This window comes from Camelina sativa, chromosome 19 (assembly GCF_000633955.1).
Source record: "Camelina sativa cultivar DH55 chromosome 19, Cs, whole genome shotgun sequence".
Classification (NCBI taxonomy): Eukaryota; Viridiplantae; Streptophyta; class Magnoliopsida; order Brassicales; family Brassicaceae; genus Camelina; species Camelina sativa.
The window spans coordinates 23274911-23346999 of NC_025703.1; the positions used below are offsets into that span (position 1 = coordinate 23274911).

Below are 72089 nucleotides of genomic sequence, written 5' to 3' on the forward strand. Positions count from 1 at the left end.
ATCAATAAACAAAGAAAGGTCCTAAGGATGGATTCATGGGATGGACTCAAGCTATGGTTATCTAAGTTGGTCAACAAACCTCAATAAACAATGAGCTACTCTAGACAATGATCTTCTAATACATGTTAATCCATTCTCATGACAATAACAATCAAGCCAAGATACTTCTTAGACCTAGTTCTCACTAGCTATTACATATCAAAACAGGCCTTAAACAACCAGATCATCTATGTCAAAAATCATAGTAAACATCTAATCTCTTAGCATGCTTCATGATAATCTCTAGTATTAGCCTTATCTAACAACTTAGACATTGGTGTGATGCTAAGAAGCTTAAGATCTAACCTTACCCACTCAGTATAAGAATAGCATAGAGTGCATCTAACCCAGAAGAGATATTAAGCAATCAATCTTGACCAATCTAAACACCTATAACCCTTATCCATCCTAATCCATCCTCAAGATCCTAAACCACTACTCACAATCACAAAACATGATGAACAAAGTCATAAACCCAGAAATCAATGAAACTTGCATTATTAGAAAGATGAGATGAAGATCTACAATATTGAAGAAGAAATCAAACTCAAATTCTTAATGCTTAGAAAGTTATGGAACCAACAAGTATCAAAGATTTCTTAAAAATATGCAAAAGTGGCTAGAGAATCTAAAATAATAGAAAAGCAAAAGTAGATAATACCCAAAAGGGGTAAATACTAGGTTTTTAGATTTTATCTAAAAGTGGCTCCCTTTGTGGCTGCAGGGTACAAGCCTTTATATAGGAGAGAGGGGGAAGCCCTAAAAGTAGCTAGAAGACAAAATGGAGGGTCGTCGGTCAACTCGACCAGGTGCTCGGTCGAGTGCTTGGTCGAGTGGCCTCTTCTTCTGCTGCTTCCAGCCGGTCGAGTCCTTCTCCGCACACGGTCGAGTGTCTGGTCGAGTTGGCGGTCGAGTGGACTTCCGAACTTGGTTTCTTCTGCTCTAACTCCTTGATCTTCTTCACTTTGATAGCTCAAATCCTTCTCAACATCCTTCCATGCTCCTTAGGATCCAAATTCACCTGTTTATGCAAGGAACTATGCAAATGCAATGCAATTCTACTCTAATGCATAAACAGTCCTAAAGCTACTCAATAATGGCTAAATGTGCTAATAAATCATGCAAAAGATGTGAATATACTAAGGTAAAACATGGTGAAATATATGAACATCAAAAATTAAGTGTTTTAAGTTGCATTTTAATTTTATATCCAAAATGTGATTTGTTGGATTTGGATATTTTATTTGTACACAAACAAAATTGGGTCCTACACCTATTTCTATAATTGTGGATAGTAAATGTGTTAGTTTACCTATTATGTTTGAAAAATGTACTAAAATCCAATTTATATATAATAGTTTCAAAAAAGGTCAAAGTCTTGATATACTTTTTTTTTGGTATCAGTGATTCGTCGTACTCGCATATAAGAAAATATATTTAATAATTTTATTGACTGAGTAACGAATTAAAATTTAAAAACTATATTCATTTTTTTGTTCAAATGTATATTTTTATATTATAAAACAATTATATATAAAATATTTATAACAAAGAATGACTTAAATGTAATGAGTCATATGATATAATGAGTTATGAAAACGGTTGGATAAAAGTAAATGTTAAGATTATATGACAAAATGATTTAAATAAGTTCTGACACAAATAAATGTTTGTAAATTTTATTTTTTAAATTTTTTATTAATTCATCTACATATATTTGGAATTGCATTTGACATAAATTCAATGTATTATTCACATTTTTTATAATCAACTTAATCCATAAAATAATCTTATATAAAATATTTTGGTGTTCAAAAGATATTACATAATCATAATTATATTAAATTTTTAATAATAAAATATTATACACCACCTACTTATAATTATCATTAAAATAATACTTAAACAAACTTAAATAGAAAACCAAAATCTTTCCGGCACTCTATTATGAAATATTTAATAAAAACAAATACTTAACAACAATAAGATATATATGTGCTTTTCACTATAATAACATCATCTAAAAAAACAATTTACAATTTACATCTAATAAAAATATGAAATATTACACATATATATATAATTATTCTAATATAACATTTCGCTTTAAAAAATAATTTACAAAAATTATGTTTTATATTGACATTGAAGCCGTGCAGTAGGAAAACATTATTAAAATTATAGCATATGAAACATAATAACTAGAATTACTATTATCACAATTTATAAATTAATACAACATATCAAAATTTCATAAAAGTTTACAAATTTTGTATTATATAAACTGCATGGATCATGATCTAGTAGGAGATAAAAGAGAAGTACAATGAAAGAATAAAGTTTGAATAATATAAACTGCATGGATTCCTGATCTAGTAGGATATAAAAGAGAAGCACAAGAAAGAATAAAGGTTTATATTACATAATTTCAGGATTTTTAATNGTGTAGAAATGTCCACGTAGTTTCTTATTTTTAAGTTTATAGAACACATGTTTATTACTTATACCCCTTATTGATTGAAAAATTTAAATACTTAATTATTTGAATGCACGTTTCACTAATTTGATGTATACCTTCTTCCTTTTTTTTTTTTTTTTTTTTTTTTTTTTTTTTTGTAATTTTAGAGTTTTTTTACCATCCATTGCATCGTTATGTAAGAAAAACCATGTCAATTTCTAACAAGCCAAAACACATAATGTTGGTTAACGATATATGTTTTGCGAAACTAAAATATTGTGTATAATTATCGGATCTTTAGGGAAAAACGGTCAAAATCTGCTCTAAATATTTTTCAAACTCTTTTTCATATCACAACTTTGACACCTGCAAATTACAGCCTAAATTATATTTTATTTTAATTTCCTGCCTAAACTGTATGATTTCTGCAATTTCAACATCCGTTCAAACGTTGTTAAGTGCAAGCTTAATGGTTCCTGAGTCAGCATTGACGTGGCACTTCGGCTTGACAAAACAACTTCGTTTTATCTTTTTGGCATGTGTTGTGCAAAGAAACAAAACATCTTTGATATATGGTATTTTTATCGCTTTTGAGTCTTTGTTTTCTATCTTATTTTCTATCTTTTATTGAGTCAAAGCGTGTTTTTGGAGTCTTCTGGTTCTTTATCGAGTCTTTATAAGTTTTAGAACACTTTGGAAGAAAATAGAGGAAAATAAGCCATTCTAGGTACAAACAAACATATGAGATGGGTGTTGGTTCACATGGAAACACACCAGTCTAAGAAACCCATCTGGCTAAACAACAAAGTCTAAACCGGTAAGTTTCACGTGGAAACCCGCGTGGCTAAGCAACAAAGTCTAAACCGACAAATTTCATGTTAAAACCTGCCAACCTGAGAAATCCGTCTGACTGAGAAAATGTCCTAACTAGGCTGTTACCATTTTACATTATTTTGAGAACTATATAAATACTTTTTATTTGTTGGGAGAAAAACCCAAAGTTTTATTCTACGTTTTTTTTCCGCAACTTGAGTTGTTTTTTTAAACCACTCTTTTGGGATTCTAGAGATTCATTCTGTTTGAAAATTTGGAGAAGATTTCTAAATCCTTTCTTATTATTTATGCTATTTCATCATGTTTTCTTCTTCTATGATTTCATTTAATTTTGCTATGTGTGAGTAGTTCTCCAATTGTGGTTTAGGGTTCCAATTAGGAGATTCAATGAATTGATGTTTTAATTGTTGTTGGAGTTCTTAATCCTTAAGTTCTTTTATTCACATAATCTTAATGCTAAAATAGGACTGATCACCTTGTTTTAGACTCTAGGTTTTTCTATGCATCAAAAATGTTCGATAGAAAGTCTGAATGAGTGTGAATTGAGCAATGTATTTCTAGCCTGCAAAAGTTGATGTTAGGACGCATTGTGAACTTAATGAACTTAATTGTAATGCAAATTTGGCTGGGAGGTTGCAAATGAAAGTTTAGCAAACTAATAGTCAAATTTAGTTTCTAAAGAGGGTTAGTCTATTATACTGTTCATGTTCTAGAACGGTTCTTAATTATTGAATTCTATATTTTATTTTCTCATTAGTCATTGATCTCTGAAATACCCTATGGTCCAATGTTTTAATCCCATAAGTTTAATCGTTTTATTTCTTGCATTTTTATTTACAATTTCTGAAACCAAACTAAATATCTTTCATTTGCTTTAGCTATTTACGACTCTCGCAAATGATTAGTGTACAATTGGTCTTTGTGGATTTGACTCTGTATATATTGTCTTACGGTTAAGTGCATCAGGTAACTACTAGAGCAATCAGTCGTCGTTTTACAATTGGGGATTAAAATCGATTTGGGGGAAGAAATTGAAATTAGGGTTTGTCTTCTTCTTGTTCGCAAGAAAGAGAGTGCGTCTCGAGAAACATAGATCTATGGGTTTAGGCCTGGGCATAAAAACCATACTCGAATACCCAACCCGGAACCCGACCCGAAAACCGGGTTCGGGTTGGGTACGGGTTTGCCTATAAAATCTTATTGGGTTCTATTTTCCAATACCCGTAGGTTCGGGTTAGGGTCGGGTAATGCCCGATACCCATTTAGGTACCCATCAAACCCGAACATATAAACATATTTATAATATTTAGCATTAATATAATGTAATTATCTAAAATTATGATTCATTTAGTTTTATACCTAAATATCAAAAATAATTATAATATCAAAAATACTTTGTCATATAAGTCAAAATTTAGCTAAATTTATTTAAATTTAAATAATTTAAAAGATTTTTTTCGGGTACTCGGTAGTTCGGGTACTAATCAGGTTCTAAAATTTGTAACCCGAACCGACCTGAACCCGATAGTACCCAAACCGAACCGAACCCATACATCTAAAAACACCCAATGGATTCTATTTTTGTAAATCCGTTTACACGAACCTGAATGGGTAATACCCGAACCCAAACGGATTACCCAAATGCCCAGTCCTGTGTGGGTTGTACTCAAAGGGAGCGATTTAGTTTTAGTTTAGATTGTGTTGGGTTTGTGTTTTGTGGATTTTAAGAGTGAAAGGAGTGAATTTTAAGAGTGTAGGGTTCGTGTAGGCGCCTCGAAACAAAATAGAAGAAATCAAGAACGTAGTGTTTGTGTTGGCTCTATGTTGAAGGTCCAATTTCGTATAATTGAGAAGATAAGATGAGGTAATAGTTTGGTTTTGAAGGTTCAATTTCGGGTCCAATTTCTTTTTTTTTTTGGGTTCGCGCTATGTGGATTGAATTGTTGTTTTTTATTGTCTTTTGTAGTGTGAACGATGTGGAAGTAACATTCACTATTTGTTTTGGTGGGTATTGGACCACGAATGATGGGGAAGATGCTTATATTGGTAGTCCGATGTCAATGTTTGATTGTAAGGCTGAAGAATTTTATACGATGATGGGAAATCATTTTGGTGAGTCTTTATATGGCAAAAAATTGTGGTATTGTTACCCTTTTGAAGATTGTATAGAGCGAAGGAAATTTAGTGCAACTAATTTCAGTAAGATGTGTCGTGGGGTTCGATGGGTTAAAGTTGTTAACGTGTTTGTGACGGAAGCAACAAAGGAACATTGATGTGTCTGTATTTTATAGGGTTTTAACAATAGTTTTTACATTTGTTTTGAGTCTTTTATTGAGTCAAAGCGTGCTTTTAGAGTATTTTTAGTATTTTGTGAGTTTGTACAGGTGTTAGGTTACTTTGGAAGGAAACTGTGTGTTTTGGGGATGAAAACATGCATCTGGAGCCAATTTGGTGAAGACTGATAAAACTAGCAAGCAGTTGGAGTAAACGCAGAAAAACACCTAGGATAGACCGATCTCACTTGGGATCGACGGGTCCCATACCCAAATCAACTTTTCCAATTTCTGTTTTAAACCGACTTTTAGGGTCTATTTTAGTATTTAAGCTAAAGGCTCAACCTCTAGAGGGACAACTTTTATTTTACGCCACCTTTGAGCACTTGTAAGTTTTGGGGAGAAGATCTCTAATCCTTTTTAACCCCTCTTTACTTTTCTATTGCAATTCAATTATGCTTTTTTCATCTTTGATTTGATGTTTTTGTTTCTCTATGTCTGAGTAGTTTCTAAATTGGGTTTCGGGTTTCAAAGGGGTTTATGATTCTCTAGCGTAGGTGTTCCAGATTTGGGGTTGATCTAATTTGTTCTTCTTCTATTGTTGTTCTTAATGCTTAAACTAGACTAGCTACCTAGTTTCTGATCTTAGATTTAGTTCATCTAGACACCGAAAGTGTTATTGAGTTGCTTGAAAAGATCATAGGTGAGCAAGGTGATCCTTAGCCGATGATAGTAGAAGTTAAGACACTTTTTGAACTAATCAAACCTGGACTTGTTAATGCTTGCTTGTTTTGCTAGATTCAAACGAGAGTTTAGGGTTTAATAAACTCATTGCTTAGATAGCCATCCCTGCGAGAGTAGGTTAGCTTTACAACCAAGATTTGAGTTCTAGAACGATGTCAAATGTGTCCCTATCTAATCACCTAAGTTCGTGGTTGTATTCCCTATTGATTTCCTGCACCCACTGTTTCCTTTTTGATTTAAAATAACTTGTTTACTTTCTGTTTTTGATTAGTTGATTCACAAACACTACAAGAAAACATGGAATTGCCGACTGCAAGTTGCAACTTAAAACACAGTCGCTAAATTTAGCGAGTGAATTGCGATTATTATTATACTGAGTGGCTACTAAAATAGAACAGTCGCCTAATAGACGCTAATTCGAGACTGATGCATAATGTCACAGTATAGTCGCCAATTTGCGACTAATTTGGAGACCAATTTGACAGCCGCTAAAAATTGCGACTAAGAGCTACTATTTCGCGACTGCTTTATTTAATTTGGGTCTTAACAAAATTTAGGCTGTAACAAAACGACGAAAGCCCAATTCTTATTTGTTTTCTTCCCCGATCAAACCCTAATCCCTCATTTCTTTTCTTAATGTTGCTTCTTATTTGAGACCAAATGGTGAATTGNTCTATTTTAGTATTTAAGCTAAAGGCTCAACCTCTAGAGGGACAACTTTTATTTTACGCCACCTTTGAGCACTTGTAAGTTTTGGGGAGAAGATCTCTAATCCTTTTTAACCCCTCTTTACTTTTCTATTGCAATTCAATTATGCTTTTTTCATCTTTGATTTGATGTTTTTGTTTCTCTATGTCTGAGTAGTTTCTAAATTGGGTTTCGGGTTTCAAAGGGGTTTATGATTCTCTAGCGTAGGTGTTCCAGATTTGGGGTTGATCTAATTTGTTCTTCTTCTATTGTTGTTCTTAATGCTTAAACTAGACTAGCTACCTAGTTTCTGATCTTAGATTTAGTTCATCTAGACACCGAAAGTGTTATTGAGTTGCTTGAAAAGATCATAGGTGAGCAAGGTGATCCTTAGCCGATGATAGTAGAAGTTAAGACACTTTTTGAACTAATCAAACCTGGACTTGTTAATGCTTGCTTGTTTTGCTAGATTCAAACGAGAGTTTAGGGTTTAATAAACTCATTGCTTAGATAGCCATCCCTGCGAGAGTAGGTTAGCTTTACAACCAAGATTTGAGTTCTAGAACGATGTCAAATGTGTCCCTATCTAATCACCTAAGTTCGTGGTTGTATTCCCTATTGATTTCCTGCACCCACTGTTTCCTTTTTGATTTAAAATAACTTGTTTACTTTCTGTTTTTGATTAGTTGATTCACAAACACTACAAGAAAACATGGAATTGCCGACTGCAAGTTGCAACTTAAAACACAGTCGCTAAATTTAGCGAGTGAATTGCGATTATTATTATACTGAGTGGCTACTAAAATAGAACAGTCGCCTAATAGACGCTAATTCGAGACTGATGCATAATGTCACAGTATAGTCGCCAATTTGCGACTAATTTGGAGACCAATTTGACAGCCGCTAAAAATTGCGACTAAGAGCTACTATTTCGCGACTGCTTTATTTAATTTGGGTCTTAACAAAATTTAGGCTGTAACAAAACGACGAAAGCCCAATTCTTATTTGTTTTCTTCCCCGATCAAACCCTAATCCCTCATTTCTTTTCTTAATGTTGCTTCTTATTTGAGACCAAATGGTGAATTGTTTCAGACGAAACCTCAAAACCCTAGATCTAAATTCCTCTCAATCGAGAAACCTCCTTGTATCTCTCGATTTTGATGGCTGGAGTAAAGAAAAGAGGAGGAGGAAGAAGAAACAACTCAAATCAAATTTCTGGAACCTCAGAAACGGAGAATCGAAGACCCGCTAATCGTTCTAGCCAGTATGCCTTCACGCCGGCGAACCAGCGAGACCCAGACACTGATTCTCAGGGAATTTCTGTCCCAATCCTCTAGTTTCCAGCGAGACCTACACCTACTTACAGAGACTATCCACTTCCGACAAAACTGTTCCAGAACTCGAGGAGCTTTCCTGGAGTATCCCTTCCAGCGAAGCTACAATCAGGCATCCTTTTCCTCAACCTCTCGCCTATGCGATGAATCCGCCAGAATTCTCGAGTCAAATTCGAGAGTCTCCTCAACCTTCAGTCACGAATCATCCTCGAAAGTCTCCTCTATCTGGACAGTCTTCTCACGTCTCAAATCATCGTCTACCCTCTTCCCAACCTCGAGCAGCCTCTACATCGCATCACAATTCTCAAGCGCAAAACTCACATGAGGAAGAAGAAGAAGAAGCTGATTCTGAGAATGACAGTTTAAGGTAATCAAATCTCCCAGTTGATGTACTCGCTTCTTTACATGACATGCTTGTCCAGCCAGGCCATGAGTTGTATACCACTGTCCTCTCTCCCACATTAGAGCGTGGAACCACTTGGTAAGATTATAATTTTTAGTTGATTAGACTGATTAGAATTTTTATTGGATTGATTAGAATTTTTAGCTTTGTTTGTGTTTGGAACACTTGTGTTTGTGTTTGATTAGAATTTTGTACTTTCGATTTGTTTATGTTTGAAGGTTTGTTTGTGTTTGATTAGAATTTTACTTTCGATTTGTTTGTGTTTGAAGGTTTGGTAAGGACAAGACAAAACTTACCCGAAAGATTACAAAAGTGTTTACAAACAAGTTTGATGGGCCATATTACAGTTGGGTTTGTGTTTCTAATGAAAAAAGAGAAAAATACTTCTTTGAATTTGCGGTAAACTTCTATTCCTTTCAATTTGATTTCTCTATTTATAGTTTTTTTTTGGTTTTTTATCACTAACACTAGTCTTCTTTTGTAGAAAACACACACCTGGGATCCCTCACTAACCGGTGTGGTTCAAGAAAAGTTCTACACAATTTGTCAAAACCGTATGAAAGACATGGTTTCCAAGGCAGCAGCTCAGCGAGATCAAGCGAAACCGACTTGGATTGAGGAAACTATTTGGAAAGAAATGTGTGACTATTGGAACACAGAAGAAGCCATGGAAAAGAGTGCAACCACTTCAGCAGCTCGAATGTCTGACCGTAATGGTCTTGGCCCTGACAAGCATGTATCAAGCCGAAGTCTTACTTACAAATCGAACAAGAGATGGTGAGTTACATCATAACCTTTTCATTGTTTAATAAGTTACATCAGATGGTTCATAATCTTTTCATTGTTTAATAAGTTACATCAGATGGTTCCTAACCTTTTCATTGTCTAACATTTCAGGAAGTGGAATTGGGAAGACCGCCAACTATTCTTGAAGTTTTCCTCAGGACTCATACCAAAAAAGATGGTACTTTTGTAGATAAGAAAGCGCAAGCAGTTCATGAGGCATATAAGAAAAAAGGGAAGCTAAGTTGGCTGCTCTGGATAATGACGAGTCTTCTGATGGTACTTCACGTCAATCATAGCTATCTCATGAGGAGGATGATGAGCTCTTTCTTCAGGTAATTTGCTTCTTTCTAATAAGCTATTAAGTTTTTCATTGTTAAGTAATTATGTTAACTTTTTCTCTTTGTTTTGTTTATGCAGTCTACTTTCATAAGCGATAGAGGAAGATACTTTGGAGTTGGAAGGCTAGGGAGTTACATCAACAGGAAGCGGAAGTTCCCTGGAAGCTCTTCTTCTTTCACAAGCCTGCAACAACAGCTTGAAGAAGCTAGCCGCAAAATAGAGAAACAAGCAGCTCTACAAGCAGAGCGTAACGCAAAGGCTTTACGGGTTGCAGCTGAGGCTTTACCGGTTGCATCTGAGCAACAAGCAGAGATCACACGCTTGGTGAGCTTCCACAAGACTAACCCAAACTATGTCGCCTTCCTCGAGTCTCAAACCAATGACCCTTACCCTGCTGATGTTCAAAGTTAGGTTCCTTCACTATCCCTCCTTCCCTCATGATCTTTAAAACTTTTGTAATGGTTGTACTTGTACTCTTGGAATGGCTGTTTGGATGTTTTCTGGAACTTATGTTGGATGTATGTTGAAACTTATGTCTTTGTTTAATTTCATGTTTGTTATGTTTTAGTTATAGTTTTCATAATCAGTTTTGGTATTACAAAATCAAATAGTTGGATTTTTTAAAAAACATTATAATTAAACAGTCGTAAAACAATCACTGAAACATACACAAATCAGTATCCAAAACAGTCGCAAATGAGTAACCATGTCAGTCGCTAAAGCGTTGCAATTCAGTTGCAACTTTAGCGACTGTTTGGCGAGGGAAGAAGAACGACCAAAATTATCAGTCGCCAATTAGTAGCTCCGTGTCGACTATTTAGCGACTGATTATTTTAGCGATGCTCTTTTAGCGATTACATATGTCAGTCGCCAATCAGTCGTTACTAAGTAGTTTGCAACTATATAGTGACTGTTTTTGTAGTCGGTAATTCCATGTTTTCTTGTACTGAAAAATTTCCTTTGTCTTAGCTATATTTGATCTTCATAATTTCACAGTGCAATTGCTTGGTGTCTGAGGATTCGTTTCTAAAGTGTTACAACGATACCACTAGATCGTGGTTGAGTACACATTAGGTTATTAATTTACCTTTGATCAAACATGAAAGAGATGCAGATCCCTATGAGGAGGAACTGAGAGTTGAAAGAAATGTATATGGCTCATTTTGTTGATGATGATGAGGATGAAGAGTTTGACTACCATAATACTCCTCTCAACTCTGATGATGAAGGTGATGAGGAGAGTCATCTCGACACTCATTCTCTTTCTTAAGAAGAAGAAGACAAACTCTAATTTAAATTTCTTCCTCCAAATCAATTTTAATCCTCCAATTGTAAAACAATGACATTTTTTTTTTGCACAACACACGCCAAAATGACAAAACGACATTGTTTTGTCAAGTCAAAGTTCCACGTCAATGCTGAATCAGCAACCGTTAAGCTTGCACTAATCACAGTTTGAGCAGATGTCGAAACTTACAAAATTTATAGAGTTTAGGTAGGAAATTTGAAATTAATTAAATAGAGTTTAGGCTGTAATTTTCAGGGTGTCAAAGTTGGGGTATGAAAAAGCGTTTAAGAAATAGTTGGAGTAGATTTTGACCATTTTTCCCGAATCTTTACGTAATATATTTTTATTAATAGTTTAATTGACGAACTTAAGATAGATTCACTAATATGTGCGAGTTATATCATTAGAACCTTTTACTTATGATTGTACAATTTAGTTGAGGAATTTTAAACTAGATTAGCCAACATAGAAGGATTTTGCCTAGAACAAGTATCTAGAAAATCCTCTAGACATAATTTTTGATGGCAGCCAATATAGAAGGATTTTGCCTAGAATAAGTATCTAGAAAAGTCTCTGGACATAATCAAACCTTAAATTTTGATGAGAAGGAAAAAATGACTTTACCAGTATTCCATGAAATAAATTTTGTATGAACATGCTGCAAATATATATTGGTGCCTAAAATCCTTGTTTCATGGGTAATACTAAGCAAACTCTTTACTAACTAAACTCTATTATATTTTTAATTTTTGTATGAAAATGCTTGACCAAATATATATTGGCGCTTAAAGCCCTCGTTTGATGGGCTTTAGTCCAGAGCCGACTCTTAACTAATAAACTCTATTATATTTGTAAAATTATCATTTTACCCTTTTACATTATATTATTAACAAACATACCATTTTTCCAAAATAAAAAGCTTTAAAACTAAACCCTAGTTTTTTTCTTTCTCTTAAAATTACTCGCCGCTACGTCTCTCTCTCTCTTTCTCTTACCGCCTCATCCGTCTGGATCCCAGTCGTGTTGCTCTGTATCCCAGTCGGGTCGCTTTCTCGTTTTCTGTTTGTTTCCTTTCGTACAACATTGGGTAAGTTTAGTTTTCTTTTCGATTTATTTTCTTCTAGATTTGCAAAATTTCATATGAATTTGTGATGTAAATATTGTTTAACCAAATATTTTATGTTATTTTGGTCTTAAATTCATATATTTTTAAATTTATTAATGCTAAAAGATTGGTAAATTTAAATTTAATAGACATAAATTTTTTAGATGGCTTTATTTTTTCTATTTCAGCAGCATCTCTTGAATTTCATGGCAGAGAAGGCACATGTAATGAAAGAGCTCAATGAAAAAGTATCTCTTACAGCATCTAAATTTTGGTAAAATCTTTTTCTCTTATGTTCTGTTTTTATCCTTTTTTAAACTGATTTTTACATCCCTGTCTTTATTTGTTCTCTAACTATATCATTGTTTGCTAGGCCTCCATACTATGACGCTCATCAGCTGAAACCAAAAGACTTAAAGGAGTTATTGCCAGGCTTAATTCCAGTATAATGATATTTATCCTTTCTATCTTGTATATATTGTTGCAGAACTAAACATTTTCTTAGTGGCTGTAGTTTAACACTTCCATAAAATTCTTTATCAGGTGTTGCTTTCAGACATGGCTTACGATGAATCACTTTTGGATGAAAAGGTTTCTTTCCCGTTGATCATATATGGTTTGTCACATTTTTCAAATTATATGAAATGTTTGAAAGCAATTTTCTTTTGTAGGAGGATGAATCTCAACCAGATATAGATCAGGTGCAGTTATGTGTTATTGTGACCTTGATTATTCTTTAAAACGATTTTATTCAATTCTTGTTCATTTTACTATTTTATATGATTTGAAGCCTCGTTTTCATACATTATCTATTTATTTTATGTGATCTGATATAAGCACACAAGTTGTGTTGTGTTTAATAGAATGGGTTATATATACAATGCAAATATATTAGTTATATTAATCATTTTTTATGATTGTCTCTAGGCACATAGTGGTGACTTGTTTAATGTGGGAAATTTAAGAGCACGCAGTGTAAAATTTATTGGCGTTCTCTCTGATTTATATGGAGATGATATTCTTCAAACACTCATGCCCCTTATTGAGGTAAATATTATTAATTTTTGTTGGTATATCGAACTGAAAAAGAATAGCTAACAACATGTTATTCTAGGTAAAAATATCAAAATCTGATGATGAGACTTGGAAAGAAAGGGAAGCTGCTGTTTTTGCTCTTGGAGCTATTGCTGAAGGATGCTGTAAATTTTTTTACACTCATTTGTGTGAGGCAAGTTCATAAATGATCATTTGTTATCTCCTATATATAATATGTATCCGTTAATAAAAAGTTTACTAATATTCGAGTGCCTTGCCTATGCAGATTGTAGCAATCCTTCTTCCTCTTTTAGATGATAAGTATCCTCTCATACGAAGCATATCGTGCTGGACACTTTCTCAATTTGGCACATATGTTTTTAAGGTATGATCGAACAAGATATTTTTGGCTTCTACTTATTCAAACAATCTTTTTAAATGATTTGATACTATTATTTTACAGGAAGATGATGATCTGAAGAATTCTGAGCTATTTGAGAAAGCTCTTAAGGGTCTTCTTCCCAAACTTTTGGATACAAGCAACCGGGTCCAGAAGGCGGCATGTCTAGCTTTGATAACTATTGAAGAGGTAACTATTCGTTTTGCAATTTTCTATATTATTATGTCAAGTGTAGAGAACTTCTATAGGGCTTAGCGTTAGCTTAACTAATAGTATCAAATCATTTAATAAATTGATCTTTGTTGAGAAAAAATAATTTATTTGTCAACTTGTAGGATGCTGGAGAAAACTTAGTGCCACACCTGAGTATCATACTACGCCATCTAATGCGCGCTCTTGAAATGTATCAGGTCGTTAAATTTTCTTAAAGTTAAATACATTGCCATACTAAATCTTATGCAGCTATTATAGACTTCAAACAATATTTTTTTGTTGACTACCTAACATATTGCCTTCATACATCCAGAGGCAGAACTTAAAGTTTGTTTATGATGGTATTAGAGCACTGGCAGATTCAGTTGGAATCGATCTGAATGAGGTATGTGTACGGTTAATATGGTCTTGTAAATTTAGCTATATGGCGAGTAATATATATATATATATATATATATATGTATATATATATATATATATATATTCTTTTTAATAGTGATAGTTTCACATGTTTTAACCTACTTAAAACTAACCCCTTATGCAGCCTAATTATCTTGAGATTTTGATGCCCCCACTGGTTTCAAAGTTGCAACAAACTTCAAGTTCAGATAAAGATGTAATTCATTTGCTAAAATGCTTCACATCCCTTTGTGAGGTATATGGTACTACTTGTCAAACTACATAAGGATATATATGTACGGTCTTTAATTTCTAGATTATCCTAAATTATCCTAGTAAGTGAACATTTTGTTAGTTTTAAGAACTCAAATTAAATATGGGGTTGAAAACTTCTTGCATTTGATAAATGGTTAATTTGAGAGCCTAATATTGCTACTAACACTATGAACAATCTATTTATGACAAAGTTGTGTTTCCATGTTTCAGGCTTTAGAAGTAGGATTCGCTCCATTTGCTCTGTCTGTTTTCCAGATAAGCCTGGATATCATCCAACAACAACAACTAGCTAAGGTTCAATTCATAATTCTATGAAATCATTTCAATAGAGACTTGGAGCGATCATTTTCCATTTTTTTTGTTTTAATTTTTTTTTTTCACATGCTTGAGTTTAGAAACAATTCTACATTTTATTAGGGCTTATACATAACTATTGCATGCTTTTGTTTGTTGTTTAATTATAGCTTACTTGTGTTGGTTTTAGGTTAACCATGCTTTTGCTGGGGCTGAATACGACAAAAGGATCATTGTTAGTTCTCTTGAACTTGTTTCTGGACTTGCTCAAGGACCTGGCAGTGGGATAAAATCTATGGTACTCCCGTTCTTGATGTCTTGTTCACACGGTTTTGTACTCATGATCACCCAGTGAATTTACTCAATTAGTTTCGCTAATATCAAAGTTGTATTTTATAATATGACCCATTTTATTGTCAAAACCGGATGTATGTATACTCACATCATCGCTCTTACGTAGGTTTCACAAAGTAATCTACTGGACTTGCTTCTCAAGTGTTGCATGGATGAAACTCCTGATGTCAGAGAAACTGCTTTTGCCCTTATGTATGATCTTGTAATGGTAAGGTGTACTTTTATTCGTCAAGCTAATTTCCTTTAACATGTTCAAATTAATGTCAGGGAGAGTGACAGTTACTAGTTATGTGAGATTATGTCATCATTTATGCTAGATGTGTTAAAGTAATCATTGGTTTTTGGATATGACTAACAGGTATTTCCGCTTTATCTACAACCCCGCGTGCCTGAGTTCCTCGTCATCGCAAGCCAACAACTGGTTGGTATCCAAATTACATTGCTATGATACATTTTCTCTTTGTTTATTGTATTTGACTGTATTTTTGCTTTGTAAAGAGTGGAAATTTTACTGGAGAAAATCTTGGTTCTGCGAACAATGCTTGTAAAGCAATTGGAGAATTAGCGTTCGAGGTAATACCAGTTTGATATATATTTACGATTTATGTTTGAAGTTTCTGGTTAAGAGCAAACTCATAAATGAGAAGAACTCAACATTTTCAGTTCGGTCAAGAAGTCTCACGAATCGTGACCAATGTCGTCTCTTCCTTAGGCTTGATTCTTCAACATGGAGAAGTGAGTCTAGCAGCCTTATCAATTCAAGATTTTACAGGCCATGTCTAAGTATGCCTTTTTTGTTGTTGTTAATAAAAAAATAGGCATTAGTTGTGAGGAGCGCAACTACACTACTTGAATGCAATACGATTGACCTAACTGTGAACAGTGCAATTACCCTTGGAATACTAGCATGGATTCGTCCAGACCTCGTTCCACCACACATGGAGTACTCTATGAAGGCTTGGTGCAAGACATTGGCAACGTTAGTGAACCTTTGTCTTGGATTTGGCTTTGTAAAATTGTTTCTAACTACACTTTCTTTTCAGGTTAGCTGATGATGACATTACGAAAGAAGCTGCATTTAGTGGGTTATGTGAAATGGTAATTCTTCTCTCTGATTTTTGCTTTGTTATAACATTGATTCAAGTTTGATATTTTACAAGTGTTCTCCATAATTTAGGTTAAAGCGAATCCATCAGTTGGCAGCAGCTCAGTTGCTTACATATGCTTAGCCTTTGCAAGCTGGGAAGTAAGTGAAAACAGAATTAATTGTGACAACTCTCCTAGCACTATTCCATCTTTTCACTAAGCTTTTGAACAATTGGTTGTGACGATTTAACTTTATTTTATTCGTAGGAAATAAGAAACGAGGACCTCCAAACCGAATTCATTCGAGTGCTGAACGGCTACAAAAGCGTAAGTTTTAAGTTCATACTTTAACCAAAGAAGCCCAAATGTTTGTTAGTGTACATTAGAAGTAATCTGATGTCAAATTGTTGATGTTTTTTATTTAATCTTTTCGGTTCAGATGCTAGGAAGAAACTCATGGGCTGATTGTGTATCTGGTTTGGATCCTCTTGTTAAAGAAAGGCTTGCGAGGTGGTATCGGATGTGAGATTGATCGTGTACACTGATTAGTCTCAACTCCGAGAGATCTGCTCTGCTAATTGATGTAGCGGACAACATGGTCTTGATGGGCTTTATCCGGTGTTTGCTTTTCCATCAAGAAAGAGTCGGTGTTTAGTTTTTGTTTTGCGATTTCGTTTAGATTTGGATAGACTTGAGTTTTTATTTGGCTTTATCTATTTTCTTTAGGATCAAGTTTCGTGAGTCTTTACACTTCTCTATAAATAGAGCTTGTGATCACCTATGTACCCCACCTTTGAATTGAATAAGAAAAAACTAAAAAAAGAGGCAATTTAAATTGCCCATAAGATCTTGCTTTGCGTAAGACCTGAGAGGAGGACTCTCGCCCTGTTCCGCGTCCGTTGATACCCTGTTCGCACCGTCTTCTCTCTGTTCTTCCCCTAGGAAAACAGAGCCTCGCCGTTGCTCACACTATCCCCTCCGCTTCACCTCTTTCGCTCTGCATCATTTGCTATCAGATTCACACCGGTCCTGCGTGTTTCTCGATGGCTCCACCAACCAAACCCCTACCCCCTGCCACTGATGACAAACCTCTAATCCTTACTGATCCAACAGATCTCGTCTCTTTACAAAAAAACATGAACGCGATGCACCTCAACACACAGCGTGCGTTCCACGCCTCTCTGCAGGAGTTAGGCGCGATGCTTGTTGATGCTATCAAAGGTCTCGACTACACTCTTGGCGAACGCCATCAACAACTTGCTAACGTGGCTGACGGTTAGAACCTCCAACTTCAGGAGATCCGCGACACATGTGGCCTTGATGCTGACAATCCTCGTCCTAGATACAATGACTTGCGTTGGGAAACATGATTCAAGATCGAGTTCCTAGAATTTCATGGAGGCATCCGAGGAGATTCCCTTCTAGATTGGATCATGACAGTCGAAGAAATTCTAAATTTCAAGAACGTTCCCGATGATCGTCGTGTTCCACTTGTTGCCACGCGATTTCGTAGCCACGCAGCGTCCTGGTGACAACAACTGAAGACAATGAGGTCACGCAGCGGCAAACCTCCAATCAACTCCTGGGAAAAGCTGAAACAGAAGTTGAAATCGACCTTTCTTGATACGCCCAAATTCAAGGATCACTCAGCCGGATTAGAAAGGATAGAAACTCGCCAAGGTGCAAGGTGCAACAAGGGAGATTTGATGGATTGAGGGGTCGCACAGCAGTTGCGGAAGGCTGCTGATATTCCCAACTCCAATCGCTGCTAGATATGACACACTAGTCCAGCAAGAGGAGGCTGTTACTTGGATGTTACACACCAAGAAACAAAGAAATGTTCTAGACAAAGAACAAAGATATAGACTCATAAAATGAAAAGGAAATTGATTGATTATTCTCAAATGAGATTACATGAGTTTATATAGTGATAAGAAACTTGGTAACAAAGCCAAGTATTGATTATTCTTGAAACTAAAAGATAATAAAGATTCAACTCTTGGTGCATGTTTCTCTTCCCAAGGTATCATTCCCAAGGTGAGTTGAACTCCATTTTCGTCATCCCTCTTTGACCACAAAATAAAGTGATTATTTTGGGCTTTTTTAGACTTGAATTAGGCTCAAAGTGGGCTGGACTTGATAGATATCATCTCCAATATTTTTTCCCATGCTCTCTTTGGCCATAAGCTCTTGAATAAGCCCATTTAGTGCATTTCTTAGCTTCTTAGCTTTTGCTCTAGTCATTGGTCCTTCAGGTACAAGCAATGGTTCCTCCGCTACAAGCTCCTCAGGTTCAAGCTCAACTACAAATTCCTCAGGTTCAAGCTCAGCTACAATCTCCTCCTCCTTAGCTCCATCCATGATCACATCATCCCCCTACTCTTGAAAAGGATTTGACCTCAAATCTGGATCATCTGCCACAAATGGAGCCAAATCAGCAACATTAAAAATCGAACTCACTTTGTACTTACCTTGCAAGTCGAGTTTGTAAGCATTGTCACTGATTTTTGTCAAGACTTTGAATGGACCATCGACCCGTGGCATTAACTTAGACTCCCTTTCAGCTGGGAAACGTTCTTTTCTCAAGTGTATCCACACTAGATCTCCCACTTTAAACACCAGCTGACGTCATCCTTTGTTTGCATGCTTCTCATATTGCTTTGTCTTTGCTTCAATATTGAGTCGGGATTTCTCATGAATCTGCTTAACAAGTTCAGCTTTTGTTTTCCCATCCATACTAACTCTTTCACTCAAAGGCAAAGAGATTAGATCCAAAGGCGTTAGAGGATTGAAACCATAGACAATTTGGAAAGGAGAATACTTAGTAGCAGAATGAACTGAATGATCATATGCAAACTCAACATGAGGCAAACATTCTTCCCAAGATTTGATGTTTATTTTAATGATAGCACGCAAAAGAGTAGACAAAGTTCTATTCACTACATCGGTTTGTCCGTCAGTTTGAGGATGACATTTAGTTGAAAACAACAGATTAGTTCCTAACTTAGACCACAAAGTTTTCCAGAAATAGCTTAAGAACTTAGTATCTCTATCAGAAACAATAGTTCTAGGCATGCCATGCAATCGCACAATTTCTCTAAAGAACAATTCAGCAACGTTTGTAGCATCATCAGTTTTGTGACATGGGATGAAGTGTGCCATCTTACAAAATCTATCAACAACCACAAAGACAGAATCTCTACCTTTCTTGGTTCTAGGTAATACTAACACAAAATCCATTGATAGATCAGTCCAAGGTTCTGTAGGAATGGGTAAAGGAGTATACAAACCGTGGAGTTGAAGTTTAAACTTAGCTTGCTTACAAGTGACACACCTCCCACATATTCTTTCCACATCTCTCATTAAGCTCGGCCAGTGGAAATGCTCATGAACCACTTTGTAGGTCTTCTTTACTCCAAAATGTCCCATCAGTCCACCTCCATGTGCTTCCCTGACAAATAACTCCCTCAAAGAACATTGGGGCACACAAAGACGGTTATCAAAGAATAGGAAACCAGACATTTGATAATATTTCCCATAAGCGACTTTAGAGCATTTTCTATAAATCTCTTTAAAATCCTGGTCAGTTGTATACAATTGCTTTATGAACTCAAAACCAAGCAACTTAGTCTCAAGAGCTGAAAGAAGAACATACCTTCTAGACAAGGCATCGGTCACCACATTTTCCTTACCTTGTTTGTATTTTATGACGTAGGGAAAGGTCTCAATGAATTCAACCCAACGTGCGTGCCTTTTATTCAACTTTTGCTGGCCTTTGAGGTGCTTCAAGGATTGGTGATCTGTGTGAGTTACAAACTCCTTTGGCCAAAGATAATGTTGCCATGTTTGGAGTTCCCTAACCAAAGTGTATATCTCGTGGTCATAAGTGGGGTAATTGAGTGTGGCTCCTCCCAATTTCTCACTGAAGTAGGCAATGGGTTTCTTTTCCTGCATCCACACAGCACCAATACCCACTCCTGAGGCATCACATTCTATCTCAAAAGTTTTGGAGAAATCCGGAAGTGTAAGTAAAGGAGCTTGAGTTAACTTCCCTTTAAGTATCTGAAACGCCTCCTCCTGTGCTTGTTCCCACTTGAAACCAACATTCTTCTTGATTACCTCTGTTAGTGGAGCTGCTATTGTGCTGAAGTTCTGAAGAAACCTCCGGTAGAACCCAGATAGCCCATGAAAGCTCCTTACCTCTCCAACGGTTTTGGGGCTAGGCCAATCACGTATTGCCTTGATCTTTTCTTCATCCACCCTGAGTCCATCAGCACCTACAATAAAACCTAAGAAAACCACGTGATCTGTTCCAAAAGAGCACTTCTTAAGATTTGCAAATAACCTTTCTTTCCTAAGGACGTCTAGGACAGATTTCAAATGCAGCTTATGTTCCTCACGGTTCTTGCTATAGATAAGAATGTCATCAAAGTAGACAACAACAAAATGACCAATAAAAGATCGCAAGATATGATTCATCAAACGCATGAATGTACTAGGTGCATTAGTAAGGCCAAAAGGCATGACAAGCCACTCATACAATCCTAGTTTAGTTTTGAATGCGGTCTTCCATTCATCACCTTCTTTCATGCGAATTTGGTGATAACCACTTTTCAAATATATTTTTGAGAAAACAGAAGAACCATGCAATTCATCTAGCATGTCATCAAGCCTAGGGATCGGATGCCTATACTTTACCGTAATATTATTGATGGCATGACAGTCTACACACATGCGCCAAGAGCCATCCTTCTTAGGCACAAGGAGAACAGGTACAACACATGAGCTTAGGCTCTCCTTGATGTAACCTTTTTCAAGAAGTTCTCCAATCAGCTTTTGAAGTTCCTTTGTTTCCAACGGATTGGTTCGATAAGCCGGCCGGTTTGGAAGTAACGCACCTGGGATGAAATCAATTTGGTGTTTTATACCTCTTATTGGCGGCAAACCGTTAGGGTTCTCTTCTGGAAAGATATCTGAGAATTCCTGCAAAACATCTATCAAATCACTCGGGAGCTCCGGTGCAAGGTCAGAAAATGCTATTAGTGTTTCTTTATACACAAGTAAAAGCAATGGCTGTTGAGAGTACAAAAAATTCCTTACTTGACTCTCTTTGATAAAGAAGTTGAAGTTCTTAGGAGATACCTCAGGTTTTGCTGGTTTAATTTCTTTGTCTCGGCTTTTCTTCAACTGGACCTGGTCTTGATGGACCTCCAACGGAGTTAAAGGAACCAGAGTGATCTTCTTTCCTTTATGCTCAAAGGAATGCCGGTTGGTGTAGCCATCATGTATCGCCCTCATGTCAAACTGCCAAGGTCGTCCTAGAAGGATATGGCTTGCATCCATAGGAAGGACATTGCACATGATCTCGTCTTCATATCGGCCGATGGTAAGAGGAACCGTGACTTGCTCCCTGATGTACTGTTTGCCCGTTTCATTCAACCATTCCAGTTTAAAGGGACGAGGATGAGGTCTGGTCTCAAGTCCAAGCTTCCTAAGAAGAGTATCACTAGCAACANTAGTGTTTCTTTATACACAAGTAAAAGCAATGGCTGTTGAGAGTACAAAAAATTCCTTACTTGACTCTCTTTGATAAAGAAGTTGAAGTTCTTAGGAGATACCTCAGGTTTTGCTGGTTTAATTTCTTTGTCTCGGCTTTTCTTCAACTGGACCTGGTCTTGATGGACCTCCAACGGAGTTAAAGGAACCAGAGTGATCTTCTTTCCTTTATGCTCAAAGGAATGCCGGTTGGTGTAGCCATCATGTATCGCCCTCATGTCAAACTGCCAAGGTCGTCCTAGAAGGATATGGCTTGCATCCATAGGAAGGACATTGCACATGATCTCGTCTTCATATCGGCCGATGGTAAGAGGAACCGTGACTTGCTCCCTGATGTACTGTTTGCCCGTTTCATTCAACCATTCCAGTTTAAAGGGACGAGGATGAGGTCTGGTCTCAAGTCCAAGCTTCCTAAGAAGAGTATCACTAGCAACATTAGTACAGCTTCCACCGTCAATGATTAAAGAACAAACTTTATTGTGAACTAAACATCTAGAGTGAAAGAGATTCTCCCTTTGTTCCCGGTCATTAGACTTAGGCGGAACGCTCAATGATCTCCTAGTGACCAGAAGTGTCCCTTGAGTTGGATATTCAAACTGCTCTTCCTCTTCGTCAAAGATTGGACCGAGATCTTTCTCTTTTTCTTTATCTTCCTCGGACTCCACATCACCGTTGTCTAGGAGGATAATTACCTTTTGATTCGTACATTTGTTGGCATAATGTCCAAGTCCTTGACATTTGAAACACCGAATATCTCTTGCCCGATTGTTGGTCTCGACTGCCTTTCCTTTATCAAGAAGAGTAGGAGCATTAGTCTTAAAAACTGAATTTGATGGGGTTGGAGACTTACCTTTATCTTGATAACTTGGTTTTGGAGCAAAGGAAGGTTTAAAGAAACCCTTCCTCTTGGTTTGTTGTTCGATTAGAATCGCCTTGTGCAACATTCCCTCCAAGCTTTCATATTCTTGAAGCTCCATTCTGTCATGAATGTCCCGATTGAGGCCTGCAAGGAATCTGGCCATGGTAGCTTCTAAGGTTTCATCTACATCCGCCTTGATCATTAAGCTTTCCATTTCCTGGAAATAGTCCTCCACAGATTTGGTTCCTTGAAGCAAGCGTCTGAGTTTTTGGTGGAGATCTATGTGGTAATGAACCGACACAAACCGTTTCCTCATCAAGGTAGTGAGCTCATCCCATGAAGCTATTGGTCTTCCACTTGTCGTTCTCCTGTGAGTCATAACTTGATCATACCAGTTAATAGCATAACCTATAAAGTCAGTTGCTGCTAACCTAACCTTCCCGAGTTCCGAAAAGTTTTGACAATCGAACATAAAATCCATTTTTCTTTCCCATTCTAAGTAAACATCCGGATCGTTTTTACCTTCAAAGGTTGGAATTTTAAGCTTTAAACCACCTAAATTGTCATTTCTTGTACCAAAAGGATTAACATCACCTTGATCATGGTTTCTATGACTTCGTCTAGGTCGGTTGGTGGATCGATCATCTTCTTCATGGAACTCCTCTTCTTCAATTTCCTCCTCAGGCCGGTGAGTCCTCCTTGAACGTTCTCTCCTGGCTGCGGGTCTAGAACGGGTTTGTTGGTTCTTCTGAATCTCGTTGAGCCTCTAGTGTAGTTCTTCTAGACATGTATTCATAAGGTTAGTAATAGTGTCATTCAATGCCCGCATTTGCAAGTTAGATAGTCCGGCGACTGAATTTCCTGGCCGATCTATTTCTCCATCACTTTCCATGGTTTCCTGAAAACTTAACACCAAAAGTTAGCAGATAAAAAATCCTCACACACAAAAGTGTTTCTCTCAATTTTGGTAGGTCACTCAAGAGCTTTCTCTCTAAGTTCTAAGAGAACAAATCCAAGCAACCCAATGGAATTCCCAAGCAACAAGGGAAGAAGGAAGATAGAAAGACAACATGATTTGAAATCTGTTTTAACCACTCCAAGGCTGGATTTCTCCTCAGCCAGCAGGATTTCTCTTCCACCACCTAGCCAAATGCAAATCTTTTTTTTTATTTTTCTAATATTAGGATTTTTTTTTTCTCGTTTTTTTTTTTCTTTTTTTTTTTTGAAAATAGAAATGGCCTAGGTAAGGAGATGGCCCAGATTTGAGATAGAAAGAAGAAGAAGTATTTAGAAATGGAAGATGAGAAGATGAACAGACAAATACCGGTTGAGTGGCTCTGATACCACTTGATACGCCCCAATTCGAGGATCACTCAGCAGGATTAGATAGGACAGAAACTCGCCAAGGTGCAAGGTGCAACAAGAGAGATTTGATAGATTGAGGGGTCGCACAACAGTTGTGGAAGGCTGCTGATATTCCCAACTCCAATCGCTGCTAGATATGACACACTAGTCCATCAAGAGGAGGCTGTTACTTGGATATTACACACCAAGAAACAAAGAAATGTTCTAGACAAAGAGCAAAGAGATAGACTCATAAAATGAAAAAGAAATTGATTGATTATTCTCAAATGAGATTATATGAGTTTATATATTGATAAGAAACTTGGTAACAAAGCCAAGTATTGATTAATCTTGAAACTAAAAGATAATAAAAATAGTATGTTGAATGAAGATTCCACTCTTGGTGCATGTTTCTCTTCCCAAGGTGTCCTTCCCAAGGTGAGTTGAACTCCATTTTCGTCATCCCTCGTGGGCTTTTTTGGACTTGAATTAGGCTCAAAGTGGGCTGGATTAGATAGATATCATCTTCAATAGTTTTTCCCATGCTCTCTTTGGCCATAAGCTCTTGAATAAGCCCATTTAGTGCATTTCTTAGCTTCTTAGCTTTTGCTCTAGTCATTGGTCCTTCAGGTACAAGCAATGGTTCCTCCACTACAAGCTCCTCGGGTTCAAGCTTAGCTACAAATTCCTCAGGTTCAAGCTCAGCTACAAGCTCCTCCTCCTTAGCTCGATCCATGATCACATCATTTCTCCCTCACAACTATGAACGCACTGTTTTCACACGCCTACAGAATTTTAAGCAAGGTTCTCGTTCGGTTGATGTCTATGCTGAAGAATTCTACCTCCTCTTGACACGTACGGAGATTCATGATAGTGACATTCAACAAGTATCTCGTTTCATCGGTGGTCTTCATCCCCAGCTTCAAAACGCATTGTCCCAGTTTGATCCATCAACGGTTTCCGAAGCTCATCGTCGAGCTGCGTCCTTCGAACAGCAACTGAAGTCGACAACTTGGAACTCATCGTATTGTTCCAGACCACCGGAATCAAGTTCCCTTCCAAGCGGTTCGTCTCAACCAGAAGTAGCAGAACAGAACACTGATCGGTTCGGGAAGACTAACGACCAACCAGCCTTGCGTCGTTCTGCTCGTAATGCATTGCGTTGTTTCACTTGGGGAGAGCCGGGTCATCGCCAAACCGCATGTCCCAATCAATTCAAACGTGGTCTCCTTGTGGACATAGAGGAAGTGGAAGAAGAAGATGACGATTGCAATCCTATTATCGACTCGTCTCCGAAACCCACCTCCGGAGACCAAGGAACGATGTTAGTGGCGCGTCACGTGTGTCTCACTGGTTACATACTAACATTTTTCGTTCGACTTGCACTATCCGCGACTGGATATGCACTTTCCTCATTGATTCCGGTTGTTGTCAAAATCTTATTTATGAGTCGGCAAACGGTGTCGCTGCTCGCGTGAGTCACCGCTCCTTGGTTCCGTTCTCCATTGGTCCTTTCTACAAGGATCGTTTCTATTTTGATGTCGCAAAGATGGATGTGAGTCATCTAGTTCTTGGGCGTCCTTGGGAGTATGATCGTAAGATCATCCATGATGGAGTAAAAAATACTTATGAATTCATCTGGGAGACACACAAGATCATTCTGCTTCCGTCTCGCGAGCCATCCTTATCCGCTACCCCTTCCACGACATCACGGGAGCCACCATCCCCATTATCGAATCCTTCCTCCGATGTTGTCTCCTGACTTTGCTCTCACGTGATGTTTGACAATGAATTTCGAACAACAGGTCTGGCTTTTGCACTTATTTTATCGCCAACTCTGGCTCGTGGTAGTCCCATCGTCATTCCACCGGTTTTAGCCTCTGTCATCGATGACTTTGCGGATGTCTTTCCTTCTGAACTGACCACCGGATTACCTTCGTTGTATGACATCCAACATCGTATTGACCTTATGCCCGGCGCTACGCTTCCGAACAGACCCCATTATCGAATGAGCCCTACGAAACACGAGGAACTTCGCCGATAGGTCGAGGACCGTCTGCGTAAGGGTCACATCCGAGAAAGTTTAAGTCTGTGTGTTGTTCCCACGTTATTGATTCCCAAGAAAGATGGTATGTGGCGCATGTGTGTTGACAGTCGTGCGATCAAAAAAATCACAGTTCGGTATCGCTTTCCAATTCCTCGACTTGATGATCTCTTGGACCAGATTGGAAATACCTCTATTTTCACAAAGATCGATCTTAAAAGCGGGTACCACCAGATCCGTATCCAGCCTGGTGATGAATGGAAGGCCGCGTTTAAAACTCGTGAAGGTCTTTACGAATGGCTAGTCATGCTATTTGGCCTCTCTAATGCTCCTAGTACGTTCATGCGTATCATGAACCAAGCCCTACGTCCGTTTATTGGTCGCTTCGTAGTGGTCTATTTCGATGACATCCTCATTTTCAGTACCAATATGGAGGAGCATGTGCGTCATCTTCGTGAGGTTCTTCGTGTCTTGCGTCAGAAGAAACTGTTTGGTGCTCGACATAAATGTGAATTTGGTGCATCGGAAGTGTTGTTCCTTGGGTACGTCATTTCTGGTCAGGTTTTGTCTGTTGATAAATCTAAGATTGAGGCTGTTCATTCTGGGCCAAATCCTCGTACGTTCTCCCACGTTTGCAGTTTCCATGGTCTGGCTTCTTTTTATCGGCTGTTCACTAGTCTTATGAAGAACACGAAGTTTGTGTGGACGCCCGAGGCTGCGTTTATATTGATCAAGGAGAAGCTCACGACCGCTCCAATCCTTGTGTTACATGATTTTGCTTTGACATTTGAGTTGCATTGTGATGCATCGAAAGTTGGCATTGGTGCTGTGTTAAGTCAACAAGGACGTCCCGTTGCCTATTTTAGTGAGAAACTTGCCGGTCCACATTCACGATGTAGTACCTATGATGTGGAGTTCTATGCCTATTTCATCCTCTTCACGAATCGTGATGCGCTTTGCCATTTAGATAGCCAAGCCAAGGTGTCGTCACGACATGCTTCGTGGATTGCCTTCTTGCAGCAATTCACATTTCCTATCCGGCATCAGTCGGGCATGACTAATCGTGTGGCGGATGCGTTGAGTCGACGTCATAGTCTGCTTGGTACTATGTACACGGTGGCTCCGGGCTTTGCGGCCTTTGCAGATATGTACCAGTCAGATTCCTTCTTCGGGAAATTTTTTTTGGAGGCTGCAATGGTACTTCTGATGAGTTTGTCCTCCATGAGGGATATCTGTTTAAGGCCTTCGTTTGTGTGTGCCGGAGTACAGCTTGCGTTTACAGATTTTTCAGGAGCTTCACAATGAAGGTTACGTGGGCCGCGATCGCACCCTCCATTTGGTTTCTTCCTCCTACTACTGGCCATCGCTCCGCCGTGATGTTGAGGGCTTTGTCGAGCGGTGTCGTGTGTCTCATACGTCCAAGGGCAAAGCTTCTAATGCGGGTTTATACATGCCGTTACCAGTGCCTTCTCAACCTTGGACGGACATAAGCATGGACTTTGTTTTGGGTCTTTCTCGCACTCAGAGAGGTAATGACTCTATTTTTGTCGTTGTTGACCGCTTCTCCAAGATGGTCCATTTCATCCCTTGTAAGAAGACAACGGATGCACTGTCGGTGGCTACCTTGTTCTTCCGTGAGATCTATAGGTTGCATTATCTTCCCTTGTCTATTGTCTCTAATCGGGATACCCGCTTTTTAAGTCATTTTTGGCGATCGTTGTGGAAGCTTCTCCGCACCAGTTTGGACATGAGCTCCGCCTACCATCCCTAGTCTGACGGTCAAACGGAAGTTGTTAACCGTTCTTTGGGAGATTTATTGCGGTGTTTGGTGGGAGATAACATCAAGAGCTGGGATACGAAGTTGTGCCAGGCTGAATTTGCCCATAATCATGCATTGAATCGCAGTCTGGGTTTTGCTCCTTTCCGCGTCGTCTATGGGTTGGTTCCGCGATGTCCGATGGATCTTACCACACTTCCAGATCGTGATCGTTTTCATGGCCACGCTGTCGCCTTCGTGGATAATTTGCAGGTCGTTCATAAGAAAGCGCAGGCTACTTTGGAGCTCGCTCAGGCGAAATATAAAGAGATTGCTGATGTCAAACGTCATGTTTTGGAATTTCAGCCCGGTGACTTGGTTTGGGTCGTTTTGACCAAGGATTGCTTTCCGGTTCGAGAGTATAATAAGCTTAAGTCACGTAAGATTGGTCCCGTTGAAGTCTTGGAGCGTATTTACGCCAATGCCTATCGTTTGAAGCTGCCTCCTCATATGCGTACGTCGGACGTTTTCAACGTTAAGCATTTGTCTCCATTTCGTGGTGACAATGACGCCTTGGATTCGAGGCCGAATCCTCTTCCACCTGGGGAGACCTGATGTAGCGGACAACATGGTCTTGATGGGCTTTATCCGGTGTTTGCTTTTCCATCAAGAAAGAGTCGATGTTTAGTTTTTGTTTTGCGATTTCGTTTAGATTGGATAGACTTGAGTTTTTATTTGGCTTTATCTATTTTCTTTAGGATCAAGTTTCGTGAGTTTTTACACATCTCTATAAATAGAGCTTGTGATCACCTATGTACTCCACCTTTGAATTGAATAAAAAAAACCAAAAAAAGAGGCAATTTAATTGCCCATAAGATCTTGCTTTGCATTAGACCTGAGAGGAGCACTCTCGCCCTGTTCCGCGTCCGTTGATCCCCTGTTCGCACCGTCTTCTCTCTGTTCTTCCCCTAGGAAAACAGAGCCTCGCCGTTGCTCACCCTATCCCCTCCGCTTCACCTCTTCCGCTCGGCATCATTTATTAATTCTCATTGCAAACAAGAAACAGAATCACTGACTTTGAGCAAAAGGTGTTTCAGTTGCATTTACATTATAAATACAATATGTGATCATTTGGATATTTGGATTCATGATTTATTCACAAACCATATATAATTGGACCATTGATAAGTCTTCTAATCAAGTTGTGGTTTCATTTTAAAAGAACAAGTGTCATTATTATCTTTTATCATTAACAAGAAGTGAATTATTTCAAAAAGGTCAAAGTCTTTATATAATATAAATATATTAAAAATCTGAATTCCAGCCAAAACTGGTATATATCAGAAAAAAAAAAAGGATATATCAAGAAATAAATGAAACAAGTGAAGAAAAAAAAAATTCAAAATTAAAATTCTTCAGGAATGCTTCGTAACGCAGGAGTCCAACATGCCGCTTCTTTCTTCTCCCCCACCTTGGCATGGTGTTTTCTTCGTAGTTGTATCAATCTTTGTTCAACCAACGACGCTCTTAAAACGTCGTCGTCACCTTTGCAAATGAGCTTCTCCACGTCACATTTCTTTACCAACATTCTAATTCTGATCACTCCATTCTCCTTCGTTTGTTCGTAAACAACACCGTTTGTCTTCGCCAGCTCTAATGCTCCGATCAAGTTGTTCTTCGTTAGCCGGTTGCTGCGAAGGTCCTTTACCAAACTCACCGCCCGGAATATACCTCGTTTGGATAGCAATGTCCTCTTCAGCTCCATATCTATAATTCTATTATTTTTTGTTTTTTCTTTTTGCAATGGTTTTGGAGATTTCTTTTGGAATCATGTACGTACGTACATGAGTATATATACTATGCTTTATATGGTCCAATACACCGGATCTAGCTCGTTATAATCAGAAATGGCTGGCTAATAATTGATTTCATTCGATTATTAATGTATTTGACCAATGGTACTCGGTAATCATTGGTGTTAATTAACGAACATTATGTATTGGAATTAAATTCTCGTTGGTGATCGATTTCATGCAACAGAGTGTATTTGACTTTTGTATTTTAGTCCTTATAGCAACTTTTGTAGTTTTTTTTTCTTTTCTACGGGATTAGTATTTTGTGGACAAATTGTTCTCAGTCTTTTTAAACAGTCTCGCAAAAATTAAAATTGGTGCTTATTATATAGCAATTGTTTTGTAACATTGAGCAACTCATATATATATAGGGAATTTGGCAGGAATAACCAATAAAAAACACTAAAATTAACTAAGTAACTACTCTAATTATATTTATAATATATTCTCTGTATAATATATAATATATATCAATTTGCCCTTATCATATATACCTCTACCACCACAAACCACATCCCCCTCCTACCACCATCACATTTCCTTCCGGCCGCCGTACCACCACTGGACCACCACCCCACCACCGGACCACCGCCGGACCACCGCCGGACCACCGCTGGAGAACCGCCAAAACACCGTGAGACCACCGTTGGACCATCGCCGGACCACAGTCAGACCACCGTCGGAAAACCGCCAGACCACGGCCGGATAATTGCTGGACCACGGCCGGATAACCGCTGGACCAATAGTCCAGAATTGGTTTTCATTAATGACAAAAAGGTAATTTTAAGTCTGAAGATGAATGTGGTGCGTTTCTGCATCAGAAATAGGGGAAAAAATTTGTCCGAAATTTTTGTAAGAACAAATTTCATTAAGGGTAAGAGAGATCAAATTTTGTGAGAGTTAATGTGGACTCTTTCGACTTCTCCTTTAATATATTAGATATATTAATAAAAAAATAACACATGATAAAAAGTAATTTGGTCATTATATGTTTTTGCTGTCACTTAAATAATGAGTAATTTTAGTGATTTTGTATTAAGTAATTGGGCAAAATCACTAAAATAAAATCTAGTTTTTTTATCGAAAGGACAATTGCCCAATTACTTAATATAGTTTTTTATTGATAGTTCAATTGAGGAACTTAAGATAGTTTCACCAATATGTATGAGTTATATCATTAAAATCTCTTTATCATGATTGTACAATTTAGTCGAGGAATTTAAAATTAGATTAGCCAATACATATGGATTTTGCCTAAAGCAATAGAAAAACTTCCAGACATAATCAAACCCTAAATTTTATGGGAAGGAAAAATTATTTTACCAATATTTCATGGACAATTGTAATAAATACAACTTAAATAGATTTTTGTTCCAAAAATACCACAATTTAGTTTTTTTTTTCCAAAAATACTACTAAAATATATTTTTTTACAAAAATACCACATAATTGAACTAAAGTTCTAATACTAAAAACTAATTCCTAAATTCTAAATACTAAACCCTACCCCTAAAAACTATACCCTAAAACTAAATGTGTCAATCCAAACCTAAAAAAAAATTTCTACATTCTTAAAAATCATTTTTGTGTGTTTGTGGTAATTTTGGAAAAAAAAAACTTTTGTGGTATTTTTGGAAAAAAAACTAAAATGTGTTATTTTTGGAAAAAAAACTTTTAGTAGTATTTAAAGGAATTTCTCTAAAGTATTGTATCATCTCGAATTATACACAATATTTTAATTTTGCCAAAACATATATCGACTAACATTCTGCGTTTTCTCTTGTTAGAAAATGACATGGAAAAGACAATCGTTCCTGTTCACCTTTCTTTCTCTCTCTCAAAAAGTTATTTTTTTTCAAATCTCGATCTTTTTTTCTTTCTGGCTCAGATCTTCATCGTTGGTCTGTTTTGCAAACTGCATCAGGAGTGAGGTAAGTTGTCTTCTCTATCAACGGAGCGGTGTGGTTTTTCCGGCAAGCGTTGCGGTTGTGGCCCTTTCCCGGCGGACGAAAGGCTTCGGATTCTGGTTTCCCTGGTTTGAAGACGCTGTTGGAGATGCAGAGAAGTCTTTCTCGGCTCAACCGCCTGGTTGGAGGCTGCGGCAGCGGCGGAAGACGCTTGTGGATAGGTGGGTTTTTCCGGTGAGTGTTGTGGTGGTTAACGGTAGGTTCTCTTTTCGATGTTAGATGGTTTTCAGGGACTCTGGCTTTTGAGAGGTTTGTTAAGCCTCTTTCTCTCTCTCGTCACCTTGTTTTGCGTCCACCGAACCAGATCTGAAGACTATCTTACCTCGGGAAGGATCTCCGGCTTATGGATTTGGAGAGTAGAGGCTTGGATTTGAGTATGTCACTTTGCTAGGAAGGGGATCCAACATTCGTTGGGTGGCAGAGTGTCAGAGAGTTGATATATTCCGGAAGGCTTGTGGCGGGTCAGAGTGTGATCCGCTGTTGGTGACGGTTCTGCAACAGAATCCGAATACACCGGTTGAGGAACCCATCTAACGGCATAGTCGCAAAGCTGTGGGCCTTGTAGATCTGACTTTCTGCCTCCACTTAACCGCCCAGCTTCAACTCTACGATCTGTTTCTGACTGCCAATGGTTTGTATTCCATTTTGTTACTCATGTAATGTTTTGTTTAACAGGCCTTAGACCCATTTGGGTTTAAGCACTTTTAATAAAATTTATAAAAGAAAATGACATGGATTATTTAAAAAAAACTAAGATTTTACCCGCGGTACATTGCGGGACTAAATTATAAATTATTGTATTTTAAATAATAATTTTTAATTTATTTACTTTTTAAATTCTTAATTAATTAACTTTTGTCTAATTAATTTAGAATGTTGTTTAGAATTTTTTTCTTCTTCTTAATGAAGTTTAAAACCTAATTACATTAAATTTGTTATTAGATAGGATATAAAATACTAGCTTTGTTTTGTTCTCTACTAGATATTCACCCGCGGTACACCGCAGGGCTATAGTTTTGTTTAAGGATATATAAAATAATTTATTTATTATTTTATCTATATGTAACTAAATGGTGGTTTTTTTTGCTATTATTTTTGTGAACTAAATGTTTTATATTTTTTATAATGTACTATTGTTTTAAAGTCTAATATATTATGTATTGTATAATTCCTATTATGTATTTTTATTGCTTGACCGCGGGTTTAAAATTTAAAATATCCTTATTGTTCTATTAATTTACTTTACTTTAGTAAACAGTGAGTATGTTTTTGTGATTTTGTATTTTATTTACAATGTATGGATAATATATTTGTAATTCTATATTTTTTTTATAATTAGATGAGTATACTATAATTTATCAAACATAATTTAGGTTGTTTCATCTATATATCATTTTAACACTTTTGTATTTATAGTTGTGCAATTCGATTAAAATGATGGTCCGTGGTGTAATTGGTAATTTGATTTATAGCATTTGTTATTTATTAGTATGGATCAAATGTCTTTATAATAATGTATTAGGTATTAAAAAACACTTCTTTAAAGAAGAAGGTAGGAAAACTTAATTATTTGTGTTAGTTGGGGGCCTTTGCGTAAATATTATGTTTCTTGTCTTTTTGTATTTTTATTTAAAAATTATTATTGTTTTTTTTTTGTCTCAACCGAAGGAATGATTGCCTCCACAAACAAATTAGTAAAACGTAGAACCGAGATGGGCTTCGGCTTGTTATATTAACGTTTAATCGTCAACCCAGATTATTAATTATTAATTTTTTTATAAATGGCAATGGCATAGTTATAAATAAGTTGGAACTTTGATTTTTTTTATAAATGTCTCCAAAAATGTATATATAGATAATTAAACAGAAGTATATGTCTATATAGTATGTTAGTGTATATTTTTATGTGTATTTTTTTTTTTTTGGAATACTAAGAATGTGTTATAGTATGTGTAATATTTTGTAGTTCATATACTAAATAATTTATAAGTTAATTTTCAAAACTATGATTACAAATCTATAGTATATATGAGATAAACTAATAATTTTAGTGTTGGTTCTATAGTCCAAACCCGTCATGCTAGGTGGGTCAGGTAACATGTTCAAAAAATTTTAATCCACAAAAATTCATCATACGAAACCCGTGAAAATAAAAATTAGTTTTAAATACGTAATAAAAGTAAAAATATATCTGTGAGCAAGCAATTCCTTTTATATTTTATTATTATTTCTTGAATAAGATATCAAATTGAATGGTAAATATGTTTGTTACCTTTTAAAATCGAGTTAATTTTTTTGAATGATTGTTTAAATTCAGAATTTATGTAGAACAATTACACCGAAATTAATGGTATTTGGTCCTATAACAGTTAACCGAATTTATGTAAAACACTTAGTTTCTACAAACAATCTCAATTGTATGGAAAGTTTATTACCTATAAAGAATTCTCTTCTCAAAATCACATTTTTTATTTAATTAATATAATGTTTTTTGTTAAGTAGGACCATCTAGCTAAAGACTACCAATCATGCATAAAAAACACTTGGTTATCATGAGGCTATCATGATTAAAGACAAAACATCTGAGTTCAGTATCATAGGAAGATATGGCATTAAAACAAAATTATAGGAAACAATATAAATTTTATAGAGTTTTTTTAAAAAAATAATTAGATTCTCTAAAATAATTATATTCATAATCACGTTATCATTTTACTTCAATTTCGGGATGTTAGCTATCACATTAACTATCTTTTGTTATAAATTGTCTAATTTGGAAGCTAAGAAATTATATTCTAAGTTTGACAAAAAGAAAAAAAATTATATTCATAAAAGATTTTAAGTGTAATTACAGATTTTTTTATTAGATATGTTTCTTATTGTAAAAAAATAATAAGAAATCTTGTTTTCAAATTTATTTAGGATGAGAAATCTTGTTTCCAAAAATATAAACTTAATATTAATTAATTAAATAAAAAACAAATTAATAATTAATGTCAATGACATGAATTCCAGGATTTGTTTCAAAAAAAAATGTATATATAGATATGTGAATAAGTTTTTTTGGAGATGTGTCTGTCACTTGTACAGTAGGCACATGTTAAGCGAAAGTTTGAGGATATTAATAAGATTAGGGTAAATGGCATATGTTAAATGAAAGTTTGTATTCACTCTTAATTTTTTTTTTCGTTTTCCGCTAATTTGGTGGGTTGGGTTTTTCCCGAAGATTCCCGCCCAGAAAGAAAAATGTAAGGTTTCAGAGGAGAGAGAGAGAGAGAGAGAGAGAGATAAGAGTCTTCGATTCGAAACGAAGAAAGCAAAAAGAGGCAGGGAGAATGAGAAGGTGTACGAGGAGGAGATATATACAGAAGCAATTCAGAATAAGAGGGTACCACCTCATTCATAATCGATGCCTTAGACATGATTGTAGACTTCCCAGATGAAGATATCAATCATCTTCTCAATCTCCTTCAGCAGGAATCGCGTATTTGTCTGATTTTCCTCTGATATATGCGACTGCTTATCGATTCTCTCATATAGAATAGTTGGGCTTTTTTTTTTATATATATATATATTAAAAAAAATGTTGCAGGTTCTTCTTCTATAATCGATGTGGAATCAATTGAAAACGTGATTAACGCGGCGGCGGCAGAAGAATCGACTGTTTATCCCTTGGCCATCATCGACAATGTGTTTCTGGTGCCAAAATATCGATATGATGTTTGTTAATAAGCGATTCATCCAGTAACTAAGGCTTCTACTTTCTTCTGTTACTAAGACTTTGTCAGTTGATGGATTGGTAGGTGTGTAGATAATAGATCCTTTCGATTGATATTATGACACAGATGTCCCATTGTGCCTTGGTGGTAGATGTCGACATTGATGGCATAAACACTTTTGCACTGACTGAAATATATATTTGATTCCAGGCATGTGAGTAATCTGCCTGTTCACGGCGAGGCTTCTGCAAAAATACAAGTATACAGGGAACGTTTCAGATTGCTGTTGCAGAGAGTTTCTCGCTCTGAGTATTTTTCTAGCCCAGCATTTGATGCTGAAATATCGCAATCTAACAAATACGAGGTTGGTTCCTCTCACATCTTTTTTTTTTTTTTTTTTGTTTTGGTAAAACCTAAAACTACTTAGGAGTTTGTCATTGCATGTTCTGTCTAGTAGATATCTTCCATCCAGTCTCTAATCGGTCTGACGGGAACGAAATGGGTGATGGGCTTGATATCACAGATGGAAGATGGGCACTTCTACCTTGAAGACCTTTCAGCTTCTGTAGAGGTTGATTTGTCCAAAGCAATATCCTTTTTTTTTTCTCTCTCTCTTTAGTTTCGTAGTTCCATCTAAAATCTGGACTTACATAAAAAATGCATCTCAAATTATTGCTGTATGATTACTTTTCTTTGACAATCAGTACAAGATAACCACTGGTTTTTTCACAGAGAATACTATCCTTTTCGCAGAAGGTGAAATGCACAACGGCATCTTTCAGGTATATTAGAGTGTAAGTTGCATATTTTATACGTTCCACGATTCTCATAGGTTGTTGTTGTCCATCTTGAGATCAAGATGTTAATTATTTTGGGTGGGAATTGTATATAGAGCTAATTCGTGTGTATGGGTCTCCTCTGTGACCAATAATAATATGTACATAAGTCCCCATAAACAACACACTTGAAGAAAACAATTGGAATATGTAACTGAATGTTCCCATCAACATAATGATGGCCTTGTAAACAGAGGCTCAATTTCAAATGACTACATTCTTTGATTTACCTGTTCCGCTTCTAAAAGCTTTTTCTTCATGTCTTTGGTAAAGGTTATTACATGCGGGTTTCCTCCTTTAGAAAACAGGGATAACACGTTAAAGGTACACCCTGAGGATGACTTCTTCGGATGTGGCAGGCCAGATAAACGAAAAAAGGTAACCCTTGAGTCGTTGTTTTTGTACTTCTGGATTTGAGGAAGTCCGGTCCCATGCCTTACATAGCAAAGTCACAGCAGAAATACAAATATACGATATTTTTGCCCCTGTTCACAGGGTAGACTTGCAGAACTAGAAAGCGAAGCGGTGGATGACACGTTTGTCATATTGTCTGACTTATGAGTTGGAGTACCAACAACTGTATTTTTAGCATAAATCTTTTGTGTTTAAAGATTATTTCTTGATTAGCCAAAATGTGTTGTCCACTTCGAAGGTTCTCGGGAAGTTGGAAACAGTTCTTGATCGTTTTGAAAGAGTGAAGATAGTGCCCTCTTTGTTAGTTTTCATGGGAAGCTTTTGTTCTCGCCCATGCAACTTATCATTTTGTTCTTATTCAAGCCTTAGGTAAGGGATCATTTTATTTAAAGTTTCCTCAATTGTGTTGTCGAAAATCTGGTCTTATGTATTATTGAGGACATGCATCCATTTCATTTTTCAGGCAGCAGTTTGGTAAACTTGGGAGAATAATTGGAAACCATCCACGGCTAAAAGAAAGCAGTCGGTTTTTATTCATTCCAAGTCCTGGTGACGCAGGTACCATTTCTCCATCACTATCTTAATAATGCCACGGTCCATGAAGAGACATGACTAATCAAAACAAATTATAACTGACAGGTCCTTCGACAGTCTTGCCAAGATGCAGTTTACCAAACTATTTAACTGAAGAGCTTCGAGGCATTATTCCCAATGCGATTTTTTCAAGCAATCCTTGCAGGTGAGTATTCTACAGTGTGAACTCTCTATTGTTCTTTATTATGGTGTTTGGCTTCTGAATTATGTATGAGGATTTATTGAGATGGACGGACGGAACTCAAAATCTGAAGCATTGATCTTTGTGTTTGTAAAATGCAGAGTAAAGTTCTATAACCAGGATATTGTGTTCTTCCGACAAGACGTTGTGTACCGAATGAGCCGTTCATGCTTAATATCCCTTTCCTCAGAAGAAACTAATGACCCCTTTGAGGACGTAAAACATCTCTCGTCTACACTATTTTCAAACTTTTGATTTGACAATTTTTTTTTTTTTCGGGTAATAACAAATAGTCTGAAACTTGTGAAATGTGTGGGTTCAGCTTGATTCCACAATAATTCATCAGAGCCATCTTTGTCCTCTACCTCTCATGGAGCAACCCATCATTTGGAACTATGATCACTGTCTACAACTGTATCCAACTCCTCATACGGTATATTCTTACATCTTATTATAGGTTGAGTTGTGCATAATTTTGGAAGCATGAAACCAAACTTAAACAAAAGAAGGATTGTTGTTGTTGTTATTAAAACAGATAGTATTAGGTGACAAGAGTGAGCGAAAGGTGTGCAAGTTTGGGGGAGCAACATGTTTCAATCCGGGCTCCTTTTCAACTGATAGCACCTTCGTAGCTTATCGGCCTTCCACTCAAAAAGTCGAACTCTCTGCTCTGTGATTCTCTTTTCAGACAAAAATCCTGGGATCAAAACATAACTTTATGTCCTCTTCCTTGTTCCATTGTTGTATTATTATTATTATTATCTCCTAGACACGTGATCTCTTTAATTTAACCAAATCTATTCAATGCCTGCCTGCCTGCATATAGATCGACCATATCAGAGAAGGGTCAATCTGAATCATCATAAAGGTCGAAATTGCGGTTTTGAAGCCCAGGTTTCTATTTTTGGAAGATTTATGATTTTTGCGTTTCCAATTTTTTAAAGGTTTAAAAAAGAACGATTTGGAATCATATTAATAATTTTGGAATATTAGAAATAAAGGATAAATATTTAAATATTTGTTTATATATGCATTCTAGAATTAGAGTTGGTGATATATTAAAGGGATTTTCAGAAAAAACTTTTTAGAAATACTATATTATTTTTATCTTTCTAAAAGTACTATAATCCACTTTTTGGTCATGAGTATGTGACTATTTTACCCTTGACGAATGTGTGGTGAGGGAGAGTGAGTGGATTAGATGTGTTAGATATGCAAACTTTAAATGTGCAAAAAATAAATGATTGACAATTTTGAGAAAAAGAAGAAAAGAGATAGAATATCTCAAATAACAATATATTTTTTTAAAAAAGTATTGGAAAGTTAGAAAATAATGTTGAGAAGTTTGAGTTTTCAGAAATACAAAATTTTCTATCATCTACAAATTCAAATTGGTAGATAATATTGATTTTTTACAAACATATCCACAATATTTGAATCGGTAGACGATATTGAATTTCTAAAAATACGAATTTGTCTATTATTGTCCACAGAGATTTCATAACGTAATGTTGTTCTAAAACATGTCCACCGAGGTGGAAAATGTTGTCTACCATGATTTAGCGTTTGGAAGCCAACATTCAAAAAAGTCAATGACAACTTGTCCACCATTTGTATAAATCAAAATAGTCCATCAACTAATACATTATAGTTTACAATATAGTTTTAGTTATAAATTCATAAAGGACAACATTTTTACATATATTGTATATTATTGTCCACAATTGGTAGACAACATTGTTGATGTAAATACAACTTGTCCACACGTTGTATCCTAAAGAAAACAACACCAAACATCAAACTTTTTAAGTGAAATCAAACATCATGGATAGTAAAGCGACGATTGGTTGGTTGTTCGACCCGATCCGATCCAACTGAGCCTAGATTTGTTCATGAAGTTTCATCCTCTTCTTCTTAATCTCATTTTATTCAGCTATAAATGCTGAAAGAGAAAAACAAGTCAATTAATCCTTGCTTCGATGTCGAAGTCGTTAAAATTGAATTCTCAGATGCATCATTAATTGCTGGAGAGGTTTCATTTAGATAAAATAAAATTGATTTGAATGAGGTTGAGATTGTTCTCCCCATCAGCAATTTACATAAAGGAAAGAGAAATACATGAGAGAGAGAAGAAATAAAAAAAAAAAAGAAGAAAGAAGACATCAAGAAAGAAAAACGGAAGTAAAAGAAAGGATGTCGTGTTGAATCCTATGGAGCTGCTTCAATTGAAGCTCCAACTTGAGTTCTTTGATCAGCAAATGCTTTGTTAGTCGATCGACACCCTCTGCAGACAGAAACATGGTCGAAAAATCGTTTGTTAGTTGCAGTTAGATTGTGTTGGTAAGTCAATCCTCGGATGATTATTCCGTTAAGAAGCACTCAAACACAAGTTAAAAGCAACATGATAGATAGATAGTTCATAATTTCATACAAATCCAAACACAAACTGACTCAATGCAAGAAGAAAAATGACTCAATACGAAAAATAAAAACCTAAGAGTGGGTTGTCTCCCACTAAGCGCTTGATTTCAGCCATTAGCTTGACTGTGTCAGAGCTCAGGCATCAGGTTGAACAGAAAGTGGCAATGTATGCCGCCGAGAGAATGTCCTCTTCATCCAAGGTGATGTATAAGCTTTAGGTGCATGAGGTCTGCCAAGGATGTGAGGAATAGGACAAGGGCGGGACTTAGGTATGGGTGGGCTTCTTTTATAGCCTACAAAATCATCAACAGAAGAAACAAGCACTCTACGATAATCTCGTGGCTTGGTTAACTGCAGAACAATTTAAGTACATTTGAAATTCTTATTGATGAATGGAGAAGGTTTGGGTGAAGAAGATGCGTGTACATTTGCCTTACATGCGGACTATGGAGTGTATAGAAGGGAGTTTTCTGTTTGGGAACAGCTTTCAGACCTGAAGCATAGAGAATGTCGTACGAGCGCTCAGTTCTGGTTAAGTTCGGGCTCAGTCGTGGAGGAGTGTCGACTGACACAGAGGAGGTGTCGATCGACACTGAGCCTGATGCTGGTCTCCCAGCTTCTTCTTTGCAGATCTCATCAAACTTCTCAACAAAAAAAAGTATGCCCATCATTAGTAGGAGCTCTCCTCAGCTTATCCATCTCCAAGTTCATACCCAAACCTCCCACATCCAGTTCTATATGTCCCTTCTTCACATCTATGATGGCACCAGCTGTAGCCAAGAAAGATCTTTCTAAGATGAGAGGATCATTAGGCTCTTTATCATACTTCAGCACACAAATTCAGTGGGAATCATGAAATCTCCAGTCTTAATTGGAATGTCCTCGAGGAAACCTTCAGGAATTCTTTGGGATCTATCAGCTAAGATAAGAGATATCTTAGTCGGCTTGAATTTTGTTATCCTAAGTCTCACAGCAACAGAATGTGACATCAGGTTAATACTAGAGCCAAGATCGCAAAGAGAGTGAGGAAACCTTCCTGTGGAGATAGAACAATCTAACACAAAACTTCCATGATCTGGTAGCTTCTATGCAATTCTACTCTGGATCACTGCACTCACTTTCTCAGAGACAGTCACTTTCTCTTTCCTATCTTTCTTCCTTTGAGTAGGTTGGTTCAACAGAATTGTACTGACATCTTTGGTAAGTAGTGCTCCTTCCTTAGGACTCAAACCATTAGATACCATCCTTGATATGATCATGAGACCATCCAAGACGACCCTTGAGTCTTGCTCACCTCAAACGAAGTCAAAGGTCAACTCTTCCAGCCAAACTACTATTTGGAATACATTCTTACCTCATCTAGAGAATATCTCGAGGTGGAATCAGTACAATCAGAGTTCTGATGAAGGAGTTATTTATTTTACAACTCAGCTGAACTCATGGCTACGTGATTTGGACCTACGAGTATTCAAAGGAGGAGTACTACCAAGTANGTCGTACGAGCGCTCAGTTCTGGTTAAGTTCGGGCTCAGTCGTGGAGGAGTGTCGACTGACACAGAGGAGGTGTCGATCGACACTGAGCCTGATGCTGGTCTCCCAGCTTCTTCTTTGCAGATCTCATCAAACTTCTCAACAAAAAAAAGTATGCCCATCATTAGTAGGAGCTCTCCTCAGCTTATCCATCTCCAAGTTCATACCCAAACCTCCCACATCCAGTTCTATATGTCCCTTCTTCACATCTATGATGGCACCAGCTGTAGCCAAGAAAGATCTTTCTAAGATGAGAGGATCATTAGGCTCTTTATCATACTTCAGCACACAAATTCAGTGGGAATCATGAAATCTCCAGTCTTAATTGGAATGTCCTCGAGGAAACCTTCAGGAATTCTTTGGGATCTATCAGCTAAGATAAGAGATATCTTAGTCGGCTTGAATTTTGTTATCCTAAGTCTCACAGCAACAGAATGTGACATCAGGTTAATACTAGAGCCAAGATCGCAAAGAGAGTGAGGAAACCTTCCTGTGGAGATAGAACAATCTAACACAAAACTTCCATGATCTGGTAGCTTCTATGCAATTCTACTCTGGATCACTGCACTCACTTTCTCAGAGACAGTCACTTTCTCTTTCCTATCTTTCTTCCTTTGAGTAGGTTGGTTCAACAGAATTGTACTGACATCTTTGGTAAGTAGTGCTCCTTCCTTAGGACTCAAACCATTAGATACCATCCTTGATATGATCATGAGACCATCCAAGACGACCCTTGAGTCTTGCTCACCTCAAACGAAGTCAAAGGTCAACTCTTCCAGCCAAACTACTATTTGGAATACATTCTTACCTCATCTAGAGAATATCTCGAGGTGGAATCAGTACAATCAGAGTTCTGATGAAGGAGTTATTTATTTTACAACTCAGCTGAACTCATGGCTACGTGATTTGGACCTACGAGTATTCAAAGGAGGAGTACTACCAAGTAAGAAGGATTCAAGCTATGAACCAAACTGTTCTGGAATCTTGATCCATTCCGAAACCATGGAGATTTGGAATCACATTAAGATCAGTTCATATGTGAAAGATATGGAGATTTCAAGTCAGTGGATCTATCCTAGTTCTAGTTTCGCGTCTGAGCCAAAGATCGTGTTACACAGACCAACTCAGCAACAATTTCGACACGAAATCAGTTGGAGGATGTCAATGGATCACTTATGTTTCCAAAAAGCCCAAGAACACAAGATTTGGCCAATAAACAACAAGGTTACGCCCCATTTCCCAAAGGAAGTCAATCTAGTTCTACACTTGAAGAGCTTTAGGTCCAATTGGTTTAGGAGCTTCCAAAATTACGTATGACAACCAGGAGGTGTTTCTACTAATTCCAGGATGGAGTAAAGATACAGCCCATGTTGTTTCTCATCAGCAAGTTGGATCAAAAAGTCAAAGTCAAAGAAGATCAAGGAAACACTTAATGGGTTAATTCAAGAGCTTATGGCCAAAGAGAGCATGAGAAAATCTATTGGAGATGATATTTATCAAGTCTAGCTCACTTTGATCCTAAATCAAGTCCAATAAATCCTAAAATAAGCACTTTATTTTGTGGTCAAAGAGGGATGACGAAAATTGAGTTCAACTCACCTTGGAAAGGACACCTTGGGAAGAATACATTTGGGAAGGAAAACTTCAAGTCTTGGGTCTTCATTCAACTATCTATATTTAATGTTTTTTAGTTTCAAAGAATAATCAATACTTGCTTTGTTACCAAGTTTCTTATCCCTATATAAACACATGTAATCTCATTTGAGAATCAATCAATTTTCTTTTTCATTTTAAGAGTCTATCTCTTTGTTCTTTCTCTAGAACATTTCTTTGTTTCTTGGTGTGTAATATCCAAGTAACAGACTCCTCTTGCTGGACTAGTGTGTTATATCTAGCAGCGATTGGAGTTGGAAATATCAGCAACCTTTCGCAACTGCTGTGCGACCCCTCAATCCATCAAATCTCCCTTGTTGCACCTTGCACCTTGGCAAGTTTCTATCCTTTCTAATCCGGCTGAGTGATCCTCTAATTTGGGCGTATCAATCCTCTTCACATACCGTTTAATCTTAGGAGAAAACTTGACTGCATCAACCAAAGGCATCTCTATCATCACCTTATCCATCATAGCCTTGCATCTAGCCTCCTCAAGCTCCTGCTTGGACCTTCTTGGCTTAGGAAAAGGAATCTTAGGTTGGTACACCCTCTCAGCAGCTGGAACCGGAGATTTTGCAACTTCGGGTTCTGTCTGAGATGAGTGTTGACCGACACCCAGTTGGTGTCGATCGACACCATCATCTGGTGTTGACTTCTCCGTCTCGGATTTGGCCGATTTCTCTCCCTGTTATGCAGAAACAATTTCACCATCATCTTTATCTCTCACTACTTTGGCATTGCAAGCATGCTTGGGGTTTGACTCAGTTCTTCCATGAAGAAAACCCTCTTGTCGTTTGACAAACCCAGCAGTCTGTGCAACTTGACTCTCTAGCTTCTTAACATGAAAATTCCATGCATCAATCTTTCCAATAAGCTCATTGTAGACATTATCAATATTTCCATTCAAATCCACTGTTAACTTCTGTTGACCTTCCAAAATCTGTTCAAGCATTGATTCCATTTTGCTCTCTGAATTTGGTGGAGGGAGGGATTGGTAATAAGAAGAACCATAGTTCCTAGTGAAGTTGTTGTTCGGATTTCCTGTGAAGGAATTCTTCGGACCAAACCACTTATTTTGATACCCATTGATGTAGTTCACATCCTTTTCATCCTCCGACTCTGGCTCATATGTCTCAACCTCTACAGCAAAATGAACTGATTTCTTACCCACAAGAAGATTGTGAACTGAATCAAACTTAGCATTAACCGAAGCTAGCTGGTTTGAATCATAGCCTCCATGTAATCTCTTTCTCTCAGCATCGGCTCTCTTAGTGCTATTGTTGGAGGCCAAATTTTTAATCAGGTTCTCAGCTTCATCTGGAAATCTTGTCTTGAAGTTTCCATGGCTAGCAACATCCAAATCTAACTGATACTCCAGTCACATCCTCTGAAAAAGATACTCAACAANTTCTCATCAGCAAGTTGGATCAAAAAGTCAAAGTCAAAGAAGATCAAGGAAACACTTAATGGGTTAATTCAAGAGCTTATGGCCAAAGAGAGCATGAGAAAATCTATTGGAGATGATATTTATCAAGTCTAGCTCACTTTGATCCTAAATCAAGTCCAATAAATCCTAAAATAAGCACTTTATTTTGTGGTCAAAGAGGGATGACGAAAATTGAGTTCAACTCACCTTGGAAAGGACACCTTGGGAAGAATACATTTGGGAAGGAAAACTTCAAGTCTTGGGTCTTCATTCAACTATCTATATTTAATGTTTTTTAGTTTCAAAGAATAATCAATACTTGCTTTGTTACCAAGTTTCTTATCCCTATATAAACACATGTAATCTCATTTGAGAATCAATCAATTTTCTTTTTCATTTTAAGAGTCTATCTCTTTGTTCTTTCTCTAGAACATTTCTTTGTTTCTTGGTGTGTAATATCCAAGTAACAGACTCCTCTTGCTGGACTAGTGTGTTATATCTAGCAGCGATTGGAGTTGGAAATATCAGCAACCTTTCGCAACTGCTGTGCGACCCCTCAATCCATCAAATCTCCCTTGTTGCACCTTGCACCTTGGCAAGTTTCTATCCTTTCTAATCCGGCTGAGTGATCCTCTAATTTGGGCGTATCAATCCTCTTCACATACCGTTTAATCTTAGGAGAAAACTTGACTGCATCAACCAAAGGCATCTCTATCATCACCTTATCCATCATAGCCTTGCATCTAGCCTCCTCAAGCTCCTGCTTGGACCTTCTTGGCTTAGGAAAAGGAATCTTAGGTTGGTACACCCTCTCAGCAGCTGGAACCGGAGATTTTGCAACTTCGGGTTCTGTCTGAGATGAGTGTTGACCGACACCCAGTTGGTGTCGATCGACACCATCATCTGGTGTTGACTTCTCCGTCTCGGATTTGGCCGATTTCTCTCCCTGTTATGCAGAAACAATTTCACCATCATCTTTATCTCTCACTACTTTGGCATTGCAAGCATGCTTGGGGTTTGACTCAGTTCTTCCATGAAGAAAACCCTCTTGTCGTTTGACAAACCCAGCAGTCTGTGCAACTTGACTCTCTAGCTTCTTAACATGAAAATTCCATGCATCAATCTTTCCAATAAGCTCATTGTAGACATTATCAATATTTCCATTCAAATCCACTGTTAACTTCTGTTGACCTTCCAAAATCTGTTCAAGCATTGATTCCATTTTGCTCTCTGAATTTGGTGGAGGGAGGGATTGGTAATAAGAAGAACCATAGTTCCTAGTGAAGTTGTTGTTCGGATTTCCTGTGAAGGAATTCTTCGGACCAAACCACTTATTTTGATACCCATTGATGTAGTTCACATCCTTTTCATCCTCCGACTCTGGCTCATATGTCTCAACCTCTACAGCAAAATGAACTGATTTCTTACCCACAAGAAGATTGTGAACTGAATCAAACTTAGCATTAACCGAAGCTAGCTGGTTTGAATCATAGCCTCCATGTAATCTCTTTCTCTCAGCATCGGCTCTCTTAGTGCTATTGTTGGAGGCCAAATTTTTAATCAGGTTCTCAGCTTCATCTGGAAATCTTGTCTTGAAGTTTCCATGGCTAGCAACATCCAAATCTAACTGATACTCCAGTCACATCCTCTGAAAAAGATACTCAACAATTGTACCCTTGAGAAACCATGGTGTGGACAGTCCCTCTGATAAGCTTTGAATCTCACCCAAGCTGCCTTGAAAGCTTCATCTGGTCTTTGCTTGAAAGAGGACAGCTTGACTCTCAGCTCATCAGACATTACATCATCATAAAAGTAGTTGAGAAAAGCCACCTTAATGTCTTGCCAATTTGTCAATGAACCTGGTTGCAACTGCTTCAACCATTGAGATGCTTCAACCATTGAGATTCTTCTCCTGCAAGTGAGTATGGAAAGAGCTTGCAATAGATGTAATCTTCAGTCACCCAAGTAGCCTTGATACTAGTCACAAGATCTTCAAAATGTTCAATGTGGTCCAGAGGCTTCTCATTGGAAAAGTTAAAGAAAGGTCTTTGTCCAACTAGCTGGAAGTAAGCAGTCTTCAACTCAAAGTCATTTCTTGGGAATAGAGGTGGAACAATTGCAGAGCGGTTCTCATACATCATATAGCTCTATTGAAGTCTGCAATGGTCCTGATTAAATCCTGGTTCTTCGAACCGGGTTGTTAACGTGGTTGGCAGCTCCACGTGCATCTGTTGGAGGTGGATGTCGATCGACACCCTGTTGGCGTTGGTGAACACCAACGTTCTGCTACTCAGCGACAACGATTTCAGCAATTACATTGCCTTCCGCATCAATCTTTTGGCCTTGCTCATTGCGCAAGTGGCCCTCTTGATCCTCAAGACACCAGCCTCAGCTGCTCTCAGAATAATTGTGTTGAACATCTGCAAGGATTTGACTGCTTTTCGGTTTTCACACTCTAGTTTTCCTAACTCTTGGTTTGAAAGCTTCACAACTGGACCAGTTTTTTTGTTCCTAGTGTTAGGCATTGAAGGCATAACCTTGAAACACACAAGAGAAGAGAAACAAAAAACGTGTTAGTAGAAAATAAAAAGAAATATTTAAATGAAATTAAAAACTCAAATCTAATGGTAGATCAAAAGAGTCTCCGACAATGGTGCCAAAATTTGATATGCTCAAATTTATACCCTAGAGCTACTCTCTCAAATTAAGAGATCATTGTAGTACTTAGGGGTCGAATTCCACAAGGACTCTAGACTACACAATAAATTATAGAGTTTTATGATTAGGCTAAACAGATTAATTTGTATTAAAATAAAAACAATGCAAAATACTAAAATAAAAGTGTTGTAAATTCAGAAGATTAAAAAACTAGGTCTAGGAAATTTCTTAGGTAACTATGAAATATTAAATCAATAAATAAATTAGGATTCAAGCAATTAAAAATCAGATCTAGAACTCTAATCTCTTTTGTAAAATAAATCAGTTCTCACTACAAATATTATCTTAGTTTAAAACCCAAAAATCCAAATCTCTTTGTAAAATTCAAGGTTGAAATCAGCTTTAAAAACAAGTTTAGTTTGTTCACAAAATCAAATCTCTTGGTAAAAAGTAATTTTGCTCATCAAAGGTTTTATCAGGAAAATCAATTATATTTTCACATCAATTAATTTTCCTAGGTTATTAATTCTAGGTGATCAATCAAGAATTAATATGAAGAACAACCTATGATGAAGATCTTGAAAGGTAATGAACCCTAAAAAATAACAGATCTAATAAACCATAAAAATTCTGTGAAAAACTCTGAACTTAACAAGCAAACTACTCAGATATGTTTAATAAAGAACAAAACATCTTTTCTGAATAATAAGCAATAGATATTAAAAATAAAAAAGGGAGTTTAGAAATCTTCTTTCTACAAAAGAATTCAGATCCATCTCTCCCAAAAGTTCTCAATATATCTCTCTCAGAAAGCTGCTAAAATAAAACTTAAGGGTTTCTAAAACCTAAAAATACTATATATAAGTCCTAAAACACGTCAAGGTCTTGTGCTGCAATTATGGAAAACTTCAGGAAGTTTTGTAAAACTTCCAAAACTTGGCTCGTGTATCGGCTCAACTAGGTGTCGACCGACACCATCACTTTTGAACAGCTTCAACTTGATTTCTTCGGTTTAAAGCTCCAAAATGATCCAAATTGCTTTACTCTACTCCATCCGTGCTTAAATCCTAGAAAATATGAAAAGACTCAAAAATCACACTTGTATCATGGTTAAAAACCACAAAAACCATGATATATCAATTCCCCCAGACTTAGTCTTTGCTTGCCCTCAAGCAAACAAAAACTTAGACCTGCGAAAGAAGTTTGAAAATGCGGAAACTCCTTTTCTTTTTAGAGAAATGCCATGATCATCGAAACCATAATCCATATACTTAGAAGATAAATCCAAATCGAACCACCATGTACTTATTCGTTGACATTCTTAGCATCCCAAATTCAAACCAAATTCCACAACATCCTCCATTAAGCCTTCGTCAATGGGACTCATCAATTTGATCAATGTCAAGAACCTTCTAGACTCATTCCCATATTATACCATAACAAGCAAGAAGATATATTTACAACCTGTGGTACTCTTTCTCTCCCCCAGACTTGTTCTATTTTATCTTGCTTCGAGCTTTGCTCTGTTTTTTTTTTCTGAGATTTTTTTTTCTTTTAATCAAAGGTGTAGGCGAATAGTGGGGTCATCGGTAATTTACCTACCCCTTGCTTCCAAGCTTTGTGTGATCATTTGATTCAAGAGTAGAATAATGGGGTCACAGGTAATTTACTTACCACTCTAAACTGATCAAAATCATGTCATCTTTTATTCTCTTTTTTTTTTCTTTTTCAACAAATCTCTCAGGAATAATGTCTTAACTTGAATAAGGGAGACAAGTACCATTTTTTTTAAGAAATCTTACTTGTCCAGTATGAACAAGGAGTCAAGCCCTATGAACACCAATCTCCTTGTTGAGGTAAAAAGAAAAGCGCAAATATTACTTTGGGAAGTTTTGTAAAACTTCCAAAACTTGGCTCATGTGTCGGCTCAACTGAGTGTCGACCGACACCAAGAGTGGCATCGACTGACACAATCACTCTTGAACAGCTTCAACTTGATTTCTTCGGTTAAACTCTCCAAAATGATCCAAATTGCTTCACTGTGCTCCATCCGTGCTAAAATCCTGGAAAACCTGTAAAGACTCAAAAACATCCTACAAAACAAATCAAAAGAATCAAAAAGTTCACTTATACCATGGTTAAAAACCACAAAACCATGATATATCAGCTTGTCAAGTGGATCTGTTCAAACAATTTCTTATTTCTGTTGGTCCACAAAGTCCACAAGATCCAGGGAGAGGTTTATGATTTTTGCGTTTTCGATTTTTTAAAATTTGAAAAAAGAATTATTTGGAACCATACGAATAATTTTGGGATATTAGAAATAAAGGATACCTGAGCCTGAAAAAAAAAGCAAAATAAAAGGCTCCATTACTAAAAACCAAAACTTTTCCACAAGAAGCTATGATATGCTCAAATTAATCCCTGGAGCTACTCTCTCAAACAAGAGATCACTGTAGTACTTAGGGGTCGAATTCTTCAGAGACTCAAGATCAAACACTATAGATTATCGAGTTTTATTATTACGCTAAACAAGTTAATTAATTATTGAAAAGGCAATGCAAATATTCAAATAAAAGTGTTGTGAAATCAGAAAATCAAAAGGTTAAGCCTAGGAAATTTCTCAGGAAAATATGAAATATTAAATCAGTAAATTAATTAAGGTTCAAGCAATTAAAATCAGATCTAACTCTAAACAATATTTGTAAAATAAATCAGTTCTCACTGCAAATATTATCTAAATTTAAAACCAGAAAATCCAAATCTCTTTGTAAAATTCTAGGTTAAAAATCAGCTTTAAATTCAGGTTTAGATAAGTTGACAAACCTACTAAATCAAATCTCTTTGTAAAAAGTAATTTTGCTCATCAATGGTTTTATTCAGGAAAACAATTATATTCTCATATCAATTTATTTTCCTATGATAATAATTCTAGGTGATCAATCAAGAATTATTATGAAGAACAACCAAGGATGAAGATCATAAAAGATTAAGAACCCTAAAATCACAGATCTAATAAATCATAAAAACCCTATGAAAAACCCTAAACCTAACAAGCAAATTACTCAGACATGTTTAATGAAGAATAAATCATAATTCTGAATAACATGCAATAGATATTGAAAAGTAAAAGAGGGAGTTTAGAAATCTTCTCTCTACAAAGAATTCAGTTTTGTCTCTCCCAAAAGCTCTCAAAAACTGCTAGAAAAATAACTTCCTAGTTTCTAAAACCCAAAAATAAAATATATGCATCCTAAAACATGTCCAGGGGCTTATGTTGCAATTGTGAAAAACTTCGGGGAAAATTGTAAAATTTCCAATTCTTGTTCTCTCGTCGGATAAAACAGGGTGTCAACCCACACCAAGGTGGTGTCGATCGACACCATCACTCTGATTCGACTCCAAGTTTGTTTCCTCCGGGTTAAATGCTGCAAAATGATCCAAATTGCTCCATTTCGCTCCATCCGTGCCAAAATCCTAGAAAACCTGTAATGACACAAAAACAACCTAGAAAAAAAATCAAAAGAGTTTAAAAGCACACTTATATCATGGTTAAAAACCATAAAAACCATGATATATCAACTCCCAGACTTAGCCTTTGCTTGTCCTCAAGAAAAACAGAAACTTAAACTTGTGAAAGAGGTTTGAAAACATGGAATTCACTCAACTGCAGGTAACTGTTTTTCGCACTCTTCATCGACTTGATCTTCAGAACTTACTTCATATACTTTGTCAATTGAGAAGCATCAACATTCCTTACTCAAATCCCATAATTCTTAGGAATCTCTAGTCTTACCATTGTCATCTCATTACATAAATTAAAGCAAATACAGGTGAGTTCTTACCTTGGTGTATCCATCAGTGGCATATGAACTCTCTTCAGGCCAAGACATTCTTCATACATCTCCTTTCCTCTCCCTTTTCTCACTTCCAATGGATTGTTTTTTTTTTTTTTTTCTGAATCAAAGGTGTAAGCGAATACCGGGGTCATCGGTAATTTACCTACCCCTCGCTTCCAAGCTTTGTGTGATCATTTGACTCAAGAGTAGAATAATGGGGTCGCAGGTAATTTACCTACTCCTCTAAACTGATCAAAATCATCTCATCTTATATTCTCCTCTTTTCTTCTTTTTTTTTTTAGTTTTTTTTTTAAGTATTGAAGGGAAAAGAGAGGGGAGACATACTTTGAAAAATTGCAATGTCTTGTATGGCCTGAAGACGAAGTCTAGTCCACTGATTTCCAACTCCAAAGTAAGAGATTAAGTCCGGTTAAAATCCTGATAAAAGTTGAGACAACGTTGGTTGAACCAGATATCCTTTGAATAAGGGCTTTCGGGATTGTTGATACAGCTCATAGTCTTTTCCACACTTTAGTTCTGAGGTCAAGCTTAGTCAAGAGTCATTAGAGTGTTAGCCAAAGAACAGAAACCATTAGTTAGAGATCCTAATTCCAAAAAGAAAAATTTGAAACATTTGACTCAATAAAAACAAAAACGGTTTTGACACAAGTTAGTAGTTAATACTAACCTTCCCCAGACTTAAACGACACTGTCCCCAGTGTTATCAAGCAAGGGAAAAGTAAATAAACAAAAATATGTTGAAAAATTGTAAAGAAAAGATGAACATTCTTGGGTTACCCATCGGTGTCGACCGACACCATTGCAGTGTCGATCGACACCCTCGGCGTATGGTGATTGTTGGCCGAAACTCCTTGTTAGTTGCAGACTTGCAGTTAATTGTGTTGTTGTGTTGTTGGATGTTAATTCTGTTAAGAAGCACTCAAACACAAACACAGGTTAAAAGCAACATGATAGATAGATAGTTCAAAAGTTCAAACAAATTTCAAACACAAACTAACTCAATGCAAGAATAAAAATGACTCAATCCTAAAAAGGGAAAAAGATAAAGAAAACCATGATCAGAAGCTAAACATCAGCAGCAGCATCTTCGTCATCAGAGACGGGATCAACAGGTGGTGAAGACGCGAAAGGTGACCGGGGCCTAGTAGGACGAATGCAGCAACGAGACAGCTTGGCCATGCCATTCCAAATAGAACGCAAAGCAGTAACCACATAGGCCTGATGAGCTCCTTGAGACATAGTGGCGGGATCCTCTGGTGGCTCTGGAAACTCAAGTAGAGCGGTAGCAGAGGAAGAACCAATCTCAAAACCTCCAGCAGGGTCAGGAGCAGGTACAGAAGGAGTAGCGGAAGCAGCAGCAGACCGGGAAGCTCGATGACGATGGGTAGGAGGAACAATGACAAAGTCGGCAGCGGATGGAAGAAAACGCAACTGCTCTGGATCCTCTCCAATAGTAGTGAGGTCTGGTCTAGGAAGGCGTATCAGATGCTCTCAAGTCTCATCCATGAATCTCCACAACAATCCTCGCTTCATCCAGGTTGTACTCCTCATATACTGCTCATCCATGAGAGCCCGCTGTGGCAGAACACTGTACCCGTCAGTCGGGATGTTCTTCCACTGAAGAATAGCTGTGATAAGGCTCCCAACTTGCTCAATTTTTTGGCCGTGACCCAAAAACGGTTTGGTCTGAAGGGAGACCAAGTGATGTGCAAAAACAGCCCCAAAGTTGGGCAATGAAGGGTCCTGCCGCTCAGTCAAATCCGGAATCAATCGTCTAACTCCAATCCCCAATAGATAAAGCTCAGCAGCTCTCATCTTGTTTGGTTCCATCTTGCACAAAAAAGTGGTCCCAATAGCCCGAAGAACATAACGAAGTACGGGATGGCGAACATTTGTCTGAACACACTTCTTGGAGTCATAATCTCCATTTCCTATATAAGACCACAAAACACCAACATCCAAATAGGTCTGAGGCAAAGCAGTACCTCTATACCACCGTGGCCAATCAAAAATGTCACACAGATGAGGCAAAGTCACTAAATATGGTATCCCGCGAATACAGAAATGCAACTCTCCCTGACGTGGTTCCGATGCCTGTTCGTTGTCATAGACAACCCACACAGTAGCCATAAACTGTCTCACCAAATCGGGATAGCAATCATACTGTCTGGTGCAAACCGTCCCCAAATTAATCTTATCTAACAATCCTAAGACCTCATCATGAATCCGAAGTCTATGCAGAACAGCTGGATCAACAAACTTAGTCTGTTCTATTTCTACTCCTAACCAGGCATTATAAACAATGTCTCATACTCTCCCTAAACATCCAATGGTCTGTTGATAAACTCAGCCTTCTTAAGTTCTGCAAGAGGATTCTCCCATACCTGTTGAGTTGGGATTGGCACATTTTCTTCCTTGGGCCATGGGAAACGAGATGGAATGGGAGATGGAAGTGAAAGATCTGGGAGGTCAGAGGAAGCTCTCACCGGAGCTCGCGGAGGCGGACGGCGATTGGACTGGCGAGTTGGGCGAGAATATGAAGCTTTGCCATCGTCGGTTCGTGTCTTCTTGGTTGGTGCCACCACTCCAAAACACGAAATTGACACTGAATACGGGTAGAGGACTCGAAATCGATCAGGTTAGTCTTGGAATCACTCAAAACGGATCAGTATTAGAAAAGTTATGAAGCTTTGAAGATTTGCATCGGGTTTTCTTGTTTTATGCAACGAAGGAGACGACTCGGGGGTTAAATCGTGATGGCCTCGATTTTAACGGTGTCGACCGACACCCATTAAGTGGTATCGGTCGATGTTGCTTCATTCAGACCCGGCCCAATTACAATTTCAGGCCCAATTTCGCAAATCCAATTATCAAACCCATTAACCCTTCTATCCATCTGCGATCCAATAACGGTGAAGACCGACACCCTGGTGGTGTCGGTCGATGCTCTGCCTTGATCAGTGATATCCGAAACATTTTCATCTGTTTTTTGTTTTTTTTGTTTTAATTCTGAAACAAAGAAAACTCAAAACCAAAAATCAATATGTTAGGAATCCTAAAAGAAAATTGAAAAATAAATAGTTCCTACCAGTGGGTTGCCTCCCACTCAGCAGTTATTTTAAGTCATTAGCTTGACTTGGCAACGGATTAGGCGGAGGGTGCTTCGTCCAAACGCACAATGTGTCCGTCTGGTATCTGGGCTTGAGCCCAATAATGTTTCACCCTTTGACCATTAACACTGAACTTCTCTCCCTTGGAGTTTAGCAACACAATAGCTCCATATGGTCTAACTTCATGGACAGTAAAAGGACCAGACCAACGGGAACCAAGTTTACCTGGGAATAGCTTCAAACGAGAATTGTAAAGGAAAACCTGGTCATTGGGCTCAAAATGTCTGGAGATGATCTTCTTATCATGATAAGCCTTGGTTCTCTCCTTGTACAGCTTGGAATTCTCACATGCATGAAATCGCAGCTCATCCAACTCATTCAACTGCACTAACCTTCTCTCTGAAGCTGTCTTGGCATCTAAACTCATCAACTTAACTGTCTAGGCTGCCTTGTGCTCTAACTCCACCGAAAGATGACATGCTTTCCCATAAAGCAGATGGAAAGGTGTGGTGCCAAGTGGTGTTTTATAAGACGTTTTATACGCCCATAGTGCATCATCAAGCTTTATCGCTCAATCCTTCCTTGTAACACCAACTGTCTTTTCAAGAATCTCCTTAATCTGCCTGTTGGAAACCTCTACTTGACCACTAGTCTGAGGGTGATATGGAGTAGCCACTCTATGCTGAACCCCATACTTTTTCAGCAGCTTGTCAAACACTTTATTGATAAAGTGCTTACCTCCATCACTGATAACAATTCGAGGCACTCCAAACCTTGGAAAGATGATGGTCTTAAACAGCTTAAGAACCACTGCAAAATCATTCTTTGGACATGCAATCGCTTCAACCCACTTGGAGACATAATCAACAACAACTAGGATGTATTGATTCTTGTAAGAAGATGGAAACGGTCCCATAAAGTCAATACCCCATCAATCAATTCAACTTCAAGAATGAAGTTTTGTGGCATCTCATTCTGTTTACTGATTTGTCCCTTCCGCTGACAAGCATCGCATCTTGAGACAAATTCATGAGCGTCTTTGAACATCGTTGGCCACCAAAAGCCTGCTTGGAGAACCTTGGACACTGTTTTGAATGTAGCAAAATGTCCTGTATAGTCAGATCCATGACAATGAAACAAAACGTCAGGCACCTCAGTCTCTGCTAAGCATCTTCTGTAAACCCCATCACTGCAATGCTTATACAAGTAAGGTTCATCCCAATAGTATCTTCTAAGCTCTCTCATGAACCTCTTCTTGTTATAGCCAGTGCACTTCTCTGGTTTTACTTCTGCAGCAAGATAATTGGCAATATCAGCATACCAGGGTTGATTGGAGCTAGCCACAACAGTTAAATCTCTTTCATACGACCAATCTGTCTCGGGAAAACATGGGTGTCGACCGATGCCAATGTGGTATCGATCGACACCGTCTGCATCTGAGAACGGACACTTCAATTTATCAGTCTGAAACCCTGTATCCACAAAATAAACATGTTCTTTAGGCAAACAGTCTTGTATTGGGACATCATCATCAATTCTAATCCTAGACAAGTGATCAGCAACACCATTCTCAATTCCCTTCTTATCCTGCACTTCAATGTCAAACTCTTGAAGAAGAAGAATCCATCTCAAAAGTCTAGGCTTTGCATCTTTCTTCTGCATCAAATACTTTAAAGCAGCATGATCAGTATGAACAATGACTTTGGATCCAACTAGATAAGACCGGAACTTTTCAAAAGCAAACACAACCGCCAACAATTCCTTCTCTGTTGTTGCATAATTTCTTTGTGCATCATTAAGTGTTCTGCTTGCATAATAGATTGCATGAAGCTTCTTGTCTCTTCTCTGTCCCAGCACTGCTCCCACTGCATAGTCACTAGCATCACACATAACCTCAAATGGTAGATCCCAATCTGGTGGCTGAACAATAGGAGCACTCACAAGCTCTTGCTTAATCCTTTCAAAGGCTATCTTGCACTCATCAGTGAATTCAAACTTGACATCTTTGCACAACAAAGCAGAAAGTGGTCTAGATATCTTGCTTAAATCCTTGATGAATCTCCTATAGAACCCTGCATGCCCAAGAAAACTCCTTACTGCCTTCACATTTTATGGCATTTGAAGACCTGTCATCACCTCTATCTTAGCGCGGTCAACCTCTATTCCAGCTTCTGAAACAATGTGGCCAAGCACTATGCCATCTCTAACCATAAAATGACATTTTTCCCAATTAAGCACCAGATGCTTCTCTTCACACCTTTCTAGCACCTTGCATAAATTGTCTAAACAATTCTTGAATGAAGACCCATAAACTGAAAAATCATCCATGAATATCTTCATAAAGTCTTCAATCATATCAGTAAAGATAGACATCATGCACCTCTGAAATGTTGCAGGAGCATTACAAAAACCAAAAGGCATTCTTCGGTAAGCAAAGGTACCATATGGGCAAGTGAAAGTGGTCTTCTCTTGATCATCAGGATGAATTGGAATTTGAAAGAACCCGGAATAGCTATCCAAAAAGCAGTAGTATGGATGATTAGCTAACCTCTCCAACATTTGATCAATGAAAGGAAGCGGGAAGTGATTTTTTTGGGTTGTAGCATTCAACTTCATGTAGTCTATGCACATTCGATGACCAGTAATTGTCCTTGTAGGGATCAGCTCATTCTTGTCATTCTTCACCACTTTTACTCCACCTTTCTTAGGAACAACATGTACCGGACTAACCCAATTGCTGTCAGATATTGGATAGATGATTCCAGCATTCAGCAGCTTCATGATCTCTTTCTTGACAACATCTTGCAAATTTGGATTCAGCCTCCTCTGATGCTCAATAGATGTCTTAGCTCCTTCCTCAAGATGAATCCTATGCATACACAAGTCTGGAGAGATTCCTGCAATATCATCAAGAGAATAGCCAAGAGCTTTGCGAAACTTGTGCAGCTTACTTAGCAACAAAGTGAGCTCTGCATTGTTCAAGGAAGCACTAACAATAATAGGATAAGAAGAATTCTCACCGAGAAATGCATACCTTAGACCTCCAGGAAGTGGCTTGAGATCAAGCTTTGGAGCTTTCTCTAGACTCCAATCAGAAAATTTTTCAGCTTGTGAAGAAGTACTAACCAATTCCTCTTGTGCAACCAGCTTCTTCACTTGTTCATTAGCATCAAGTAGCTTGACATACCCAGCAGCAATGTCATCTAGATGCTCAACTTCTTCAGCAGAAGCAATCAATGCTCTCTCTAGTGGATCCTTAGGATGCAGCTCCTGGAATATCTCTTCAGCAAGGTTAGACAATGTGTCCACATAGAATGTCTGTCCATCAATGGTTAGCCTCTTAACCAGCTTATCCATGTCAAAGCGCATTTGTAGATCACCCACATTAAGACCAATCTGACCCTTCTTGACATCAATTATAGCTCCAACAGTGGCTAAGAATGATCTTCCCAGAATAAGAGGGTCCTTGGGGTTCCTCATCATACTTTAATACCAAAAAATCAGTGGGTATCAAGCTTTCTCCAATCTTAATTGAAACATCCTCAAGAATACCATCAGGAATACGAATTGACCGATCCGCAAGGAGTAGAGTGATATTGGTACGCTTGAAGTCTGTCATTCCCAAGCTGAGAGCTACTGATCTAGGCATTAAGTTGACACTAGAGCCAAGATCACACAAAGATCTAGCAAATCTGTTNCCCATGACTTGCAGCATCCAAAGCCAATTGATACTCCCAGTCACATCCTTTGAAGAAGATACTTAGAAATTATACTNTACCTGGATCAGGAAGTTTTTCTGGGATCTTGTTCTGAATAATAGCACTAACTTGAGCTGATATCATCATGACTCCTTGCTCAGCATTCAAATTCTTGGTTACCATCCTCTTGACATATCTCCTTAGCATTGGAGAAGTCCTAACAACATCAACAATAAGCTTATCCATCATTGCTTTGCATTTAGCATCATCTAGTTCTTGTTTGGACTTCTTTGGACTCTTGGGGAAAGGAACCTTGGGTTTGTAAACTCTTTCAGCAACTGGAGTGGAAGAAGTGGCATTAGGAGTTTCTGTTCATGACGGGTGACAACTGACACCCAGATGGTGTCGATCGATAACGTCTTCTGGTGTAGAAATCGTGGCTTTGGGTGGACATGGTGTCGACCGATGCTCCTGTGTGTCGGTCGACACTGGCTCAGCAGAAACATCCCGTCGTCTTCTATATCAATTAACTCCTGCATATCATTAGTTTGATTCTTCTGGGGTATAGAATGGAGTTGTTTGCCACTTCTCAAAGTCACTGCATTGCAGGAATGCTTGGGATTTGATTCAGTTCTCCTAGGGAGAAATCTCTCTTGCCTTTTGACGGATCCAGCGGTTTGTGCAATCTGATTTTCCAGCTTCTTGACATGAATGTTCAAAGCTTCAAATTTCCCATTAAGTTTAGTGTAGACATTGTCAAGCTTCCCATTGAAAGTCATTGTCATTTGCTCTTGACCCTGCAAGAGTTGCTCTAGTATAGCTTCCATCCTACTACTCTCAGCTGACTTAGGAGGAGGGGACTGATAAGAAGAGTTTCCATAAGTCCTTGTGAAGTTGCTCTCTTGCTGCTGCTTCTGATAGTCAGGCTTAGGAGTGTAGCCTGAAGAGTTCCCTTGAAAGTTGCTACGCTGACTGTTTCCACTGTAAGGTCTGCTACCTTGCTGATTTCCAAACCGATGTCCCTGATTCCCATAGACATAGTTCACATCCTCTTCCTCATGATTTCTTTGACCAGGTTCTGACTCATATGTCTCAACTTCAGCAGCAAAGTGAACAGATTTCTTACCCACAAGGAGATTGTGCACTGAATCCAGCTTAGCATTAACAAAAGCTAACTGGTTTGAATCAAATCCTCCATGTAATCTCTTTCTTTCAGCATCTGCTCTCTTAGTACTATTGCTAGAAGCCAAGTTTTCAATCAAACCTTCAGCATCTTCTAGAAATCTTGTCTTGAAATTCCCATGACTTGCAGCATCCAAAGCCAATTGATACTCCCAGTCACATCCTTTGAAGAAGATACTTAGAAATTATACTCTTGAGAAACCATGGTGTGGGCAGTCCCTCTGATAAGCTTTGAATCTCACCCAAGCTGCCTTGAAAGCTTCATCTGGTCTTTGCTTGAAAGAGGATAGCTTAACTCTCAACTCATCTGACATTGCATCATCATAAAAGTAGTTGAGGAAGGCCACCTTGATGTCATGCCAATTTGTCAATGATCCAGCTGGCAACTGCTTCAACCACTGAGATGCCTCTCCTGCAAGTGAGTAAGGAAAGAGTTTGCAGTAGATGTAATCCTCAGTCGCTCCATTAGCCTTGATACTGGTCACTAGGTNACCGATGTCCCTGATTCCCATAGACATAGTTCACATCCTCTTCCTCATGATTTCTTTGACCAGGTTCTGACTCATATGTCTCAACTTCAGCAGCAAAGTGAACAGATTTCTTACCCACAAGGAGATTGTGCACTGAATCCAGCTTAGCATTAACAAAAGCTAACTGGTTTGAATCAAATCCTCCATGTAATCTCTTTCTTTCAGCATCTGCTCTCTTAGTACTATTGCTAGAAGCCAAGTTTTCAATCAAACCTTCAGCATCTTCTAGAAATCTTGTCTTGAAATTCCCATGACTTGCAGCATCCAAAGCCAATTGATACTCCCAGTCACATCCTTTGAAGAAGATACTTAGAAATTATACTCTTGAGAAACCATGGTGTGGGCAGTCCCTCTGATAAGCTTTGAATCTCACCCAAGCTGCCTTGAAAGCTTCATCTGGTCTTTGCTTGAAAGAGGATAGCTTAACTCTCAACTCATCTGACATTGCATCATCATAAAAGTAGTTGAGGAAGGCCACCTTGATGTCATGCCAATTTGTCAATGATCCAGCTGGCAACTGCTTCAACCACTGAGATGCCTCTCCTGCAAGTGAGTAAGGAAAGAGTTTGCAGTAGATGTAATCCTCAGTCGCTCCATTAGCCTTGATACTGGTCACTAGGTTCTCAAAATGCTCAATGTGGTCCAAAGGCTTCTCATTGGGCAGGTTAGAGAAAGGTCTCTGCCCAACTAGTTGAAAGTAAGCAGGTTTCAACTCAAAATCATTCCTCTGGAATGGAGGAGGAACAATAGCAGACCGGTTCTCATACACAAGATCAGCCCGGTTGTAGTCAGCAATGGTCCTAATCAAGTCTCGGTTGTTCTCCTGTCTTCGAACCGGATTATTAACGTGGTTTGCAGCTCCACGTCCGTCTGCAAGAAGAGGGTGTCGATCGACACCATCGGCTTGCTCATCGACAACAACAACCTCAACAATAACATTCCCTTCTGCATCAAGCTTTTGGCCCTGCTGATTGCGCAAGTGGCCCTCTTGATCTTTCAAAGCATCATCCTCATCACGAATCAAAATGATTGTGTTATCCATCTTCAATGATTTGGCTGCTTTTCGGTTTTCACGCTCAAGTTTTCCCAACTCTTGATTTGTAAGCTTCACAGTAGGACCAATCTTGTTGCTCCTTGTGTTAGGCTTATTAGGCATGTACCTGAAACACCAAAGAGAAGAAAAACAAAAATGTGTAAGTAGAAAATAAAAAGAAAAATTTACACGAAATTAAAAACTCAAATCTAATGGTAGATCAAAGAGTCCCCGGCAACGGTGCCAAAATTTGATATGCTCAAATTAATCTCTGGAGCTACTCTCTCAAACAAGAGATCACTATAGTACTTAAGGGTCGAATTCCTCAGAGACTCAAAATCAAACACAATAGATTATCGAGTTTTGTTATTACGCTAAACAAGTTAATTAATTATTGAAAAGGCATGCAAATATTCAAATAAAAGTGTTGTGAAATCAGAAAATCAAAGGGTTAAGCCTAGGGAATTTCTCAGGAAAATATGAAATATTAAATCAGTAAATTAATTAAGGTTCAAGAAATTAAAATCAGATTTGGAACTCTAAACACAATTTGTAAATATTATCTAAATTTAAAACCAGAAAATCCAAATCTCTTTGAAAAATTCTAGGTTAAAAATCAGCTTTAAATTCAGGTTTAGATAAGTTCACAAAATTACTAATTCAAATCTCTTTGTAAAAAGTAATTTTGCTCCTCAATGGTTTTATTTAGAAAAACAATTATATTCTCATATCAATTTATTTCCCTATGATAATAATTCTAGGTGATCAATCAAGAATTATTATGAAGAACAACCAAGGATGAAGATCATAAAAGATTAAGACCCCTAAAATCACAGATCTAATAAATCATAAAAACCCTATGAAAAACCATATACCTAACAAGCAAACTACTCAGACATGTTTAATGAATAACAAATCATAATTCTGAATAACATGCAATAGATATTGAAAAGTAAAAGAGGGAGTTTAGAAATCTTCTCCCTAGAAAGAATTCAGATCTGTCTCTCCCAAAAGCTCTCAAAATATCTCTCTCAAAAACTGCTAGAAAAATAACTTCCCAGTTTCTAAAACCCCAAAATAAAATATATACATCCTAAAACACGTCCAGGGGCTTATGTTGCAATTATGGAAAACTTCGGGCAAAATTGTAAAACTTCCAATTCTTATTCTCTCGTCGGATAAAACAGGGTGTCGACTGACACCAAGGTGGTTTTGATTGACACCATCACTCTTATTCGACTCCAAGTTTGTTTCCTCCGGGTTAAATGCTCCAAAATGATCCAAATTGCTCCATTTCGCTCCATCCGTGCCAAAATCCTAGAAAACCTGTAATGACACAAAAACAACCTAGAAAACAAATCAAAAAACTCAAAAAGCACACTTACACCATGGTTAAAAACCGTAAAAACCATGATATATCAAGCTACAAAAAAGGATGAAAGCTGTGAACATAGAACTTACTTCGTAGACCATCCTCAATAGCAGAAATGGAACCAATACAATCATATCCTACTAACTTTCCATCCTTTTTCTCTTTAGTATAGTTGTCTATCTTAATTATATCTATTAAGGAGTTAGCCAAACTGCAATTGTTGATAATAGAAAATGTTACTGTTTCATAGTATTTAGTTAAGAAGCTTTTTTTTTTTTTTTTTATCAAACAGTTGAGAAGCTTAAGTATGAGTATATCGAAATACTGAAGCTTTTTTTTTTTTTTTGAATTTGAATGAATGTAAAATTCATTCAACAAAAAGACTCTTTATTACAAAATATGCATCTTTTAGATCTAGTTTTCATTTAAAATATTTTTTTATGAAGTTATAGACACGACTAGTAGAATGTTTAAATTTCTCAAAACAAAGTTGTTCATGCATGTATCTAATAATTCAATTATAAAATGAGAAAACGTATGTGAAGTATTAAAACAATTGACATCAAATTATATTTTTCAAGCTTTCTACAATTAAAAAAAAAACGAAAATAAACTTTACATTAAAAACGATAAACCATAAGCCCTCTCATAAGGCAGGTATTTATCTAGTTTCTCTCAAATCGTTAATTTATGATTTTTTTTAAAACACACCAACTTCTCTATTTTTTTTTTCGTCAAAATAAAATTTATTTATTTCAAATCGTTCTACATCAAAAGTAATAAGTTTGATGGTGGATTTACAGACGCAGAAGAAAATGATTCAGGCATTGATAACTTGGACAGGAAATCAGCTACCATGTTACAAGATCTATTAACGAAGCAAATTGATTGAGAGAGAAATTTCTGCTTCTAAAAGTGTACATAGGACACCATGCTTTCAATCTCACATCGAGTAAATATACCGTTGATGATCTTGACAAGTACTTCACTATCTCCTTCGAAAGTCACCGATGTGTATCCACGGATCCACGTTTGTTGAAGAGCTGTTAACAGAGCTTTTGTTTCCGCTACTAAAGGAGAAGACACTTTACCCAGATCAATTGATCCCCAAGCTTTCCAACAACCATGTTGATCTCTTATAATCCATCCACCTTGAGCTTTAGAAGTTTGTTGATCATAACTGGCATCAAAATTGCATTTAAACAAATGTGTAGTCGGCAGAGTCCAGTATGTAGTTTGTAGTTGTGGAGATCGTTGTGATGACCGCAGATGGAGTTGTGGAATTTGTGTAGAGCACCATGCAGACACTTCAGCTTGAGCCTTAATCACAATTTTAGAGGGGCTTTCCCAAAGATTATTGAAAAACCAATTGTTCCTTGCTTTCCATATTCTCCACATTACCCAAAAAGGTTCCAATTGTTTTTCAACTATTTCACTTGATGAGTTGATGGTACTCAGGATGGTAGTGATGTTTTCCTCAACTTCTTCTATAGGAAATTGTGATTGTGAAACCGAGTTTGATAATCTCCAAGCTAGGTTTGCATAAGGGCGAGTAAACAGAGTATGGTTTATAGTTTCTTCTTCTAGGCGGCAACATGGGCATCAAGTATCAATTCACATACCTCGCGACCTCAGACGGACCCGGGTTGCCAGTGCCCCAGATAAGGTTCGCCATAGAAAGTGCTTAATCTTCGGTAGAACCGGAAGGCGCCAAATCTTTGTTTTTAGTTCCGTTGAACCATGCGGAGCCGGAGGTCTTTGAAAAAAATTAGAAGGATCATGTGTGAAGAACCAATACCCTGATCGAATTGTATAAACACCGTCTGGTGTATAATGTCATATTAGTTTGTCTTCCAAATTTCTAATCGGCAAATGGATTGAGTATAGGAATTCATGGTCTCGAGGATGAATTAAATCCTAAATTCGGTCGTTGTTCCAATATCTATGAGAGCCATTCCTTGAAATTAGGGTGTTAAGTTTCGTATCAGTAACTACCTCCGAGGTGCTCAGTTCCAAAGGTCGTGGTGGATGGGATCCAATCACATTATCTTTTGTTATGTTTATAGATTCCCCATTTCCTACCAAATATTGTGACCCCTTCTTTAAAACATTGATGCCAACTAGCAGAGATGACCATCCATAAGATTGATTTTTCTTCTGTTTAGCGTCTAATATGTTGTCTTCTTTGAAATAGCGAGCTTTCATAAGTCTAGCAAACAGGGTATTTGGATGTTGTATTAAGCGCCATGCTTGTTTTGCCAAGAGTGCATCGTTAAATTTTTCAAGGTCACGAAAACCAAGTCCCCCTTCTTTTTTTGTGTATTGTAATCTTTTCCATACCACCCAACGAATACCTCGTTTTTTTGGTCCTTTCTCCCACCAAAAATTCATTAATATGGAGTCAATCTCATCAATGACACTCATAGGCAGTTGGAAGCAAGACATTGCATAAACAGGCATAGCCAGAGCCACATATTTCAACATGATCTCCTTGCCTGCAGGTGTTAACCGCTTAGCGCTCCAGTTTGATGTACGAGCCTTTACTCTTTCGATAATGTATTGAAACATTTCGGCTTTTTTTCGCCCAAACTGTTCAGGTAAGCCTAAATATTTGCCTCCTCCTCCATGATTAGGAATCATTAGAATAGTCTTTAGTCTATTCAGTGTCGAACCATAAACTCTCAAACCGAAGGTTATCATTGACTTGGTCATATTGATTTGTTGTCCAGAATAGTATTCATACACATCGAAGACATCCTTGAGAGCTTGACAGTTTCGAACGTTAGCTTGGCAGAAAAACAGAAAATCATCAGTGAACTGAAGATGTGTGATAGCAGGAACCTCATTGCCAATCTTAATACCGCGAATATCTCCATCTATTACTCGAGATCTTATTAGATGACTAAGTATATCCACACATAGGATAAAGAGGTATGGGGATAAAGGGTCACCCTGTCGTATCCCTCGCTGTGGTGTTATTAATCCATGTGGTGAGCCATTTATCAACACCGAGTAATGCACAGACTTTACTGCGCCCATAATCCATTGAACCCATTTGTCACAAAATCCAAAAAGTCTCATTGTTGTTTCAAGAAAGTTCCACTCGACTCGATCATATGCCTTACTAACATCCGTCTTGACTGCCATATAGGATTTAGAAACTCTCTTCTGTACTTTCAAGGAGTGCATGAGTTCATGTGCAATCATCACATTGTCATTGATCTCCCTCCCTGGGCTAAAAGACGCTTGAGAATCCGATACAATACCATCTAGATGACATTTCAATCGATTTACTAATCACTTCGAAATGATCTTGTAAAGGACGTTGCATAATGCAATCAGTCGATAATCTAATAATGTTTCTAGACTTGTCACATTTGGTATCATACATATGTTTGTGTGGTTTAACGAGGGATTCATGCATGTTGTTTCGAAATAGAGCTTGACCTCTTTAACAATATCCGGACCTACTATGTCCCAACAATGCTTGTAGAATCTTGCTTTAAATCCATCTGGTCATGGGGCCTTGTCATCACCTATCTGGCTCTGAGCTTTATATATCTCATCGTCACCAAAGTATCTTGTGAGATCATCATTAATTTCATTAGTCACCGTAGCTTTGTAATCTGCAAAGTCTGAGACAGAGACCACACGGTTGTTACTTGTATAGACCTCCTTAAAAAAAATTTGAGCATGGTTTCCTATCTCTGTATCCCCACTGTAGCTTAGTCCATCTTTATCACTGATTTGAGTTATTCCATTTTTCGCAAATCTAGTTTTGGTACTAGCATGGAAGAAAGAAGTGTTACGGTCCCCTGTAGTCATCCATTGGTTGCGGCTCTTTTGTTTCCAATATGTTTCTTCGTCATTATATGCTTTGGTGAGATCTCTCTGTAGTTGTGGTATGTGACGTCTCTCTATAGAATTCGTACTCGCCATGCCTTTATTGAGAAGAGCTTGGTACAGTTTGATGGCGCAATTCAGAGTTCATAGATGTGGTATGGCGTAATTTAGCAAGGGCTTGTCTACTTGTTGTAACTTGATCCGTGATTGAAATATTCAACAAATGCGAATGGAGGTTCCATCCCTCTCGAACTACCTCTTTAAAATTTTGAATATCTAGGAGCCGTTTATCAAAACGGAATGATTTGCTCCGTGTTGGTGGTGTATTGTCTAGCACCACCAAAAGTGGTTTATGGTCCGAACCTGTGAACTCCATAAATTCTCCCTCAGATTTTGGGAAGGTTGTTGTCCACATTGAGTTTATTAGAGCTCTATCCAAACAGCATGTAACTGTATGTGTATACCGTTTTCCCACCCATGAGAAACAATCCCCTTTCGTCTTGATATCCTTTAAAAGACAATTAGCAAACATGTTTCTGAAGTTTGTGAAAGTCCAAGCATCCCGTGGAGGCCCTCCAATCTTTTCATCGTTTGATAAGATTTCATTGAAATCGCCTATAAGCATCCAAGTCCTTGTACATGTATGAGAGATGGTAGTCAAATGATCCCACAGTTTGTATCTCTCACCCTGTTTTGGGTGACCGTACACACAAGACAAATAATAACTAGTATCCTTATAAGTCATATGTACATCGATAAGGCGTTCGTCCTGAAAAAGAGTGGACAAACTCACATTATCCTTCCACATCAAGGCCAAACCACCGCTTCGGCCTTGTGGGGGCTGCATTATTACGTTTTTAAAACCTAGGTTACAAGCCTTATTTAGAGTTTCTATAAGAAAAAGAACAGAACACTTAGTTATACGGCATAAACGAGAAAGGCGGGATTTGAGTCAGTGGCGCACCAAGGCCCTGACAGTTCCAGGAGACGATCTTCATATTGTATATGGGGGTACCGGACCCCCCGCGCCTCCGTAAAGAGCATTTGTTGCGGAACAGGAACCTTCAGACTCTTGAATCTTGCCCTTATTTCGGAGTTTGCTCAGGACTGCCCACTCCTCCGCTGCTTCTGCTTTGTTAAAATCTGTTTCAAACCTCACCCGCTTTCTCTTTAGGAACATGAACTCCGTTTGTGCATTACCAGACTTTGCTTCCAATATGTTAGTATCACTGAAGACATTCTGCGCCTTTGATATGTCTATATTTTGCATCTCCTTAGCATGCATTTTTCATACATTTAGCTAGGATAACTAGTCGTTTGCATCATTTTAGAACCTTTTTTTATACACTTTGCATGTTTAGGAAGTTTTTGCATCATCCTTGCATACATTGTGCATTTCGGAGTATTTCAGGTGTCTAGGAGACGTCGGAAACGCAGACTCTCAGACACGCAATCGAGCCACTCTTAGCCACTCAATCGAGCCACTCTCAAGTACCCATTCGGGAACACTCAATCGAGCCATTCTCAGGTCACCAGTCAGGAACGCATCACACGAGCCATTCTCAGGTCACCAGTCGGGAGCGCATCATCCAAACCATTCTCAGGTCACCATTCGGGAATGCATCACCCGAGCCATTCTCAGGTCACCAGTCGGGAATGCATCACCCGAGCCACTCCCAGGTCACCAGTCGGGAACGCATCACCCGAGTCATTCTCATGTCACCAGTCGGGAACACATCACTCAAACCATTCTCGAATCACCAATCGAGCCACTGGTTGCACATCGACCAAATCGTGCATGTCAGGAAGGTGCTCCATCTTACACGCTTCAGGAGATTCCCAAACTAACGTTCTATCTTGTCGTTTTAAGTTTTAGGGATTCACACGTTTTTTTAACTATTAATACATTTTGTTAAGTCTTTGTCCCGGGGGACATCTTATCTTTTATCCCGTATTGTTTCTTTTCCTTAAGGTTAACCTAGCCACCGAAAAACGTTCTGAGACTTGTAATCCGAGACCTTTGAGTTTATTCAGTATTTTCATTTGATTTCTTCAACAAGTTGTTCATCTTATTTTTATCTACCTAATAATGCTTGTTTCAATGTTTTCTATGTTTGCATCCTTGATGATGATTTTCGGATCTGAGTAGTGTAGTAGTTCTTGAGGATGGGATAAATTAGGTGGAAGATCTTAGGATGTAGAGTGTTTAAGCTTTGATTTGTATGATTCCTTTCTGGACTAGAGTTAGAAATACTTGTTTCTCTTTGATCAATTGGAACTAGGTTTTAGACATTTCCGCACCCAAAAGGTGTTCGATGAAATGTCTGACCAACTAGTGCCAGAGACTTACGTTCCTAGCCTAAGAGATTAGTTGTCTAGGATGTTTGTTGACGTGAATGAACTTGTTTGTCATGCCTGCTCGACCATGTTTCTCTAGCGAGAGCTAGGTATGGAAGTGGTTGAGTCTGAGTAGCTTTTGCCAAGAGATTGGATTAGCTAAGTCGTGATGTTCATTGTCTAGGGATAGTTTGCTTGTGGCATGTTAAACACTCTGTAGACTAGGAGACTTCACCGACATCAATTACTCCCATCCTTAGGACCTCTTTCTTTCTGATTTTTATTACATTTCTGAGACTGTTTCGTTTCTTGCCTTTTTAGTTCATGCTTAGACTCGTTTATGTTTTTATACATTTTTGCTTCTTGTCATGCATTTTCGTTTCTAGTTCTGTGATTCAATTTCCGTTTTGTATCTTTCCCATTCTAGGATTGTTAGAAAAAAAACACTCTTTTTGAATTGGCTTAACTTGTGACTTCTTGATTGCATCTTGAGTGATAGTAAAGATTCTCAACTGGATTGACACCTTAAGTATTACAACTGCATAAGGTTAATTGAACCTGTTAGGATAGACATACAAAAATCCTAGTATCAGCCTTCCCTACATGTTTGGCGTGAAGGTATCTGATTCTTTCTGTTGTGAGTTCAGTGTCTTCAAACACGCTAGGAAGACTTTTATTGGTCGTTGTACCCTGAGGCTGTGTTGGTGGTGTGTTTGATGTTTGTCGCTGGAGTCCTGGTATCAAGGTTGCAGGGTCCACTGATGGGAGAGAGACATCATCATGTTCATGTTAAGATTGTCCCCATCATTTCCTTCATCATCAGAAGAGTCTGGATCTCCATTATCAAAGTTCAAGCCGCGCATTCCTTTGCATCATGCTTCAATGAACCACAATTGGTACAAAAATTGCGGAGTCGCTCATAGCGGAATTTAACAATAGAGTTCTCTCCAGCCACAAACTGATATGCTCGTTGAAACCTTAAAGGATTATCTAAATTCTAGTTGATCCGTACCCTAACAGCCCCAACTTGATTAACATTCTCATCGTAATCAACTTCAACCACATGTCCTAAACGGTTACCTACACCCCGAACCATAGCATTAGTCAAATAAAGTATGGGGATACCTTGAATTTGGACCCAAAAAGGGATGAATTTCATTTCAGCCTCACTGATATTTGGGTACCATCGGTGAGTTGAAATCATCCAGTCATTAAAAGACCAGGGGCCTCGTCGGAGGACCAAGTTCATCGATTCTTCATTCTGGAAACGAAATTGGGCTTTACCTCCTTCTAATATTCGCCCCACACACGAATCTGCCATTCCCCAGACTCATGGCATTTGACGAATTAAAGCCCTTAAATTCTGCTTTCTAGGATTTGCAGTAGTCACCACAATGGATAAGCGATTAATCGACGCTGCCTGGGAACAGAACTCCGGTGGTATCATTACTGGAACATCATCGATTCCAAGATCGAGGTCTTGCACAGATTTGCGAAGGAAATCACTCATCGTAACTTCTTCTTATGAGGCTGTAGGGAGGGTGGTGTAGAAGTAGAGAAGATGAGTACCAAAATCAGATTTATATATCCCTAGCCATGGCGGTTTTGCAAGATGGTTAACTCCCGAAAGACAGGGAAACAAATAACTGTCAATTAAAATTGACAGACAAAAACCGTCAACAGTCCATGGGGGAAAAAAATCCATGTCTACCGATCGGAAACACATTCCAAAATGGAGAAATTAACGGAGAAATTGGCCGGAAAAACGAAACTGTGTGAAAGACCAAAATCGCCATCATCGTCGCTCAACGAGAGAGCCATACCAACTTCTCTATTTATACCGATGGAGATGGTCTTAAAGCGCATAACTTTCTTTGTCTCTCCTTGCTTAAAAGAATCCGTCTTTTGGTTATTAATTAATTTAGGCGTTTATAATATGAAAAAGACATGCATCTACCAACTTGTACCGACGGCCTAATTATAAATCTAATCATATCAAGGATTATTATATGATCCTTTTTTTGTTAAAGATTATTATATGAAATATTGCCACGAGGATATTTGTATAATATATACATTTCTGGAATACATTGTATAGTTAAGAATTTGAAGTGAGGGTTAATAGAAGAGAGATATGGAAGAATATAGACTTGGAGAGCTGAGACACATCCTGACGACGGTTTTCCTGTCGGGATTCGCCGAGTTCTTGCTAAGGCCTGTGATAACTGACTTTACGGTCGCCGCGGTTTGCTCCGGCCAAAAGGATTCATGTTCTCTCGCCGTCTACCTCACCGGAGTACAACAAGTGGTATCCACCTCTACTTATATCTACTGATCTACACATACATATCTCTGGTTTTTTTGTTGTTATGAGTCTTATGACGAAACACTTCCAAAAACACTTCAATATTTTTAAATTTGCAATCCGAGAATGACATGTGAAAATGGTGAAAAAGGCGGTAGGACTCGGGACAATGGTCATGATGCCAGTGATTGGGAATTTTGCTGACAGATATGGAATCAAAATAATACTCACTCTTCCCATGTTCCTTTTTTTTTTCTTAACAATTTTTTTTTTCACTTTTTTCTTAACAATTTTTTTGTTTTCAGTTCTAATAAAATAAAATAATTTCATGCAAAAACCAATCATTAGTTGTATATACCAATAATTAAAAATAATATTTGCATTCTAACACACTTTTCTATTAAAAAATTGTATTCTAACACACTTTTGAACCACTACACACATTTCTTCTAGTGTTTTACTTTCTTACCCTCTAACTCTCTCTCTCCAAACACATTACTTCTCAACACACATCTTTTTTTTATTTTTTATATTTTTACTCTATTTTCTTTCATTTATCTTTCTTTCTCACCCTCTCTAACTCTTTCTCTATTTCCAAATAATTTTTATTTTATTTGTTTATCTTACCCCCTTTCTTTGATATATGTGTTTGAATAATCTTGAATAGTGGATAACAATATATATATTCCTTAGCCACATTTATATCTTTTTAAAATTTTGTATTTTGATATATTTATCATCTACAAAATCAAATTCAGATGCTTATATGTTTATGATTATTTAGTTTCATGTTCAATATATATAATATCATCCATCAAATCTTTTCTATATGTTATTGATCATCATTTTTATGTTTTCTAGTAAAAAATCGTCAGATTTGGCTACATTTGTTACAATTACTATGAAACATGCAATGAAAAAGAGAGAAGAAAAATAAGAAAAAAAAAAGAAATGAAGAGAGAGAAGAATGAGAAAGGAGACAAAAATATTTGTATTTTTTGTTATTTTTAGTAAGAATATAATAATTATAAATTTAATGAATACTAAAAAATATGATGCAAAAAATATTCTAATAGCAAAAAATGTGTCAAGTAAAAGAAGTTTTAGATAAAGTGTACTATCGTGTAAATCTCCCTAATTAAAAAAGCTAAACATCTTAAAAAAATAGCTTACTAATCACGTGTGCCAAACTACTACAACAAAAGATATTTTGATTTATTTATTTATTTATTTTATCTGATTGTGGACACCTCACGATTCCATTACATGGTTCCCCTTTAATGTTTTGACGGTTTCTCATTTATTTTTCTCCTTTTTTTAACGACTTCTTTAATGTTATTGGTGTTGGCTGTTGGGCAATAAACTCAATTAAATAAAAAAATAATATATATAATTAAAGAAAGCTTCGAGACACTTTAAAACAAGGATAACCGAATAAACTAAAAATTACAATAACTAGTCACAAAGATCAAATGTTGTGATGGTTCAGTGTTGATGGTTCAATTGAAATGTTGCAACAATAGATTTATTTAAGTATATTTTAGTATTTAAAAAAAGAAAAGATAAAGAGTTAAACTGAGAAATGCTACCGTAAAAAATATTTAGAGTATAGTATTCCCAGAATTATTGTGTATAAGTTATTTTGATCAATATAACAATTT

The 72089-nt window shown here is 37.5% G+C and overlaps 2 protein-coding genes and 1 pseudogene across 5 annotated transcripts; all 3 read left to right on the plus strand.

Moving 5' to 3' along the window:
- On the plus strand, positions 12160-17190 carry LOC104766999 (transportin-1-like). The gene is made up of 23 exons (XM_010491003.2): positions 12160-12272; positions 12479-12564; positions 12664-12733; positions 12834-12881; positions 12962-12991; positions 13218-13337; positions 13405-13518; positions 13612-13710; positions 13789-13914; positions 14061-14135; positions 14252-14323; positions 14483-14593; positions 14824-14907; positions 15098-15205; positions 15368-15469; positions 15620-15682; positions 15760-15834; positions 15925-15996; positions 16080-16240; positions 16305-16359; positions 16439-16507; positions 16615-16674; positions 16787-17190. The coding sequence occupies exons 2-23, from the start codon at positions 12497-12499 to the stop codon at positions 16871-16873; spliced, it is 1869 nt and encodes a 622-aa protein (XP_010489305.1). The 5' UTR covers positions 12160-12272; positions 12479-12496; the 3' UTR covers positions 16874-17190.
- LOC104767000 (DNA polymerase epsilon subunit B-like) lies at positions 34899-38332 on the plus strand. 4 transcript variants are annotated; one of them, XM_019241411.1, is made up of 12 exons: positions 34899-35210; positions 35319-35529; positions 35656-35809; positions 35903-36034; positions 36153-36227; positions 36555-36659; positions 36934-37064; positions 37159-37253; positions 37335-37434; positions 37572-37686; positions 37793-37903; positions 38006-38332. In XM_019241411.1, the coding sequence occupies exons 4-12, from the start codon at positions 35951-35953 to the stop codon at positions 38144-38146; spliced, it is 957 nt and encodes a 318-aa protein (XP_019096956.1). In that variant the 5' UTR covers positions 34899-35210; positions 35319-35529; positions 35656-35809; positions 35903-35950; the 3' UTR covers positions 38147-38332. The 4 variants fall into 4 exon arrangements, with proteins under 4 accessions (XP_019096956.1, XP_010489307.1, XP_019096955.1 ...); XM_010491005.2 differs by having other exon boundaries at positions 35319-35525; XM_019241410.1 differs by having other exon boundaries at positions 34899-35114; positions 35319-35525.
- Positions 70220-72089, plus strand: part of LOC104767003 — a 26657-nt pseudogene continuing 24787 nt past the window's right edge.

Bases quoted from the DNA above. Each gene is read 5' to 3' on its own strand.
- LOC104767000 (XM_010491005.2), top strand. The intron at 37,065-37,158 runs GTAAGGGATCAT...TTCATTTTTCAG, and splicing joins TGTTCTTATTCAAGCCTTAG to GCAGCAGTTTGGTAAACTTG. The intron at 37,254-37,334 runs GTACCATTTCTC...TATAACTGACAG, and splicing joins TCCAAGTCCTGGTGACGCAG to GTCCTTCGACAGTCTTGCCA.
- LOC104766999 (XM_010491003.2), top strand. From the start codon at position 12,497: ATGGCAGAGAAGGCACATGTAATGAAAGAGCTCAATGAAAAAGTATCT. The intron at 13,338-13,404 runs GTAAATATTATT...ATGTTATTCTAG, and splicing joins CACTCATGCCCCTTATTGAG to GTAAAAATATCAAAATCTGA. The intron at 14,324-14,482 runs GTATGTGTACGG...CCCCTTATGCAG, and splicing joins TTGGAATCGATCTGAATGAG to CCTAATTATCTTGAGATTTT.